Source organism: Notothenia rossii, assembly GCF_949606895.1.
Source record: "Notothenia rossii genome assembly, chromosome: 1".
In the NCBI taxonomy this organism is placed as follows: Eukaryota; Metazoa; Chordata; class Actinopteri; order Perciformes; family Nototheniidae; genus Notothenia; species Notothenia rossii.
Window position 1 is genome coordinate 42,451,450 of NC_136912.1, and position 72,089 is coordinate 42,523,538.

The 72,089-nt window shown below is 40.7% G+C and overlaps 4 protein-coding genes and 2 long non-coding RNA genes across 14 annotated transcripts in view; 3 read left to right on the top strand and 3 right to left on the bottom strand.

The window, feature by feature from the left end:
* Window positions 1-5,109: 5,109 nt before the first annotated feature.
* LOC307030290 lies at window positions 5,110-20,224 on the top strand. Its single transcript, XR_013805607.1, has 3 exons — window positions 5,110-7,022; window positions 18,583-18,657; window positions 18,759-20,224. It is a non-coding gene; the product is annotated as an uncharacterized lncRNA (long non-coding RNA).
* Window positions 20,225-25,132: 4,908 nt separating this feature from the next.
* On the bottom strand, window positions 25,133-34,481 carry LOC307030461 (uncharacterized protein). 3 transcript variants are annotated; one of them, XM_079666911.1, is made up of 2 exons: window positions 33,974-34,481; window positions 25,133-32,646 (listed from the first exon to the last, which is right to left on the bottom strand). In XM_079666911.1, the coding sequence occupies exon 2, from the start codon at window positions 26,589-26,591 to the stop codon at window positions 25,956-25,958; it is 636 nt and encodes a 211-aa protein (XP_079523037.1). In that variant the 5' UTR covers window positions 26,592-32,646; window positions 33,974-34,481; the 3' UTR covers window positions 25,133-25,955. The 3 variants fall into 3 exon arrangements, with proteins under 3 accessions (XP_079523037.1, XP_079523035.1, XP_079523036.1); XM_079666909.1 differs by lacking the exon at window positions 33,974-34,481 and adding an exon at window positions 32,936-33,541; XM_079666910.1 differs by lacking the exon at window positions 33,974-34,481 and adding an exon at window positions 33,292-33,353.
* A 2,558-nt stretch (window positions 34,482-37,039) lies between these two features.
* LOC307019087 (uncharacterized protein) lies at window positions 37,040-40,420 on the top strand (the record flags this gene model as incomplete). Its single annotated transcript, XM_079649703.1, has 4 exons — window positions 37,040-38,472; window positions 38,741-39,018; window positions 39,141-39,475; window positions 39,611-40,420. Exons 1-4 carry the CDS (start codon window positions 38,288-38,290, stop codon window positions 40,418-40,420), a joined length of 1,608 nt encoding a protein of 535 aa, XP_079505829.1. The 5' UTR covers window positions 37,040-38,287.
* Window positions 40,421-43,249: 2,829 nt separating this feature from the next.
* On the bottom strand, window positions 43,250-45,771 carry LOC307021192. The gene is made up of 3 exons (XR_013803092.1): window positions 45,216-45,771; window positions 43,830-43,939; window positions 43,250-43,724 (listed from the first exon to the last, which is right to left on the bottom strand). It is a non-coding gene; the product is annotated as an uncharacterized lncRNA (long non-coding RNA).
* Window positions 45,772-49,451: 3,680 nt separating this feature from the next.
* LOC307021040 (excitatory amino acid transporter 3-like) lies at window positions 49,452-60,254 on the top strand. 3 transcript variants are annotated; one of them, XM_079652780.1, is made up of 15 exons: window positions 49,453-49,744; window positions 49,853-49,901; window positions 50,025-50,164; window positions 52,267-52,407; window positions 54,730-54,816; window positions 55,466-55,577; window positions 56,184-56,226; window positions 56,298-56,360; window positions 56,470-56,651; window positions 56,901-57,008; window positions 57,380-57,502; window positions 57,624-57,818; window positions 58,204-58,338; window positions 59,267-59,380; window positions 59,537-60,253. In XM_079652780.1, the coding sequence occupies exons 3-15, from the start codon at window positions 50,047-50,049 to the stop codon at window positions 59,649-59,651; spliced, it is 1,536 nt and encodes a 511-aa protein (XP_079508906.1). In that variant the 5' UTR covers window positions 49,453-49,744; window positions 49,853-49,901; window positions 50,025-50,046; the 3' UTR covers window positions 59,652-60,253. The 3 variants fall into 3 exon arrangements, with proteins under 3 accessions (XP_079508908.1, XP_079508906.1, XP_079508907.1); XM_079652782.1 differs by lacking the exon at window positions 49,853-49,901 and having other exon boundaries at window positions 49,452-49,744; window positions 50,036-50,164; window positions 59,537-60,254; XM_079652781.1 differs by lacking the exon at window positions 49,853-49,901.
* A 76-nt stretch (window positions 60,255-60,330) lies between these two features.
* Window positions 60,331-72,089, bottom strand: part of pecam1b (platelet and endothelial cell adhesion molecule 1b) — a 77,385-nt gene continuing 65,626 nt past the window's right edge. For 4 of the 5 annotated variants that reach the window (XM_079651968.1, XM_079651970.1, XM_079651967.1 and 1 more), the window contains one exon: window positions 60,331-60,562. In XM_079651968.1, coding sequence (XP_079508094.1) covers window positions 60,464-60,562 — 99 coding nt within the window. In that variant the 3' untranslated portion in view covers window positions 60,331-60,463. The remainder of the gene's footprint in view (window positions 60,563-72,089) is intronic. The other variant, XM_079651966.1, reaches the window with a different exon arrangement.

A 72,089-nucleotide genomic window follows, 5' to 3' on the forward strand; every position in this document is an offset into this window, starting at 1 on the left:
CCAGAATGTAGGAATACTTTGTTACAAGTAAAATTCCTGAAGTCAAAATGTTACGTAACGCAAGTTAAAGTAGAAAAGTATTGGCAGGCATCAAAGTATACTTAAAGTACCAAAAGTAAAAGTAGTCATTGTGCAGATTGGTCCATCTAAGAATATATGTTTAATAATTATTTATCATTAAAGTGTTATCAAAGCTGGTAAAGGTGCAGCTTGTTTGAATGACTTTGTATACTACAGGGTAGCTTGTGAATGTACTCCAGGTGGAACTAAAGTCTGATTTAACACTTGATTATATTTCACATCATTCATCCAAATCTGCACAGTAACTAAAGGTATTAAATATAGTGGGCTTGTAGAGTGGAGAGTTAGAGATAACTCAGTGTTGGCACTAGTTTATTCTCTATCACTAGGTTCACTTAAGGCCAAAGGTCCAGAATAGAGGAAATTAGGAGCTAAGATGAGGCTTGACTTCTTTGCTGGTTTAGGCAGACATACAGATATTTGTGTGTGGTTTTTCCTATAAGGGAAATACACAAAATACAATCAATATAAGATAACTTATGCATACATAAATAATATACATAATAATGCCAAACCCTATAGAAATAATAATGTAGACAAGCTATAATACATTATGTCTCCCTTCTCTTATAATCATAAACACATTAAAATATAATGTCAAACACTCTTTACCCGGCACACACAGAGATTCAAAGTTAAGCTACCGCTAATGAATAACGTTCCACTTCCGGTTGGCGGAAAGCGGCAGCCGATGCTCTTATCGTGAAACGCTACAGACATGCTACTTCCGGTAGCCGAGTAGCGGAGCGATAACCAGGGGTGAAAGTGGTTTGAATTTCTTGCAGGTACTATAATGCTACCCCGACCTTCATTGGTTCATATTGTTCTCCTCCCGCCCCCAGCTTCATGCATCCCTGAACACAAACTTCAAATTTGTAATGTCTTTATGGGGTAGAAATTAGAAACACTTGACAATATGTATAGTCAATTATTTATTTTCAATTGTGCATACAACTTGTGTCAAAACTTAACAGACCATTAGCAAGGCATGTTGAGGGAGGTAAACTACACACTTTTCCACATTTTCCACAGAGGGCTGAAGTAGCTCTCCTCTTCTGTGTACCGGCGAGCCATGCAGCTTGTTGAGTGGGCTGCTCTTCTTCCTTTGCCCAGCCAGGTCTTCACATAAGGCAGTGGATCCCACTGTCTGCATGGTGGTCCCACAGAGCTGATGAAGAGGAGATTTGCTGCATTTGTTGTTGTAAGTTTGCTCCTATACTCAGTTATGATGTTATTCATTGTGCTGAACCCCCGTTCACAGTCAGCATTGCTTGGAGACAGTGCCACTGCCATGAGCAACTTCTTCATTTTGTTGGGAATGTTTCTTCCTCCACTGGCCTTGTATTCTGTGAATCCAAGATGGGCCTATTGTTGGTTCACATGTAGGACATCACACAAAGCCCTCACCTCATTATCTCCAAATCGAGGATTGTCATGGTCCCAGTTGTCAGGGTTGAGGACTGCCATTTGATTGATAAGGCTGTTATAAGCCTCTTTTCGGTTGGCTGCAACACTGGCCTGTGCTCTGTTTGCTGTGGTTGTGAAGAGTCTTTCTTTCATATTGTCTGCCACTGCTTGGATGAACTGAGCAGAGTCAATGATGGGAGACCTGCCAACTCTTAAATCCTCTCCCTTGAATTCCATCACTTCCTCTGCCTGACTGGCATCAACTGCATGTTGTCCTGGGTAGCGATTGAAACTTTCTATGCGTTTGACATACGTCGTCATGATGTCATGGGCCTTTGGGAGTGTGGTCTTCCTGTTCTGAAGAATTTCTGACAAGTTCTTAAGTTCAGTCAGAACATCTGCCATCAGTGCAAGACTTTTCAGGAAGTTGATGCAGCACAACTTAGAAAGCAGACCTTTGAATTTGGCCCTCTCTCTGCTGTCCCTTGTATCATCCTCTGATGCCTCACGGAAATGTTGTGCCAAGACTGGATAAGACTACCAAACTGCAGAGACTGCCCTCCATGAAGAAGCTACCCAGCGAACACTGAACACTTTTCCAATCCTCCTGAGGGCGATGTCCAGGTTGTGAGCAAATTCACTCAGCTGCCGCATGTTTTTTGGTGACTGGCTATATAATGAATATAGGCTGTCCATGAATGCCTGGAAGTCCTTTGTTCCCCCTGTCACATCCAGTGCCTGGTCAACAGCAAGCTCCAGTCTGTGATTAAGGCAGTGCCATAGTATGATGCCTGGGAAGTCATCCTGGAGCAACTTCCCAACACCTGACTTCACTCCCAGCATGACACTGGCCCCATCACTGCAAAATCCAATGAGGATTTCTCTCAGCAACTCAACAGTAAAGCCATTTTTAAGCAAGCAACCCATAATCTGTTCCTTGATATGAGGAGCAGACATACTATCCAGCTCAACCAGGTACAACGGAAAGGCAATGGGCTCCATGTCTCCATCAACACTAGCCTTCAGGAACACAATTAGTGTTGATTTGTGCCCAACACTGGTTGACTCATCAGCCAATACTGTGATTTTGCTTTTGGTCTCTATTATCTTTTTTAGAAGTTCCTTTTTCATCTGTGATGACACATGCTCAATTATGTCAACAGACAGTTTTGCTATGCAAAACACGCCCCAAATCAGCAGAATTTGCATGCTGCAGGTCAATCAGAATCTCAAAGTCTGTGAAAGGCTTGTTGTTCTTGGCCACATAATAGGTTGTCATGAATACCTTGGCAGTAGACTCAAACACAGACTCCTGACTACTCGCGTTCATGTTCAGAAGAATATCTTTATTTGCTGTCTGAATAATCTTGACTGCTTCATTATGTGCTGCAGAGTTCTTGTGTTCACGGATTTTTTTGCGCAGTGATGAAAGCTGGACATCCCTTGATGGACCAGCTGGGATTATCTTTCCATCAGCCCACTGAATAGCAATATTAACACCACGGGAGGCCATGACACCCAGATCCTTCACATCATGGCATGGGGTACAGCCTAGCCTTCCATTGTGAGCATACATCCATTCATTTTTCTGTTTGAACTGTTCATATTGTTCTTCTTTCCATATAGAAGGGTATGCAGTAGGGCTAGCATCACCTATGGTGGCTTCTGAGGGACCTGCTGCCACTTCTTCTGGCTGAGTCTCCTCTTCCTCCCTCTGGGCCTCAACTGTTATAAATTAGAATAAAGATGTATAACTAAATTCAGCAGACAGTCAAAAATGTACAAGTCTCTGTCTTTCTTTGAATTTTCAGAATATTGGTTACATAAATTAAAATACTAATAAAATAAAATGTATGCCACAATGTGCAGATTAAAATAGAAGATATCAAAGCAAAATATTTAATGTTAAAATAGTATGCTGTGTACATGTTGTGTTCTGAGTAAAATAGCCTTTGACTATATAGAGCAGGGGTGCCCAACCTTTTTTGAACCAAGACGGCGGCGATCGTTGACGGGGGGGGGGTTATTAACTATAGTTATTTGACCACAATATTTGAACACAATTACAGTTTATTTTATTTTCAACTATATTCTTCTTCTTCTTCTTCATATTACTACTACTACTATTATTATTATTATTATTATTGTTATTGTATATGTAATATTTTTCACTCCCTTCTCTTTTTCAAGTGAGGGTGCTTAACATTCAACTGGGACCCTTATGCACCCCCGTAGAACCGGGCCTGGAGGTGGCCAAACTACGGCCCGCGGGCCACATGCGCCCCGTTGATGTGTTTAATGTGGCCCGTCCAATATTGGTATAAATGAGCCAGGGTTCCCGCGCTGATCTTAAAAAGCCTTAAAGTCTAAAATACAACGATCCAATTTTTATTTATGTTATCCCCCACTGTCCACACGCCGCGCGCGCCGCGAAAAGTCCCTTCCTCCCTGGTCGTCGCAGCTGCGCGTGGACGTCACCCCGCGCGCGGGAGAATGAGATTAAAACAACCCTCAGCCCGACATGAATCAAGACGGAACCAAACAATGCCCCCCGGCCCGGCTGTCACATTGATACATCATTGTGGCCCCTGAACCAAAAAGTTTGGCCACCCCTGTTGTAGGACATTAACGATAAAACTGAATATTGTTGTTCTACTTTTAGACATCTCGAGATCGACTGGGGATCGACTGGTTGGGCACCCCATATAGAGATATACAGTTTGCTAGTTAGCTAACTTATTATATTCATCATGGCCATGTTCATGTCCATTCTCTGGGCTAAATAAGCATCATCACCTGTGTCATCTGTGGGCGTTGTTTTTCAAATTTTAAGCACATTCTGAGTTTCTTCATCTCTCTCCTTTCTCTTAAACATCTAAAGAGTCGTCGTTTGCATTTTTGCTTTAATTACCACGTAGCCTAATTTTCTAGCTGTCATTCAGTCACTCCATTCTTTTCTCCTCCCGCTATTCTGATCAAGTGGGAAAAAGCTAATATGTGACCCGCTCTATCGAAATCAGTCGGAAGTCGCAACGGCTCATTTCAAAATAAACGTGGATTTGCGTAAAAAAATTGTTTTTCGGGGTTCGGGTGTTTTGTTTAATAGACAAAGTCTTGGCTTTCAGAATATGAAACTTGTTTCGGCAAATTCAGATGATAAATACAACTTAGAAGCTTGTAACGGCATAATTACAAGCGAAGAACGGAGTAACTTGAGGTCACAGCAGGCATAACAGCAGCCGGTGTTTCTCGTTAGTGTTTTCCCCGGGACACAAACACAACACACACACACACACACACACACACACACACACACACACACACACACACACACACACACACACACACACACACACACACACACACACACACACACACACACACACACACACACACACACACACACACACACACACACACACACACACACACACACACACACACACACACACACACACACACACGCGACCAGACCAGTAATCCAAACCAAAATATCTGCCCTTCGTAGTATAAATTCCACGGGTGGAGCTATCAATTCTTCCCGGTCCTCCGGACCGCCTGGAAATCTCTTACCGGTACTAAGGACCGGGTAGGACCGGCACACTTTCAACACTGGCGATAACCGAACTGTAAACACACAATATCTCACCTTTAACGTTACATAAACATTTATCCACACAAACTACATCTTATTACATTAATAATAGGTCTGTGCCACTCAACCAAGCCCCCAGGAAGTGCGCCGGACTCTTGAGTAGAATATTCGTTGTGGCCAAACGGCGGTACTACACTTCCTTTAGGTTGCTGGGCCCAGAAACACTTTTTCCCATTGACTTACATGGGGAAAGAGTGGTCTGTAAATCGTTGGATCCTTTTTTAAACAAAATAAACTACCCAGTATGAACACTTGTATAGCCCTTATTAAAAACATTCGTTCCTCAAGTTGTAGAAATGTGCTAATAACGTTATTCTGAGAGTTATTTCCCTCTGCATTATGAACGCGCATCTAACCCACGGGACCACGCCGCCCAGCACGTTCATGTGATGCGACGTGTTCAGTACTACATGCGTTTTACCTTCACCCACGGATGCACAATAAGAACTGTAGTTATGTTGAATTATTAAATGTAATATATGAATTTGTTTATTTAATAATCTTATACTAATCACTTCCTGTATTCCCGTGGAAAAAAAGGGACATGCGCAATAAAACGTGTCACTTCCGGTTGAAGCAAAGCCGACGGTGTATGTGTGTATTTATTCCTCCGTCACGTTAAACTATGTTCACGGTATTCCTGCCCTAAGATCATGGCATCGTTAACAGGTTATGGGCCCAGGAGGGACCATGGAAGCCGGTGGAACCGTTTGTGTTTCGACGGAGATGAGAAGAACTACGAGTTATGGAAGACAACGTTTTTGGGTCACCTGCGACTGCTAGGATTGAAGGCTGTCATCCTAGAGGAGCCAGGTGAAGATGATGAGGCTGATGATCAGAAAGACGAAGAAGCCTATGCGGAATTGATCCAGGTACTGGATGATAAAAGCCTTTCACTGATCATGAGAGAAGCAGCGGACAACGGAAGAAAAGCGTTACAAATATTGAAGGATCACTACGCTGGGAAAGGGAAACCACGGGTGATCATCAGCCTCTACACTGAACTAACGTAGCTGCAGAAAGCCGCTAATGAGAGCGTCACTGACTATATTATTCGTGCCGAAACGGCAATTACAGCAGTGAGAAATGCTGAAGAAACTCTTAGCGACGGGCTGCTGATAGCCATGATTTTGAAGGGACTGCCAATCTGTTTTAGGCCGTTTGCCATCCACATTACACAAGGGGATGAGAAGCTAGCTTTTGGTGAGTTCAAAACAAAGTTGAGGAGCTATGAAAGCACAGAAAAATACAATGCCAACTTGAGTGAGGAATCTGATAATATTATGAAAGCGAGTGGCTGGTGGAAGTGGAGAGATGGCCCCGATATCACCTGCTACAACTGCGGTCAGAAAGGGCACCGGGCTCGTGAGTGTCGAAGTGCGCGTAGCAGCAACAGCAAAGACCAGAGACAGCTGGTGCAGTTTTTGCAAAAATTCCACAAATATAGATGCAAACTGCAGACGCAAAAAGAGAGACAATGCTAAACAAGCAACTGACGTTGAGGACCACTCATTTGTTTTTAAAGTACGTGACAGTCCAGTAACCGGAGTTACACATAAAGGGCTGATGGTCGACACCGGAGCAACGTCACACATAATAACGAACATCGACAAGTGTAAAAGGTTCGATGAGACTTTTCAACCGAAAGACCACTTTGTTGAATTGGCTGACGGGACAAGAACAAGTGGTGTCGCTTTGAAGAAAGGAGAGGCGGAGGTCTGCCTGAAAGACACGGAGGGACGACGAGTGACAGCGACGCTGAAGGACGCGCTCTACATACCGTCCTATCCACAAGACATTTTCTCTGTTAAAGTAGCGACAGCCAACGGAGCATCAGTGAACTTTCGTCAGGGTTGTAACAAGCTGATTCACCAGAGAGGTAAAATATTTGACATCAAGGAATATGATAGACTTTATTTTTTAAACACTGTGGACTGTGAAGCTAAGGACGATGCATGTTATGGATGTTATGACATTCAAACATGGCACGAAATACTTGGTCACTGTAACTATGATGATGTGTCACAACTGGAAAAAGTCACTGAGGGCATGAAAATGAAGGGTGGAATTGATAAATATAACCTTAACTGTGAAGTGTGTACTCGAGGTAAATTTGCTCAGAGTAGGAACAGACAACCAGATGCAAGAGCTAAAGCAGCGCTCAATCTTGTGCACACTGATTTAGCAGGTCCTATTGAGCCAGAGGCTAAGGAGGGATTCAGTTACACATTGGCTTTTACAGATGACTTTTCGGGGGCAGTATTTGTGTATTTCCTAAAAGCTAAAAGTGATACTTTCAAAGCCACAGAAAAATTCATTGCTGATGTCGCACCTTACGGTAAAATCAAATGTATAAGGTCTGATAACAGTACAGAATTCACCGGGACAAACTTTCAATCGCTCCTTATACAACATGCAATACGACATGAAACTTCAGCACCTTACTCACCCCATCAAAATGGGACAGCTGAGAGAAACTGGAGAACACTTTTTGAAATGGCAAGATGCATGTTTCTTGAGAGTAATTTACCAAAGAAGCTATGGACTTATGCCGCTATGCATACAAGCAGGAAAATAAAAAGTTAGACTCGAGGTGTGAGAAGGGTATTTTTGTAGGGTATGATAAAAACAGCCCAGCATACCTAGTCTACAACCCAGACACAGGTATGTTCGAAAACACAGGTAAGCGAAGTTTGTCACAAAAAGTATAGTCCAGCGACATACACAGACTGATTTTGAGGCAAGTGATGACGATTTTTATGAGAAAAGGTTTGTATCCACCAAGCCAGAAACCCAGGGGACTGACTCGTGTCCAAAAGAGACACAGGAGGCTCGAACTGAGACAGATGACACAAACACTCAGACAGGAAAGGGAGCAGAAGGTCAAAATAGAAGCTATCCCCAAAGAGAAAGGAAGAGACCTCAGTATTTAGAGGACTACGAATGTAAAGTACAGTGTGACGACCAGAAGTATTTAAATATTGACTACTGCTACAGAGTAATGTGTAATGTACCAAACACCTTTAAAGAGGCCATGAATTCAGCAGAGTCAAAACTCTGGACTGATGCTATGCAGGAGGAAATGAATTCTCTTAAGGAAAATGACACATTCACATTGACCACACTACCAGTGGGCAAAAATGCAGTGGGGGGTAGATGGGTCTATACAATCAAAGAAAAAACAGAAAAGACTGAAATATATAAAGCCAGATATGTTGCAAAGGGATATAGTCAAGTGGCAGGAATAGACTATAAGGAGACATTTTCCCCGACTGCAAACATGACATCAGTAAGAAGCTTGATGCAACTGGCAGCTCAACATGAATTACAGCTACATCAGATGGATGTTAAAACTGCGTATTTACATGCTCCAATTGATTGTGAGCTGTATGTACAGCAACCTGAAGGTTTTGAGGTCAAGTCAGACACAGATGAAAAGCTAGTCTGCAAGCTGAACAAATCACTGTATGGGTTAAAACAATCTGGAAGAAACTGGAAGAAAATGTTGCATGATCATCTCTGTGAGAATGGTTTTGCACAAAACCCAGCTGATCACTGTGTCTACAGTAAAGGAATAGAAAATGAGAGGATCATTCTGATTATTTGGGTGGATGACTTAGTTATCGCAGCTAATGATATTCACACAATTAATACTGTGAAAGAAATGTTGAGCACAAAATTCAAAATGAAGGATCTTTGGGAAACTTAAAGGCCATGTAATGCATCTAACACAGGTGTTTTTTAACATGTAGTTTAGATATCAACAAAATAAAATAAAATAAAAATGTTTAAAGTTTGGTCATAATTAAATGACATATACGTTAAAAACCGATGTTGGTTCCGAAGTTTGCCGAGTACGCCCCCGATCACTCCCGAACGAGCGGTGAAGTCACACGTGGCAAATATTGCCATTTGATCAAATCAGTCCAAATGGCAAGCAACGCGACAACTTCAGACAGCGACAGCGATCATTCAAGCTCAGATTCGGTGGGTTATCTGGATTCAGTTACAGAAGTAGAGAGTGAACCAGCTAGCCTTCCACTTCAAGGCATCTTGCCTTATCAGTACGAGCCTCCTGCCCGGCAATCGAACAACGAGGCAGAAACTTGTGAAAGAGAAGCGGATTCCGCAGCCGGCGAGACTCGAGTCGGCAATATTGAATGGTAAATTCTGTTTTATTTAATTTGACCTGCACTAAATTTCGATCTTAATTTGTCATCTGTTCCTCACACGTCCGGCAGATATTGTTTTATTTTTATGTTATGTACAATATTCAGGTGTACATGTCAATGCTGTGAAAGCATGCCCACTGCAGATGAATGTGTATGCTGCAGAGAGATCTGGCAGGTGATGGAACAAATAAGACAGTTTGCAACCTACTGACCAGATAGAAGACACCGACGAGAAACCAAGGTGCATTATTAGCCACCCAGGCTTTAGAGAAGGCTGTCTCAGTGTTTGGACACTGAAAATAGCGTATCTTCAATACAAACAACAACACAGAGCAGTTGATGGCCCACTACACCAGTAAGTAAATATTGATTGACCCAACTGCCTATTGCAGCTTTGCTTTCATATAATACTTTTAGTCGCTACAGATATGGTACACTTTTAAAGATACCATTAAACTCTTTCAAGCAGTCAAAAACAGCTTGGCTTTTATTTTTTCTGTGTATGCAAGTTCAATGTATGCTTGGGAAAAGAAACAACTACACATGTGAGGAAATATATAAGAGGTCTATGATTCTGTCAAGCAGTCATGTACAACCTCATATTTATTTTGTACAAGTAAAATACAAATATCATGTTATAAGCCAATTTGTAACCATTGCTACATAATAGTACTACATAACATTTTATTTTTCTCCAAATATATTTATAATCTGTATACTTTTTTTTCATTAGGAAGTATCGATATACAGCTTATCGACAGTTTGTACGTTGGTGCTGGGGTGTACTCGGCCCAAAAATCAGAGTCCCGCTGCCTGCATGTGCTGTAACCGAGATACGGAAGACTTACCCTGAGGCCGCTATCAGGGATTTCAATGGCCAAATCTGTAATTTGACCTAAATCATGCAGCTGAACTGGTTAAAATGGTTTCGCATGATGTAAATAATTTACAAAGTACATCATTTACAATATTATTTTTCCAAAGAAACATGTTTATAACAACATTTTCCAAATCACAAGTTTGTAAGATTGTATTAATTTACTGTTTGATAAATAAAAAAGGGTTCTTTTGTTAATTTTTCACTTGTAACATTTGATCTTTATTGCAGTGTACATTAGTCTATTTTGGTATATGTGCGAGCCCACAAATAATTAAAAGTGGTAAAAATAATAAAGATATTCAGACGTAATTCATTTTTGGCCTTACTTATTTCACTTCAACTTTTATATATTTCAGTCACTAGGCAAGTTCACTGTTCTCTGGTGACATTTAGCTCAAGCTGGCATGACACCTGTAGTAACTTAATTCTGACCCGAGTTTTGTGCACAATCTTCCAGCACCCATGATCAATGTTTATAGCAATCAGGAAACATTCACAGCTCGCAACTACACATCGCTTCCCCATCATGAATTGTTAGATAAAAAAAGTTTAGCGAGGTCCGGTTACACATTTGTTGAGCGAAAATAGCGGAAGGATACAAAACAAACAATCCAGACGGGGCTGGTGTTTGCCACGTGTGACGTCACACAGCTGGATTAATGGCTGGCAAGCTTTTCGCTACCGGAGCGGAATAACACGGGAAAGTGGCACACATTTCATGTTATTTGGGGGGTATTTATGGAAAGAATCATTGATGTTGATATGTCAAATGAAACAGTGGAAAGTGATGAAGCGATTTATTAACACAGAATAACGTTTATTTTGGACATTTCATGGACTTTAAACATTTCCTAGGCATTGACTTTACTCAGGAAAAAGGAGAAATAAAGATGGGTCAAAAGAAATTCATTACAAAAATACTGGAAAAGTTTGGTATGAATGACTGTAAGCCAAGGTCCACCCCATGTGAACAGAAACAAAACTTTGATGATGGTGAAACTGTTGATGCAACACAATATCGTGAAGTTGTAGGCAGCTTAATATATTTAATGACATCTACACGGCCTGATCTAAGTTGGATAGTCAGTAAACTGTCACAGTATTTTTCAGAGCCAAAAGAACAACACTGGTTAACTGCTAAACATGTATTGAGGTACTTAAAGGGCACAATTAATCAGGAGCTATGTTTTAAACAACAAGATTAAAAAACTGAAACTTGTTGCATACTGTGATGCGGATTGGGCAACAGACCAAAATTACAGACGGAGTATAACAGGGTACTGTTTTAGTCTAACTAGCAATGGGCCTGTTATTTCTTGGAGATCAAAGAAACCGCAAACAGTAGCTTTGTCGACATGTGAGGCAGAGTACATGGCACTGGCTGCCACAGCACAAGAGAGTTTGTATCTTGTGCAGCTAATAGAGAGCATGGACAGTGAGGGTCAATATACTCCTGTGAAAATCTTTGAAGATAACCAGGGTGCAATTGCTCGATCCAAGAACCCAGTATGTCGTCAACATGTGGATATCAAGTATCATTTTGTTCGAACTGTACTGAGTGATAACATGATAACCATTGACTATTGCCCTACAGCTGATATGGTTGCTGATATTTTCACTAAGCCTGCAACAAAGGTCAAAAGTGAGAAATTTGTAAAGTATTTGTTTGGAATGTAAATAACCCCAGAAATCTAAAACACTGTTATTGTGCAAGTGTATAAGGCGTTTACATTTGAGTTCATGTTGAGAAATTGCGCAGTATAAGAGTAAGTGGGGGTGTTGAATTATGAAATGTTACATATGAATTTGCTTATTTAATAATCTTATACTAATCACTTCCTGTATTCCCGTGATAAATGGGACATGCGCAATAAAACGTGTCACTTCCGGTTGAAGCAAAGCCGACGGTGTATGTGTGTATTTATTCCTCTTTTACGTTAAACTATGCTCACGGTATTTCTGCCCTAAGATCGATCATGGCATCGTTAACAAGTTATCTACTGTAACTCCAGCTTCTATGAGTAAATGGCGTAGCCCTCTAAGGCTATCGCTATTGGGTAATCCCCCTGCGCAGTCACGCAGCACTGAAACACTTGTAGTCCACGCCCACCCGCAAGGGCTTCCTTCCGGTATAAATAGGAAGGAGGCCCGACAATCTACTCCCATACAAAATAACTTTTCTTCAGCTATTCGTAGAGCCAGTGGGGCCCAGCACTTAGAGTAAACATTTACTCATAGAAGCTGGAGTTACAGTAGGTAACTACAGTTCTATTTCATATATGGCTTCGCCCTCGAAGGCTATCGCTATTGGGTTAAGGGCGAAGCATGATGTAATCTGCGCCCCAGTGGGTCCGCCTGGCACTAGAAGCACAGACACACCTGCTCAATAACACCCCATGCCTGTTGTGCCATGCGTAATGGCGCATCACCGTCCCTGGAATATAGCATAACATCAATATTTTCCATGAGGGGACGAAGGCTTGGAACAATACATACCTGCCGCTGTGAAAAGTAGAGACGAAGGTCATACTTTGTCCAGTGACAAAAAGAGGGGGAACAGCAGCTCTCTGCGTGCAGACAGGCATTAGAGCACACGGCTGGATCCCTGACGTCACTCACTCTGACAAGACACTCCGTACAGGGTGTGTCAGAAGGAAAGGGAGACATCCCTCAAATACAATTGAATAAATGAACAGGGGGAAGACCAAGATGCAGCAGTGCAAATGTCTTCTACTGACATTCCTCCGTGCAAAGCCGTGGAGGAGGACATTCCTATGGTGGAGTGCACATTGATGTTCTCCGGGAGATCCACCCCAGAGGAGACATAAGCCTGTGACACAGCTTCACACAGCCAGTGTGACAGCCGTTGTGCAGACAAAGGCTGCCCGATCGAGCGCTCTCTATAATGCAAAAACAGGCGCTGAGAATGGCGCAAAGCAGCCGTGCGCGCCACTAGCAGGACAGCGCGCTCACAGGACAGAGGAGATGAGACGCGGCTTCTTCCTCCGACCTGTGTGGAGGGGGAAAGAAGCCATCCAAGGTGATTACTCTCGACTCTAAAAGAGCTTGTGATGACCTTTGGCATAAAAGCTGGGTTAGGGCGTAAAACAGCTGAACTGCCATCTCCTTGGATCCGGCGGCATGACGGAGCCACAGAGAGAGCAGACAAATCACTCACCCTTTTCGCTGATAGAGCCAAAAGCAATACTACTTTGGCTGACAACCGTTTAAGGGGAACCTGGTCTAAAGGTTCCGTTTTTTTCCGAGATTTAGAAAAATAGCGGAGTAAAAACCGCGCAAGACACTGTTCCTGGGATGACAGGAGTGTTTGTTGTATCCCATGGAACTGCTGGGGGGGAGAGGCTTCTCTGTGATGTGCCGTAATGGTCGTCATGGTGACGAGCCATGCCATCACCGCCGCTGCCCGTGAGGCAAAAGGGCTGCGAGGGAGTTTCCACACGTTGCATTTCACTCCGTCTCTCATCATGAGGCGCGTACATGCCCAGGGGATGAGAGGTGTGTGCATGCTGTCCACACGAGGCGTTATAACGGTGCTCGTGGGTTATTATGACCGTGTGTAGAAGGCATATCTGGGACAGAGGAATGCTGCGAGTTCTGCAGTTTATAAACCAATAGGTTAAAAACAGCAGGCGTCTGCAGCGAATGAACCACCTCTGGAGTCCCCCTTTTGGAAGAGACCCAGGGGTACCGCGAGAGCCGCTATCTCATGCTGGCTGAGTTTAATTCCACTCCCAGATAAACGATTGTCTGAGAAGGAAGAGGACAGCTCTTCTTCCAATTTATTATGAAACCCAGGCTTTGACAGATGCGATACGAGATGTACCGTCTGTAAAGCGACTTCCTCCCTGGAGCGAGCCAGCAAATAGCAGGTCGTCCAGAGAAAACCACACCCTCATCCCTCCTCTGTGTAGTGGCTCCAGCCTTCTCTACACAAAAATGCGAGGAGCCGGGAAATATCCGAACGACAGACTATTGTCTGGTCTGATATTCCCTGAAATGAGAAAACGCAGGAATTTCCTGTGTTTTGGGATGATGGGTACGTGGAAGTATGCATCCTTCAGGTGGAAGTGAACCAGTCGTCCTAGTTCATTCCAGCACCTGTTTGATCGTCAGCATGTGGAATACTGACAGATCGAGGATGTGTCATTCCCCCAGTCTTTTTCGGGATTAGAAAAATAACGGGAGTGAAAACCCCTGATTTTCCTCCCTTTGAGGAACCCTGGAAATATCCTCTTTCAACAGGAGTTCCAGCAACCCGGATTGGAGCGCAAGACATAGCTTCTGGGATAACAGGAGTGTTTCCTGTATCCCATTGAACTGTGGGGAGGGGGGGGGGGGAGAGAGGCGAACTGCAGGACGTATCCTCTGCTGATCAGCCTGCTCATCCATCTGTCCATCAGACACACGCGCTGCCACTCTGAGAAAAACTCTGAGAGCGGGCGCACGTGCTCGAGATGTGTTTTTGGTCGTCATGGTGACGAGCCACCCCAGAGCCCCTGCCGCCGCTGCCCGTGAGGCAACCCAAGGTGTGCTTGGACCAAAAGGTCTGTGCGGGGGCCTCCACACGCTGCGTCTCACTCCGACTCTCATCATGAGGCGCGTACACGCTCAGGGGATGGATGGAGGTGTGTGCAGTGCTTCCCACATGAGGCGTTAACGGCGCTCATGGGTTTATTAAGGCCGTGTGTACGAGGCGTATCTCGGACAGAGGAATGCCGCGAGCTCTGTAGTTTATTAACCAACAGGTTAAAACCAGGCTTCTGCAGCGAGCCCTGCTGTCTACTTAATCAACAGATGAGTGGCAGCCGTCTTAATTAGCGCGCTCTGACATTTATTAACCGACAGGTTAAAACCAGGCTTTAGCAACGAGCCCTGCTGGCTATTAACCGACAGGTTATAGGCAGCTGGTTTACACAGGGCGTGAGGCAACCCAAAGTGGGCTTGGACCGAAAGGGCTACGCGGGGGCCTCCGTACGCTGCGTCTCACTCCGACTCTCATCATGAGGCGCGTACATGCTCAGGGGATGGATGGAGGTGTGTGCAGTGCTGCCCACATGAGGCTTTATATAACGGCGCTCATGGGTTTATTATGACCGTGTGTAGGAGGCGTACCTCGGACAGAGGAATGCCGCGAGCTCTGCAGGTTATTAACCGAGGTTAAAACCGGCAGGCTTCTGCAGCGAGCCCTGCTGTCTACTTAATCAACAGATTAGTGGCAGCCGGCTTAATTAGCGAGCTCTGCAGTTTATTAACCGATAGGTTAAAACCAGCACGCTTCTGCAGCAAGCCCTAGGCGCCGTGGCGCTGCGGGTGCTGCCGCTGGGGGCACTCAGCCTGGAATACTGCTCATTCCCAGGGCCGCCGCTTGCGCACAGGCAAGGCAGGCAACTGCTTGGGGCCCCAGACCAGTAGGGGGCCCCCGAGGGGCGACACATCTTTAAAACGATATCAGTGTCGTTTTTTAAATTTTTATGCAAAATTCAGAACAACGAATTATACAAAAAATATAATTAAACAGACATCATACATTGCCATAAGCCTTCATCAAATTCAGTTAATCTACAATAGTGGGGGCCCCATTATTGTAGATGAACTGAATTTGAGTAAGTGGGGCAATGCGCAACGTTTGCAATGACAGTAGGAGACCTCCCTAATGGGGCCCCACCTTATCCAGACTCACTCCGGTCAGTGTCGCAAATCGCGTGCAATGCATTATTGTTTACAAAATAATCCTGATGACAAGGAAAGGCACTGAAAAATGAAGAGAAATTATCTTTCTGGAAGCGAAAAAAGGAAGAAGAAAAAAGATGAAGATGAGAGAAAATAACAAGACGGTGGTAATTAAGTTGAGTAGATAAAGATGACATACTAAATGATTAAATGTTGCTAGTCTAACCTTAACTGTGGGATAGAGAAACTTGAATTACGTAACTTCCACTAGAATCAAATTATTTATTTTGTTTACTTTGATGTTTAACATGACAAGAGTTAACCTAGCAGAACAGTATCTGCTCTGCTGGCCGTGACATTACCAAGTCATGTGTGCGCAGCCGGGTCGGTACAACGCCGTTGACCTATTAGCTTAGCTTAGTTTAGCTAGCTGGCTGGCTGAAAGAACGTAGAAGCTATAACTTACAGTTGCCGTTGACACGTTAGCTTAGCTAGCCGGCTGAAAGAACGTAAAAGCTAGTAATTAAAGTATTAACATGTCTTCATTAATCTTTTGGCATTGTTACTGAAATAAACATGGTCTCTGCCATTTCTACATTAACGTTTCACCCGTTGTTTAATGGGACACCAGTAATGGAGTAATTTGGAGGGGGAAATCAGCTAACTTTATCTGTAGGCCAGTTAACTGAAGCTGTGTCCGGCTGAGCTAACTGTCAAGCTATGAATGTTGTACCCTAAATAACATATTTTTAAGTTAGTGTGCTGCTATGTGTTGAGTGTATTTTATTGTATTTTCCTTCTCTGTACTGTACTCCTAGTGGTCTTATGATGATACTGAAAATATTTCAACCTTAGTAGCCATAGTGCAGGCTCCAGCACAATCCTCTGTATTGGAACCATGTTCACTTACATTGTCCCTTTCAAATGAAATGGAAATAGTAAACACAGGGTATATGCAGGAATCCTGAAGTCAAATTTAATACCTTTTAATACCTTTTTTAAGACCCTTTCCATACATTTTAAGACCTCATCGCAACTTTGAGTTCTAACCGGTTACATTGGCAACACACTTTACCTCACATTTACTATATTGATTGTAAGATAGCAAAACTAAACAGAGTGCAGACAGACTACTGAAGCCTCCTTTCTACATGAACTTCAACCTCTCTGTGAAGGTCAGGTTTAATGCAGTATGCTGCTTTTTTGCTTCTGTAGACTCTGTGCTCTTTCATTCCAGTAAAACTCCTCAGAAAACATTAGAAACCACTATTTGACCAATAAACAAAACAATTGACAAAACTTTGAACTATGAAATATGTTAAACTTTGGTGAGCTTCAGCGGGGTAATGCCATATAGGAGCTCCCTCACAAATACCCAGGGGTTAAATTGGGCTGGGGCTGTCCGGGGCTAAGCCCTGGCACATAAGACGATGCTCTGACGTCATCACCCTCACACATTTGTCATATGTTTACAAAAAAGGATATATATGTTAAGACTTTTCTCCTTCTTAATATAGACTATATTTAGGGTCTATATGTGTTGACTTTACTTTAAAATAGCAGATCTCTGTGACCGGATATAGTTTGGCTTAGACCCCGGCCCCACACGGTAAAACGCATACGCAAACGCAAAAAAGGCTTCCGTTCACACGCATTCGATTCATTAACGTGTCCGTTCACTCTAGACCGCTGGAAATGCTGGAAACAATGTAGTACATATGTCAGGCCTGTAAGTGGCGCTGCTGCCGCCCGAAATACACCAAAAGCAGCGAAGAAGACACCGGAGCATGGTTGCCATGGTTGCCCTTCTGTTTATTCTCCGCGGTGGACGGCGTGTTCTCCTGCTGTATCTCTCAGGTAGTCCACAGCAGATGAAAAACACCCACCTCTCCGCCTCTTCCAAGGAACGAGGGGACCGTGCGGCAGTTTCCGTAAAAAAAATGTTCCGCCGGTCAACATGTCCGTTAAAGTTTAAATCTTCCGTACAAAATTAGGAAAGTGCCGGTCAGAGGTCTTCTTTGTTATTTATTGAGCTTTAAAACAAATTGATAACGACTCTGTTCTCTGTATAATAATATAATAATATTTAATAAACGGTGACTGCCTCTCTTTTTCTCCCCCTCTTCTGACAGCCCAGCAGCAGCAGGAGACGTGGGGAGAGGGAGGCGGGCTCTTTCATCGTTATCAGAAAATGATCATATAGGGCACACACGGAGCCGTTGGACCCGCAGAGCGTTGCGTATGCCGGTCTACCCACCTTGGGACCCGTTACCGTAGCCGTTTATTCCCCCCCCCCCCCACACACACACACAGAGCGGAGCAAGGCAACGAAACTTAAAATAATAAGCAGCATTTTACGGCGCGCTATGCATGGGGCCGCCTTGTGGGGTTTCCCGACATGTCGTTTCAGTAAATGAAAGGGTGTTTCATGTTGTCGTTGCTGTGAACCTTCTTAATACCTTGGAAAATGCCGTTTAATACTTTTTAATAGCCTTAATTTTCGCTAAATTGATTTATCAACTTTTAATACTTTTTAAGACCCCGCGGACACCCTGAAACAATGAAGAATAGTGGAATCTATCCCCAAGAACAACATTCGAAAGCTGAATATGAGGAATTTGAATTATATAAAGTGAAAGCATTTTGAATTGTTAACATGTTAATGTTATAAGTTTCACTTTATTATCAATCCTCAGAATCCTTTCTTAAGTTTCTGGCACCAGCAGCAGCAACGGAAAAGGATTAGGTGTCCCATCCAAATTCTGATGATGGTAAGTTAAGTAGGCTATTCCACTTTTAATTGATTATACTGTGCATCGCACTCCAAAGATTCCTTGTAACATGATATTGCCTGTTTCTTTTTTGGTCATAGCAGTTCAGTCAACATCTACCTCCAGTGGGGCGTCAATATCTACCTTGAGTGGGGCGTCAACATCTGCCTCCAGTGGGGCGTCAACATCTGCCTCCAGTGAGGCGTCAACATCTGCCTCCAGTGAGGCGTCAACATCTGCCTCCAGTGGGGCGTCAACATCTGCCTCCAGTGAGGCGTCGACATCTGCCTCCAGTGGGACAGCAACATCTTCTCATCATGAAGATGACACGTCAACCCCTACCTCCAGCACCACTACCACGACTACAAAAGGTTTTATCACATCAGACGACCAAGCACAATGGCCAAATGTCGTAAATGATAGTGAAAAGTGTGCACTAGAAACAAGAGGACCAATACAAGAAACAGATATAGTCTTTCCGCAGAATACTGAAAAAACTTCACGTAGATTTACAAAGGGAAACTATTCTGATTTTATTGTTCTTTATATTTATGTGTGATTTATTCGTTTTTGTATGTCTTTTATATTCATATTACTAACTAATAACTCACTTTGAATATAACAAAAATGCGAAGTTGTTAAATAAAAAACTGTTTACATTTAGCAATTTTTTTGTTGGTGTCAGATTATTTATAACACAATGGTGATGAAAGCTGGTTCGAGGGGCCCCCAGTGAATCTTTGCCTAGGGCCCCCACAGATCCTAGAATCGGCCCTGCTCATTCCCCCGTTCTGGCTTCTCTGTGATGTGCTGTAATGGTCGTCATGGTGACGAGCCACGCCATTGCCCTCGCCGCCGCTGCCCGTGAGGCGAAAGGGCTGCGAGGAAGCCTCCACACGCTGCGTTTCACTCCGGCTGTCATCATGAGGCGTGTACACGCTAGGGTTGCCAGAAACTGACCATGATCAAAATCGATTATTCGGCAGCCCTGGCGAATAATAATCGATTAATAATCGAGGCTGTAGCCTCGATTATTAATTATAGCAGCATTGCATCTTCAAATAAAGGCAATAGAGAACCGCAGTGACGCGTGGTAAAACCCGGAAGTAAACTTCTTCCGGTTCCTTTGTCAAAAAACAATGCAAATTCTCCATAGGATTTTGGAAAATAGCTCGAAATAAGGTGTGTGGTTGACACACATTTAAGAGAGGGATCACGTTTTGTTCAGCCGAATAATCTCCACATGTCAACCCTACTTTTATAACTTTTGAATCATAAATCTAGTCGCCAGAAGCAAAATGCTAACGTTATGCTGTAAACGAACTACAAGCCAGTACAGCAGCAGGGTCGCACGACTTCAACGTCACGCCAACTTAAGATTGTTTCAACTGACTTGCACTGAAACTGCACTTTGAACACTTTAAATATATTAACATTTTAAACTGTATACCCCGGTTATCTAGGCCCTTTTTGTTTTGTTTAATGTGTGTACCACGTTTATCTAGGCCCTTTTTGTTTTGTTTTATATATACACATGTCACACTGTTGGAAACGATATTTCGATATTTCTGGATGTATAACACATGTAGAATTTTTGACAATAAAGCTGAATTTGACTTTCGCGTGCTTGCATATTTTAACGAAGCTTTTCATTTTAGCCACACTGAATTTAACTAGAAGTCATGGCTGTGTCAATTACCAGTCTGATATCGTTTTACAAAGATGACAAGAAGAGTGTAGATAGAGGAGAGAACCACTACAAGTCAGGACACGTAACAGTGCAGCCTAGATGAAGGTGTGCTTACCGGTGTTGTCAGGGCTAGCATGAGGGACAAGGTTTATAGTGTCGGTGAGTAGTGATAGCAAGAGTACCGTTAATCTAGAGTTAATTTATTCACATTAATTCCCATCAACAAATCAATTGTATGTGTCACATGAAATCTTTATTAGGCAACGCAAGTTTATTTATATAGCACTTTTCAACACAAGGCAATTCAAAGTGCTTTACAAAAAATGAAAGACATTAAGAAAATGGCATTTAAAATCAGTCATTAAAAAGAAAAGCTCATAAAATAAACATTAAAAGAAAAAATAGATGGATAAAAGTTACAGTGCAGTCTAAGATATGAATAGTTCAATTAAAAGCAGCGACAAAAAGAAAAGTCCTCAGCCTGGATTTAAAAGTAGTAAGAGTTTTAGCGGACCTGCAAGTTTCTGGGAGTTTGTTCCAGATATTTGGAGCATAATAACTGAACGCTGCTTCTCCATGTTTAGTTCTGACTCTGGGGACAGAAAGCTGATCAGTCCCTGAAGACCTGAGAGATCTTGATGGTTCATAATTTAGCAGGAGGTCAGAAATGTATTTTGGGCCTAAACCATTCAGTGCTTTATAAACAGCAGCAGTATTTTTAAATCTATTCTTTGACACACAGGAAGCCAGTGTAAAGACTTCAGAACAGGAGTGATGTGATCCACTTTCTTAGTGTTAGTGAGGAACCAGAGTAAAGACTTCAGAACAGGAGTGATGTGATCCTCTTTCTTAGTGTTAGTGAGGACTCGAGCAGCGGTGTTCTGAATCAGCTGCAGCTTTCTAATAGATTTTTTAGTGAGACCTGTGAAGACACCATTGCAGTAGTCCAGTCTACTGAAGATAAAAGCATGGACACGTTTTTCCAAATCCTGCTGATAATCCTGGTGATAATAGGCTGATTTAGTAACTGTTTTAATGTGACTGTTGAAACCAATAACTAATTTAACCCGCTCACAAGAGAGCCCACCTCCGAAGATCGTGACTGGCTGAGGGACAGACTCGGGGGCAGGTTCTCAGGAATTTCTTGGCTTCTCTCCCCCGAGCCAGAAGAGGAACACTGCAGCTTGGAAACACTTACTGTTCCTGAAACGATCAAAGCTGTTGGGCATCAGGGACCTGAGGCAATTGTGGCAAGCATGGCATTGTCTGAGGAGCAACAGAGGGCAATTCAGGTGGCTACCACTGGTCAGCGAACCAACCCAAACTGGCATTTGTTCAGGAAAGGAAGGTTGACTGCCAGCAACTTTGGAGCTGTCCTGAGGTCAAAGTGTGTGACTAGTGCTGTGTACCTGGACTCACATTCAGGTTCAGGTCTGGACTCAAGTCCAGAGGTTCAGGTTCAGGTCCGGACTTATACGTCCGGACTTGTGTCAAGTTGTGTGAGTAACTAAAGTGAACTTATTGTGAGCTAATTATCAATTGAAAATAAACTCATAATCAACTCAAATTCAAACTCGTCAGGTTTATTGTGCCCCCTTCCAACTTGTGTCTACACCATGTCTTTTCTAGAACTCTACATGTGTTACTAACTACACAACACAACTACATACATAGTGATGTACATACAAGACTCAATATGCAAGAGTACAAGTCTATGTGTTCTTGTTCAAGAACAACAGCATATTGACATTGTCTGGGTGAAGTGTTGCTCTTTCGGCAGACACTATATCACCATACATACAAAGGAGTTAGCTTAGCTACACTACCATATATGGCAACCAGTATCCCACGCTGTCAGTGTCCACTATGTCTAAGCCAGCTTCCCTTGACGTCACACAGATCTCGCGAGCAGTTGCGATATTTTGCGAGACTTCGTGAGTTCAGTAATGGCCGCCATATCAGAAGCCAAAACAATGTTTTTCGTCTTTTCTCAGCGCAAATTTCTCGATCTATGGAAGGTTTTAGATGGTTTAGAACACAAAGGAGAATATACGTAAGTACCGGTTCCTGACGTTCCGGTTTTAACCGGACTTGAACCGAAACTTTTTACAAGTCCAGTACCGGTTCGGCGTACCGGTACGCAGCACTATGTGTGACTGCTTCGTTTATTGCCAGGGTGTAACGTCAGCTTACCTCATGACACGAATCCAGACTCCCCTTTGGAAAACATTCGGCGTAATGACGTAAAACGGCCTCGACAATTTCTGTAGCCCTATTCAGCCACTCTGTAACAACCATCATTTTTCAGACACGTAAACTCTTCAAAAATCCCCAGTGGGGTCACTGCTGATGTATTTAATGTCGTAGAACAAAACGTGATTTATCTCTTAAATGTGTGTCAACCACAGACCTTATTTCGAGCTATTTTCCAAAACCCTATGGAAAAGACGCATTGCTTTTTGAGGAAGGAACTGGAAGTGCTAAAAATGCTAACTTACTTCCGGGTTTTACGACGCGTCACTGCGGTTCTCTATGGCAGGCACTTTAGAAAATAACAAAACATAAACCACAATACTGTAGCCTGTATTAATAATAGCAGCATTGAAATACATTCAATAAATAGCCTATTGTGTGTGTGCTTGCATCTCGCAGAAGTTGAAGTTGGTAATGGCCGGTGTTACAGTATAAGTTGAGTCATGACAACTGGCGACATTCTATTATTTTCTTCATAGGAATCCGGGGCGTGTACATTGAGGACCCATTGTTGACTTACCAGGAAAGAAACATCGTTTGTCGTTTACGTTCGTCTTTTGCTATATCTGCCTTCCTAAGATCACTTTGCTGCACATTCAGTACTCGTATGTGAGGTTGTGGGTGAGAGTCCGATATCGTGACGCTTACAGGGAGGTATCGAACATTACAAAGTAGGTGACTGTGTGGATGCCTGTTCAAAACATTGCAAACTTCAATAAATCATTTAAATTATATATTTGTGTCCGACTTTCATTTGTTCATCGTTCTTAATGTGATGTATAGTAGCTTTGATAGCTGTCCATACCTTCAGACAGCCTAAAAGTAAAAAAAAGTTGTTTATTCACAGCCCGAACGCTCATCGAGATGACTGAATCAGTCATGACAACTTGTGATCAGCTCCGATTAAATTGTGATATCAATTCTGTAGCTAACCTCCAGGGAGCACGTTTATTTTATGAAATACCTGTATCCCTCATCACAACAAGACTCTACACTGTGCAGGAAAAACAATTACATACATGAAAATAACCTTGATGCATGGGAATTAAACACACAAACTAACAGATAAATCATCAGAAGAAGGCAGAGAGGAAGTAAATAACAACAGGAACACGGAAGGCAGACAGAATTGCTTAGACACGGGTGTCACATGAAATTTAAATGTTCTGGAAAGTTCCTTATACAGCTTTAGCCTTTTTTATCTCATGAAGTCCCAAAGTGACACACACTGAACAGTCTGGGGTCATGGTCCTTGTCATTTGCTTTTGTCTTCCCATAACAACATGTCCAAGATGTCCATGTGTCAGGCTAAAACATGTGACAGAACTAGCTAGATTGGGAAAGGTTTTTTGTTGCTAAAGTTAATATTCAAGCCATTTAAGAATAAAAAGGCTTACATGACATGTCATTTGTTAAACATTAAGCTGTCTTCGGCTCTTTTCTGCTGTAACAAATGTAAATGTCCCCTCTGTGGGACGAATAAAGGTATTCTGATTCTGATTAAATTTAACCTGTTGTGGAAACATTTCTTGATGAAATTGATATGAAACAAATGCCATAAATATTGCTGTGACACATGGTGTCACATCGGGACTTTAACCCTAAACATTCACAGTAAACCCGGAGTGACATATATGCACAATTAGAAATATGATTATGGTCTGGTCAGTTAATTTAGCTGATTCAATTATATTTAGTTATCATATGCTTTATTCTTCAATTCATAGTATGTTCGAACAAATGCAAACCAAAACATCATCCTTGTTAATTAAGTTATAAATAAGAGTTACTTTACCATTAAAGACCAGATATTTGACACTAGGGAGGTTACTTGTCAGAAATGTGTCTATTTAGTCTAAATGACGTTCCCCTTAATTTCCCCAAAAGTAGAAATGGGTCCTGGTTCTTATGGGTTAAACGTATAGGCTTAAAGGCATAATAGAACTACCGTATTATGTATTCAACTTGTGCCCCGCTTGACTTACTTTTCTGTGGTTTACCGTTACTGTGACATATCAGTATAGCCACGGAAGATAGTTTGTGTGTTTAATTCCCATGCATCAAGGTTATTTTCATGTATGTAATTGTTTTTCCTGCACAGTGTAGAGTCTTGTTGTGATGAGAGGGATACAGGTATTTCATAAAATAAACGTGCTCCCTGGAGGTTAGCTACAGAATTGATATCACAATTTAATCGGAGCTGATCACAAGTTGTCATGACTGATTCAGTCATCTCGATGAGCGTTCGGGCTGTGAATAAACAACTTTTTTTTACTTTTAGGCTGTCTGAAGGTATGGACAGCTATCAAAGCTACTATACATCACATTAAGAACGATGAACAAATGAAAGTCGGACACAAATATATAATTTAAATGATTTATTGAAGTTTGCAATGTTTTGAACAGGCATCCACACAGTCACCTACTTTGTAATGTTCGATACCTCCCTGTAAGCGTCACGATATCGGACTCTCACCCACAACCTCACATACGAGTACTGAATGTGCAGCAAAGTGATCTTAGGAAGGCAGATATAGCAAAAGATGAACGTAAACGACAAACGATGTTTCTTTCCTGGTAAGTCAACAATGGGTCCTCAATGTACACGCCCCGGATTCCTATGACGAAAATAATAGAATGTCGCCAGTTGTCATGACTCAACTTATACTGTAACACCGGCTGTGCTGAGTCTTTCTCTGTAACCTCTTTGGCGTGCTTTGCACTCAAATGCGAACGCATTGTTGAGGTTGAGCTGTGATAGACCAACGTCTTTTCGCAGAGCTTGCATTTAACTTCCTTTGGACTTGTAAGTTCGAAGTAGTTCCACGAGGAGGAACTCTTTTTACCTGCCGCTTTGTTCATCTTTAGTCGCACGTGTGAGGGAGAGGGGGGGGGCGGGGTCGGTGTGTAGCGTGCTGCAGCAGCAGTCTGCTCTGCACGCAGGCTTCCTCCAAGTTTACAGTAAAACAAACCGGTGGTGTGACCAATGGCCATTTACAATTATTAATACTATTATTAGCGTTAGTCTATATTTTGGTTGAAACTAAGCCAAAAAAAAAAAACATAAATAATAATAAAAAAATATATAAATAAAATCGATTTTTCAAAATAATATTCGATTATGGAGACCGTAACGAATATTCAAATAATCGAATAATCACTGGCATCCCTAGTACACGCTCAGGGGATGAGTGGAGGTGTGTGCAGTGCTGTCCACATGAGGCGTTATAACGGCGCTCATGGGTTATTATGACCGTGTGTAGGAGGCGTATCTCGGACGGAGGAATGCCGCGAGCTCTGCAGGTTATTAACCGATAGGTTAAAACCAGCAGGCTTCTGCAGGGAGCCCTGCTGTCTACTTAATCAACAGATTAGTGGCAGCCGGCTTTATTACCGGCTCTGCTTCCTCGGAGGCTCTCGCGGAGCAGACCAGGAGTGGGGGAGCCTCACTCCCCTTTGACTCACCGCCGGAAGACCCTGTCTCTGGGGTGACGGGGGAGCGGAGACGTGGGACGGAGCCCCTGCAGCCGCCGAAGGGCGAGTCTGACGCCGAGGCGGTTGCTGTGGACGTCTCTCCGCTTGCGGCCTCTTGTGGCCGGCGTGGACGCCGCGGCTGCTGCGGGCGTTGGTGCCGCTGTGGGCGCTCAGCAGGCTGGAGCCAGCTGACATACTGGCGAATGCCGTCCGCCTGTTCCGCGGCCGTCTTCATGGACTCTTCATGGCGTGGAACTGGGGTCCTAACAGCCCGTACGGGCTGATTGGAGCGTCCAGTAGCACTTTTCTGGCCGTCTCCGTAACAGACGCCTGCTGCAGCCAGAGGTGGCGCTGGATCTGTGTAACCCACGCGGAAATCCTCGCCTGGGAGACAGCGACGGACGTGCACAGAGTGAGCGCCGTGCTGGCCGCCTTGCTGATTTCCTCTGCCTCGGTGGTGGCAGTGGCGGAGCAAGGACATTTTCAGTGGGGTGGCCAGGATGGGACCAGTGATCATGTTGGGGTGGCATTGAAATCACTATTATATGAACATAAAAATACATCTCACTATAAAATAAGGGGCTATTTGAGGCACCTACAACACACCTCTACATTATTTGGGATTAAGTGGTGGAATAGATCAAATAATATCCAGTATATCTAACTATTTTGTTCTTCTTCTCGCAGGCAAAGTAACAACAAAGCTTACATTATACAAATGTAGTGCAATATACAGACTGTTTAGCTTATGGTGATCAGCAGCACTATGAGCTCATTCTCTCAGTGACAAGAGACACATCATTTAAACAAGAGTTTTTTTAATTAAATGATTGGTTAAGACATACATCTTACTTTTTCATGAACATTAAGTGCAAGAGGGTCGCAACTTTAACAATTAAGGCATTTAATTTACATTTTACATACAAGACATTTATAGAAACAGTGGAATACCCTGGATGTGATTCACTTGTTTCACTTACATTACCATAACAGTCCTGAACACAGCCAAATAAGGAAAACAGGCAGAGGTCTGCATTGCAGGTACACACACTGCCACACACTTAAGTGTTATAACTGATAATTGAGAGGGGGGGAATGTTTAAGTATAAACATACTAATCATTGTGCCTTCAAATCTAGCATTATATTGTACACAAGTATCCCTAAAAACAAGTAGTCTAAGTAGTCCAACAAATGAACCCTTCTGAACACTGGCTCTTGGCAGCAATTTTACTGAACAGCGTACACTGTTGGCTAATTTGAACATCACGTTCCCGTATAACATTGTAAATGAGCTTGTAAAATATTTGTGTTGAATCAACATTGACACAGTAACACATATTGTAACAACTGTTTTCTGTTTCTGTCAACATGCCTTTTTCTGTCATACTCAGTCCAGGCACATAGGAACTGATCATAATACAGAGTATTATATGACATTCATGTCCTGAAAGATGCTGTAACCTTCGCTAATTTGGTTTTTAATAAGACAGACATTTCAAATGGCAAGGGAGTTTCTAAAGAGATTAACAACGGTTCTGTCTCGTTAGCAACGACAGTGTGAAAGTAAGCCAGCATGAAGAATACCATCAACATAACACTAAAGCAGCTGTGAAAAAATCTTGAATCTTTAAAGTTTGTATTTATAAATGTGGGATTCTGATTGTTTTTCCTTGCTAAAATAAACTAGCACCTTTTTAAGAAAAAATGATGTGCCATAATCTTCCATTACCACACATCCTTGATGAGTGTGTGACCTTAAATAATTATTCATGTGAGTACAATCACTCCCATTTAATTGAGGGAAGAAATAATTAACTCAATGCACTTGTATATGAACATTAAGTGCAAGAGGGTCTAACATGAACAATTAAGGCATTTAATTTACATTTGACTTATAAGACATTTATAGAAACAGTGGAATACCCTGGATGTGATCCACTTGTTGTTTCACTTAAATTAATATATCGATGGAGACAGACCAGAGACTTTGGAGAGCTGAATCAGTGGTCATTTTGTGACACCTGAACAGCCACTGCTCCTTCTCCTCACATTCAGCTTACAACAGCTGTATTCTGCGATTGTTGTGGTTCTTTTCAGCACTGTAGCCAGGCTGACAGAGAGCCACAGCTCGACTGAGCCTTTTATTCCCATAGCACTCAGTAGTAATGATTTTATGTGCTTTTTTAACAATAAAATTGTTACTCTTAGAAACAAAATCAATGACCTCTTGCCTTTGACCAGTATAGTGTTATCAACAGCTCCCGGAAACGTAAGTTCTAATATTACACTAGATAGTAAACTAGAATGCTTTTCAGCCATAAACCTTGAACAATTAAATTCAATGATTCTCTCTTCTAAACCATCAACGTGTATCTTAGACCCGATTCCAACTAAGCTGTTAAAAGAAGTTTTTCCATTAATTAGCACTTCTTTATTAAATATTATGAATATGTCTTTATTATTAGGCTATGTTCCAAAATCATTCAAAGTAGCAGTGATAAAACCGCTTCCTAAAAAGCACAACCTCGATCCAGAGGTTTTAGCCAACTATAGACCTATTTCTAATCTTCCGTTCCTCTCAAAAATTCTTGAGAAAGCAGTCGCAAAACAGCTGTGTGATTACTTAAAAAACTATGATTTATTTGAAGATTTTCAGTCTGGCTTTAGAACACAACATAGCACAGAGACAGCTCTGGTTAAAGTCACAAATGACATTCTAATAGCCTCTGACAAGGGACTTGTCTCTATTCTTGTCTTGCTCGATCTTAGTGCTGCATTCGATACTATCGACCATGATATCCTATTGCAAAGACTAGAGCACTTAGTTGGCATACAGGGAACTGCTTTAGGCTGGTTTAGGTCCTATCTATCTGAACGCTCTCAGTTTGTACGTGTCAACGATGAATCTTCCATGCAAACCAAAGTTAGCCATGGAGTGCCACAGGGCTCAGTGCTTGGACCTATTTTGTTCACACTATATATGCTTCCGTTCGGCACTATTATAAGGAATCATTCTGTAAACTTTCATTGTTATGCGGATGATACTCAACTATATTTATCAATCAAGCCTGATGAAATTAATCACCTAAATAAAATTCAAGACTGCCTCAAGGACTTAAAAACGTGGATGACCTTACATTTTTTGATGTTAAACACGACCAAAACTGAAGTTATTGTACTTGGCACGAAGAATCTACGAAACAAATTATCTAAAGATATATTAACTATGGATGGCATTAATTTGGCCTCCAGTGAGACTGTAAGGAATCTTGGTGTTATATTTGATCAGGATTTATCCTTTAACACCCACATAAAATCAATTTCAAGGACCGCCTACTTCCATCTACGTAACATGGCATATCTTGCCTCATAACGATGCAGAGAAACTAGTCCATGCATTTGCTACTTCAAGGCTGGATTATTGTAACTCCTTATTATCAGGTTGTACCAAGAAGTCAGTCAAGTCACTTCAGCTGATTCAAAATGCTGCAGCTCGTGTACTAACCAGAGTTAGGAAAAGGGACCACATTACTCCTGTTCTGGCTGCCTTACACTGGCTCCCTATAGAACACAGGATAGAATTTAAAATTCTTCTTCTCGCCTACAAAGCCCTTAATGGGCAGGCGCCATCCTACCTTAAAGAACTCATTATACCCTATTGTCCTACTAGGGCATTGCGTTCCAAGAATGCAGGGTTGTTGGTTGTTCCTAGAGTCTCTAAAAGTACAATGGGAGCCAGAGCCTTTTCTTATCAAGCTCCACTTTTGTGGAATCAGCTTCCAGTTTGTGTTCGGACGGCAGACACCCTATCCGTTTTTAAGAGTGCGCTTAAGACCTTCCTTTTTGATAAAGCTTATAGTTAGGGCTGATTAGATTCAGCCCCTAGTTTTGCTGATATAGGCTTAGTTTGTCGGGGGACATCTTACTTCTTCCTTCTCTCTGTCTATACCTGTGTACTCTCATGTTCCGATTAACCCAGCTTCCCCAAATGTCTTTCTTTTTGGTGTCTATATACGCCGGGATCCGGAGTCATGGATGATCCTGCGGTCCTGTGTCATGGATCGCGAGTCCTGGATCTTGAGTCGTGGCTGTGGTCCTGGATCATAAGTCCTGGATGGATATCCTCGTGGATTCATCTTCCTATTATACACACATGCATTCCCAAACATTTGAACTACCTATGTTGCAAATGTATTATCTTTTCAATTTACACACGGCATCTATTGCACGTCTGTCCGTCCTGGGAGAGGGATCCCTCCTCTGTTGCTCTCCCTGAGGTTTCTCCCATTTTTCCCTTTAAACTTTGGGTTTTCTCTGGAAGTTTTTCCTTGTACGATGTGAGGGTCTAAGGACAGAGGGTGTCGTATTGTCATACTGATATTCTGTACAAACTGTGAAGTCCACTGAGACAAATGTAACATTTGTGATATTGGGCTATATAAATAAACATTGATTGATTGATTTGCAGCAAAGCGATTCACAAATTCCTCTAAGTCCAGGGACTTTGCTCGTCTGGACTCCACACATAAAACCCCCAGATTGCTAAGTCTATCATCATCCATGGTAGATCTCAAGTATGTCTTTACCAACTTGAGTGTAGAAAAGCTGCGTTCACAGGAAGCAGTACTCACAGGTATGGCAATGGCAATTTTGCACAAGCGGAAGAGCTCATGGAATACCTCTTTAAAGGGTTCAATGATTTTTGTGAGCTCTACTATGCTAGAGGGCCAGATGTTACTTTCCTCGATAGGATTCTTTTCATTTGGTGTACCTCATGTCCGAGGTCATCTATGTTGCATTCATAAATAGAAGTAAATGCAAATAGAGCCTGCTCTTCGCAAAATGTAACGCTTGAAGGATTCAAGGCTTGGATCCCCATCATTATTTCACAATTTGGATTTGAGAATCATCTATTTAGCTCACCGAGCATATTATCAAGCGCAGGGTAGAAAATTCTGGCACGAAAAGTGTCCTTGATCTGCTCAGAACGCGCACCCACTGAGGAAATGACAGTATGTCCATCTAGCATTCTGCTCTGTTTTGTCTTTCTTTTTGGAATAGGGTCTGTCTCAACATTGCATTTTGCACTTGTATTTAACTTCTTTCGAGAGTCCTTCAAAGTAGGTTTCATCCCTGTAGTCTTGAAAACGTTTCACGAGGGCTTCAACTAGATCCACAGCTGAACACAAATCAAGAGTGGGAGACTGTAGAAGGTCAGAGAGATATCTTGCATCTCCAAAAACCTTAGTGCATGTCACTAAAAGGCCAATAAACTGCAGGTCAATTTGAGCGAGCAGGCCACGTGCATCAACACTTCTATCTCCGCTGTGTTCTGCAGCTATTTCCTCAAGCACACAAATAATAGCAGGTAGTCTATCTAAGACGGTACGGCAAGCTATATGCCGGCAAGCCCACCTTGTTTCACTCAACCGTTGGAGCTTTTTCGGAGCTCTGGCATACATTTCTTTCTGAATGTTAAGCCACCTCGTGTGAACATAAGAGCCAGACACAAAGACATAAATTCTTTGCAAAAACGCAAAAAAGCATTCAGCTTGTGGGACTGCTTTAACTGTGTCAACTAGAACCAGATTAAGGCTATGTGCATTACAATGGACATAAAACGCCTGCTTTGCCACCTCCTTAATTCGAGCTTGAACGCCGGAGTGCTTGCCACTCATGACAGAAGCACTGTCGTATGCTTGCCCAACCAGGTTACTTTTGTACTCCAGGCCATATCTCTCAAGGACCTCGATTATTTGTTTGGTCAGTCCTGCAGCATCAAGGCGGTCTGCAGGCTCAAAGTGCAAGAAGCTCTCTTTTACAGCTCCTTTATAATAATATCTCAGCCCTAAAGAGATCTGTTCCTTTTTTTTGTATCTTTAGTTTCATCTGCCATTAGGGAAAATACCTTACTTTCCTTGACCTCGTTAATGATGGAGGAGCGTACCATTTCAGCTAATGTATCCAAAATCTCATTCTGAATTTGGTGGCTAGTGTATTTTGCATTGCGAGGCCCTGTAAGTTTATTTTTGATAACTGTGTCATGGTTAGCAATCACATCTAATATAGCCAAGAAGTTTCCCCTGTTGTCTGCATCTCTTGTCTCCCTATGACCCCTTTGTGAAATGTTTTGGGTTGCTGTTAACAGTAAAACTTCCGCTACACTTTTTATATAAGTACGATTTTCTTGTATCTGCTTACTATGTTCTTTAGTCAGGGTACTCATTAAAGATGCATTCACTTTGTCTCCTCTCTCATATTCCTTCCAAGCCACCATTGCATTTGTGTGAGCCTCTCCCTTTACATGTTTAGTGAACCCTCCATCTCTGAATTTTGCCTTTTTCCAGTTCTTAAATCCCAAGGCTGAAGTAAACACTGAATCTGTGTTTGGGAGACCAAAATGCCTGCATGCAAAACAGTGTGCAGAGTCCTGGATCTGAGAATACTCTAGCCATTAGTGAACATTGTACCACGAGGCTTGAAAGTTTCTTCGTCTGTCGCCCTGGAGTGTCCTGGGAAAGAGTTTCGGGTGTGGCTGGACTGGTTGATCGGCTCTTGATTTGGAAATGTCTGTTTAAAAAAAAAAAGCAACTTCAATTATTCAATTACAGCAGAGATTAATAACAATCAAGGTCGGGCCAATCAGTTTAACCATTTTCTCATTCTACATCTAATATATGATCCAGGCCCTTACATCTACTGTCACCTTACTTTACTCCGATAGAGGTGTTTATATGAGTGGTGTTTATCAGACTTATCCATTCATTATCAGGCTGCATTAAAACATTGCCATTGTATCAGATTGGACAAAACTAAAGTACAATTCAAATATTCAGTATTTGTGAAAGAGTCTGTATACCTGGAGGTCCACTTGGGCCACTGGTACGTGGGGGCTCATCTCTCTCGCTCTCTGAATCTGTATGCGGTGCTTGTACAGGTCTTTTAGAAACATCTAAAAATAAAAAGCATCAGATTTTAAGGTGATTCAATCATTTTCCAACAGGTTATATAATGACAATTCTACAGTATTTGAGTTGGGGTCTTTGCAATAACAACTACAAAATAATCTGTGTCAGACTTTAAGGTGGTGAAACTATTTACTTAAAGCTTTGAAAATGCATTTTCAACATGATGTGAATATAGATAGAACACACTAGTGGACAATATCAATGAATGTAACACAGTAGCCAGGTGTATGAGGGAGAGTCTGTATACCTGGAGGTCCACTTGGGCCAGGTCTCACTGGCGACTCCTCTCCCTTGCTCTCTCTGTCTGTCTGTCTGTCTGTCTGTCTGTCTGTCTGTCTGTCTGTCTGTCCTTTCTCCATCTGACCCTGTCTTTCATTCTCCTGTGCCTCAGCTGGTTTCTTCTTATTGAAGAAGGATGCTATGTCAGCTCTCTTTCACTTCATTATGATTTTCTGACTCAATACGCAAAATGCAGAATATATCAATCTTACCACCATCATTATAACAAATCCCAGCACTAGCAAAGGTGACTCAATAAATGCGTTTATGCAGTTGCATGCTCAATTTATCAAGCCATGTCGAAAAAAGTAAATAATATTTTGATTATTTAGCTATTATAATCGAGTTATAGCAATAGGTTAAATTCACAGCAAATAACTGTATCCTTTAACAGAGATTCAAAAAATATTCAAAAGCTAATTTAGTTTAGTTGATAAGACGCGTTTTTGTGCCATCCCATGCTACATGTTCAGTAAGCTACTTACTGAACTTTACTAATGGCAAATAAATAACGTCACCTAAGAATTTGTACAATGCATAAAAACGTTAGCTCATACTTTGCTTAATATATACAGTTAAGGGTGGGATAATCAATGTTACAAAACCAGTCACAAAGCAATCTGGCCTCTGATATTAATATTATAGCTTACCTGTGGTTAACTTGCCATCCGAAGATGGCATGTGCGCCTTGAGAACGGCACCTGTTGTCCTGGAGCAGTAAGGTGCGCACACTGCGCAGTGTGCGGGTCGGATGTGATGCAGCGAAAGTGTTCCGGCAGTGCTCTGGTATATTACAGGAATGGTTCCGCACCGCACGGGGAAAACTAGTGAAGGCATTGACGGGCCGGCCCGGCTACGGGGAAAACTAGTGACAGCGGCTACGGACAGCTGTGATGTGGGTGTGGTTGAGGGTATTTGGGGTGGCCAATAGGGTGGCCAGGATTCCGCTGGGAGTGGCCACGGCCAATCGTCCTCGTCGGCCGCAGCAGCTAGAGCGTCCGCTCTTCGCTTCCTGCCGGCTGATGGGAGACAGGCACAATGTGAGCAAGCGACCTGCTGGCTGAGAGCCGCGTCCGCGTGCTCTGGCCCCAGGCAGGATTCGCACATTGCGTGCTGGTCATAGCTCATGATATATCCTGAGGCACATGAGGGACAATTTCAGACGCAGTTAACTGCGTCCGAATTGTCCCGAAATTGTCCCCATTAAACATCATGAGCAACAATTGTTGCTCATGATGTGTAATGGTTCTGTGCTTCAGTAACTGCCGTGGTTTGCTGAAGAAAAGAGGAAGCAGATTGTCGGGCCTCCTTCCTATAAAGAACCGCAGTGAGGCGTCGTAAAACCAGGATGTAAGTTAGCATTTTTATTACTTCCGGTTCCTTCCTCAAAAAGCAATGCATTTTTTCCATAGGGTTTTGGAAAATAGCTTCGAAATAAGGTCTGTGGTTGACACAAATTTAAGAGATAAATCACGTTTTGTTCTACGACATTAAATACATCAGCAGTGACCCCACTGGGGATTTTTGAAGAGTTTACTTGTCTGAAAAACGATGGTTGTTACCGAGTGGCTGAATAGGACTACAGAAATTGTCGAGGCCGTTGTACGTCATTACTCAGAACACGTAAACACTCCCGCTAAGTTTGTTTTCCCCTGTGTTCTGCTTGAAAGCAAGTACCTGCCTATCTTTAGTATCTGTATATCTATATCTGACCATTAGAATCTGTATTTTTGAAATTGTCGTTTTTAACACAGTAGTTTTACAAATTGTAGAATAATTAATTACCAGTGTTTTCCAATTTTACTCGGCAGTTCGTTTCGTTAGCTAACGTTAGCTAAAGCTAGCGCTATTAGTTAGCTATGCAATGGTTTGTTGCTTTGCTCCGGGTTGCAACCACAGGTCTTTGTGCCATGCTTGCCACAATTTCCTCAGGTCCCTGATGCCCAACAGATTTGATAATTTCAGGAACGGTAAGTGTTTCCAAGCTGTAGTGTTCCTCTTCTGGCTCGGGGGAGAGAAGCCAAGAAATTCCTGAAAACCTGCCCCGAGTCTGTCCCTCAGCCAGTCACGATCTTCGGAGGTGGGCTCTCTTGTCAGCGGGTTAAATTAGTTATTGGTTTCAACAGTCACATTAAAACAGTTACTAAATCAGCTTACTATCACCTAAAGAACATATCTAGGATTAAAAGACTAATGTCACAGCAGGATTTGGAAAAATATGTCCATGCTTTTATCTTCAGTAGACTGGACTACTGCAATGGTGTCTTCACAGGTCTCACTAAAAAATCTAATAGAAAGCTGCAGCTGATTCAGAACACCGCTGCTCGAGTCCTCACTAACACTAAGAAAGTGGATCACATCGCTCCAGTTCTGAAGTCTTTACACTGGCTTCCTGTGTGTCAAAGAATAGATTTCAAAATACTGCTGCTGTTTATAAAGCACTGAATGGTTTAGGCCCAAAATACATTTCCGACCTCCTGCTAAATTATTAACCATCTAGATCTCTCAGGTCTTCAGGGACTGGTCAGCTTTCTGTCCCCAGACTCAGAACTAAACATGGTAAAGCCGCGTTCAGTTATTATGCTCCAAATATCTGGAACAAACTCCCAGAAACCTGCAGGTCCGCTGCAACTCTTACTATTTTTAAATCCAGGCTGAAGACTTTTCTTTTTGTCGCTGCTTTTAATTGAACTATTCATATCTTAGACTGCACTGTAACTTTTATTCATGTATTTTTTCTTTTAATGTTTATTTTATTAGCTTTTCTTTTTAATGACTGATTTTAAATGCCATTTTCTTAATGTCTTTCATTTTTTGTAAAGCACTTTGAATTGCCTTGTGATGAAAAGTGCTATATAAATAAAGTAGCCTTGCCTAATAAAGATTTCATGTGACACATACAATTGATTTGTTGATGGGAATTAATGTGAATAAATTAACTCTAGGTTAACGGTACTCTTGCTATCACTACTCACTGACACTATAAACCTTGTCCCTCATGCTAGCCCTGACAACACCGGTAAGCACACCTTCATCTAGGCTGCACTGTTACGTGTCCTGACTTGTAGTGGTTCTCTCCTCTGTCTACACTCTTGTCATCTTTGTAAAACGATATCAGACTGGTAATTGACACAGCCATGACTTCTAGTTAAATTCAGTGTGGCTAAAATGAAAAGCTTTGTTAAAATATGCAAGCACGCGAAAGTCAAATTCAGCTTTATTGTCAAATATTCTACATGTGTTATACATCCAGAAATATCGAAATATCGTTTCCCACAGTGTGACATGTATACATAAAACAAAACAAAAAGGGCCTAGATAAACGTGGTATACATTAAACAAGACAAAAAGGGCCTAGATAACCGGGGTATACAGTTTAAAATGTTAATATGTGACCCGCTCTATCGAAATCAGTCGGAAGTCGCAACGGCTCATTTCAAAATAAACGTGGATTTGAGTAAAAAACTAGTTTTTCGGGGTTTTGGTGTTTTGTTTGATTTCAAATAAACAACGTCTTGGCTTTCAGAATCTGAAACTTTTATTTCCAAAATCAAACGATAAATACATGTTTGAAGCTTGTAATGGAAAGATGACAGCTCTCACGCTGCTCTTCCGCAGCGCTGCCCCCCCTCCCTCCGGCTGACATTATGAATGAAAAGCGTATAGTAATCATAAATAACACGGCAGAGTCCGTGATAGTTTATTTTCATCTGATTTCAAATAAACAAAGTATTGGCTTTCAGAATATTAAACTTGTTTTGCCAAATTCAGATGATAAATACAACTTTGAAGCTTGTAAAGGCATCATTACGAGCGGAGAACGGAGTAACGTAACGTCACAGCTGGCATAACAACAGCCGGTGTTTCTTGTGAGGGTTTTCCCCGGGAAACCAACACAATACACACAAACGCAAAATACACAAACACACACACACACACACTATATAAACCAACATTATTCCTCGCGACCTTCACCCAGTAAAACGAAAATATTTTTCCTCCGTACTTTGACAATTTATTAGCCGCTAATCAGATCGATGGATTCCAGAGAAGATCAAATCGCAAGACTGTTGAACTCCAACATTGTGAGAGGGACAGCCTCTGATGAGCAATGGGTTCAGCTGATCACTGATTACTTTTTGACGGCACCGGTTGAAGTTTCCCCGTTATCCGGCTCCGATTTAGAGTCAGACAGCCCTGACACTGACAGCAGCCCTCAGACCACGGATGCTGAAGAGGATGAGGACACCACAGAGGAACAACCACTGCTGAACGACCCGGTGGCTGAGACACTTCAGTCCGTACGGCATTATGTGAGCGAGGACAGCGCTCAAGAGATTGAGAGGGCCCGTGACTACAGGTGTAGCTGTACATTTAATGATGGAGTTCCCTGTTACACCCGTTACACCCCTGAGGAGATGGTCAAGAGACGAGACCAAATGAATGAAATGACTAATGGTAAGTAACGTTATAACGTTATATTATTTAAATACCTTTGACTGTGGTAACGATGTGTGTGTGAGTATGGGTTAGTGTTAAAAACATAACAACAATTAAAATAATGCTCACATGACCACCTACAACTTAAAGTTGGCTAATACTCATTGAAAAATTATTGTGGTGAACATTTTCATAAATGTTTCAACCCTACATTTTATCCACATGGGGAGACATATTTTTTTGGCTACCCCTTAAATCACATGTGGCCCCAGCCTAATTATCTAAAGATGTGCAGAGATAGGCAGCTACAAATGTATTATCTCATGTGAGAGCAGTTTACTCTGGAGTCACTGCCAGACTAGCCTGTACTTATTATTACCCTTTATAATAGATAGAATATGTGTGTATGGGAGTGTGTTTAACATAATACTATAGGCAATGTGTGGGGGGTGGGCCTGTGTGTTCTGTTACACGTTAAAGATTTAAGTTGTGTGTGATGAGTGATTGACACAACACATTATGTAATGTTATATGATTTTCCAGGTGAAAAGCATTTGGTGCTACTTGGAAAGATAAGCTCCAACATAAACCTCTCCAAAGAGACCGCTTGTGCAAAGAGAGGACACCAAAAGGAGCGGAAACAGCAGAGAACGTCCTATTTCTTAGATGGGCACAAAATCTGCCGGGAGACTTTCAAGTTTCTACATGGGTGAGTTTGATTTTGAAAAGGCTACTTCACTTTTGGTAGTGTTACTATTTTCAAATGAAGTGGTAATAAGCCATGCATGAGTTGAACTGAGTTTGACAATAACTGAATAGAAGCAGAATTTACAGCAATAGTAATACATAAATAAATAAATATATATATACATGCTTTTACATAATGAAAAAATACAACGACAATGTATATACTACAATGCATACATTAAATAAAGCCATAAAAAACAATCAAAGACTGATGTTTTAAACCATTCCAGAATTTCTCAAGACAAGCTGACAGGCATCATCAAGTTCTACAAGGAACATGGCTTGGCCCCAAGGATAAGACGTGGTGGTCGTGTGGTGACCAAAAGGGTGTTGTCCTTTGAAGACATCCAGCGAATTGTACGGTTCATTACCAACTTTGCAGATGTCTTTGCCATGCCACTTCCTGGACGGATTCCAGGGTTTAAGAGGCCGGACATCAGTGTTCTACCAACAACTGAGACCAAGTCCTCTGTGTGGCGGAAATACAAGGTTCAGATGCAGGAGAAGGGTGGGTATTTTCTTATATTTTAATCTTGTTTTTTTGGGGTTTTTTTACACGAGGAAACCTCAATGGAAAACTAATGATGAGTAATCTAACAATGCTATCTTTGTCTTTAATCACCTTTCCAGGTCACCGTGCTGCTGGCAACAGCACATTTAGGAAGCTGTGGAAGGAGCTGACTCCCAGTGTCATTATTGGGAGGCCGATGACAGACCTATGTTGGTTCTGTCAGAAAAACAACATTGCCATCTACCGCAGCTCCAACTTTCCCGACTGTGTCAAGTCAGCGAAGCTCAGGAAGCAGGAAGAACACCTCCGCACCGTGGGGGTGGAGCGTCAGGCTTACCAGGAGATGGTCGCCAGCTGTAAAGAAACAGCTAGAGAGCTGGGTGTCAAATTAGGACCCAACCAACCCTGTAGCAGAGACATCACCATCCACTACAGCTTTGACTATGCACAGCAGGTGAGGTGTGTGAATGTGATGAATGCTGTGATAATCCAGAATGTTTGGAATGTAACAATATGAATATTCACACATTTTTAGAATTAGAGTATAGATCACTCATTAGTTAATTCATCTGTTGGTCTGGTGTTACAGGTTCACTACCCCAGTGACCCTCTCCAGCCCGGGCCCATTTACTGTATGGTTCCCAGGAAGTGTGGACTGTTTGGTGTCTGCTGTGAAGGTGTTCCTCAGCAGGTAAACTACCTCATAGATGAGGCTCATTGCAGCAGCAAGGGTTCCAATGCTGTCATTGCCTACCTCCACCACTTCTTCTCTCAGTATGGGCTTGGGGAGAAACATGTTCACCTGCACTGTGACAACTGCTCTGGTCAGAACAAAAACAGATACCTCCTCTGGTACCTTGCTTGGCGGTGCATGGTGGGACTCCATGAAGATATCTCCCTCAACTTTCTTATTGCTGGCCACACCAAATTTGCACCTGACTGGTGCTTTGGCCTGTTTAAGCAGCAGTTCCGCCACACACCAGTGTCCTGCCTGAAGGACATCAGCCAGGCTGTCAGGTCCAGTACCGTCACTGGAGTCAACATCCCCCAGCTGGTTGGCAATGAGTCAGGGGAGACCTTCGTCAAAACAGACGACTGGCACAACTTCCTTGCCCCCAGCTTCAGACCGCTTCCAGGTATCAAGAGGTACCATCACCTACGCTTCACCAGTGCCAAGCCTGGAGTGGTCTACGCCAAGGAGTTTGAAGGTAAAGAAGAAGAATCCTTCATGCTGCTACGCACAGGGTGCTTTACTGACCAGGAGGCACATCCCACTGAACTGACTCCCCCTGGGCTTGATGAAAAACGGCAGTGGTATCTTTTTGAGAAGATCAGAGAGTTCTGCACTGAGGAAACCAAAGACATCACCTGCCCCAAACCCTTAACACCTCATCCTTAATGAGTGAGAGTGCATAATACATCAACACTATGTAATTCTTCTATAAATGCTGTAAATATATATTTCAAATTGGTTTTAAGTACTGTTAGCTACTCTGTTGATTGTTTGCTATTTTTATATTGTGTAGTATATTTATCTGTTCTGTTGCTTGCTTCTTTCTCTAAATTAGCTTTTGTGCCAAATGATTCTAATGTTGTTAGAGGTTAACATGCAATCAGTTCATTTAAGTATTTATTCATAGTGTTTTTCATAAAAATTGTATATTGATGATTCTGCACGTGGGTATGGGTGTGCACGTGAGTACGGGCGTGCACGTGAGTACGGGTGTGCATGTGGTCTGGGTGTGCACATGGCCATGTACATGGGAATAGATGTGTGCGCATAAGCATGTGCTCAAACATGACCAAAATACATACATAAATTGATGAACGTGCACGTGAGTTCGGGAGTGTACGGGAGTGCACGTTGGTACGGCGTGCATGTGTATGTGAGTGCCTTTGTTCCATGTATTGATGTATGAAAGTGACAACAAGAGAACAGTATAGTGTGTGTGTGTGTGTGTGTGTGTGTGTGTGTGTGTGTGTGTGTGTGTGTGTGTGTGTTTTTGTGCAAACAGCTCTAGATGAATTCGTTTTATGGTATGGTTCATTTGAATAAATACCTAAGAAAGTACTGCAAACTTTGAAGGCCTTTTTCTCAAAATCATGGTTCGATGACATTCATTATGTAAAGTGACGTATTTTGCTTAATATTTGGAGGACAAAAACAATATTGATATCATTAGAAAGCTAAGAATCTCATCTTTCCAACAGTGTATCAAACTCAAAATGTGTTTCAGGATCAATGTGACTGAAAATGATAGAGCAGGTCACATATATTTAATTTAAAGTGTTCAAAGTGCAGTTTCAGTGCAAGTCAGTTGAAACGATCTTAAGTTGGCGTGACGTTGAAGTCGTGCGACCCTGCTGCTGTACTGGCTTGTCGTTCGTTTATAGCATAACGTTAGCATCTCGCTTTTGGCGACTAGATTTATGATTCAGAAATGATAAAAGTAGGGTTGACATGTGGAGATTATCCGGCTGAACAAAACGTGATCCCTCTCTTAAATGTGTGTCAACCACAGACCTTATTTCAAACTATTTTCCAAAATCCTATGGAGAATTTGCATTGGTTTTTCAAGAAGGAACCGGAAGAAGTTTACTTCCGGGTTTTACGACGCGTCACTGCGGTTCTCTATTTATACCGGAAGGAAGCCCGAGGGTGGGGCCCACTTTGCGGGTGGTCGTGGACTACAAGTGTTTCAGTGCTGTGCGGGTGCGCAGGGGGATTACCCAATAGCAATAGCCTTAGAGGGCGAAGCCATATACGAAATAGAACGGACCCATATCGTCTTACTGCCATCCCACGGAGCTGTAATAATGGATATATTGAGTTTACAACCTTTGCATGTGGGCACAAGACGTTTTGACCCAGATTAATTAGCTATACCATATGATATCGCCCGAGGAAGTCGTCATACTTATACATTTATAAATAAAGATATATGTGTCAAAGAAGCTCTAATCAAATTAACAGTTGTATTAATTATACTTGTATATGTATCTATATATATATATATAGATATATATAGCCTGTGTTGTATATTTATACTCACAAATGAACAACCTTGTGTGTGTTAAATAACAAGTTGTATTGTAGTGTTGTTTTATGCTGCACATTTTGATTTCAGAGCACAGGAGAATGCTGGGCACAATATAAAGCTCAACAGTGAAGCTGGCAATGCTGAACACAACCATCTCGAGTTATAATATTTATTCAGCTGAAAAATGTAAAGCTCTACGAAAATGTAATTAAAAATACATAAGCATTTCAGGTAGAAATCAGCATTTTATATAGAAATTCACAAAAATAAGAAATGAAACCTAAAAGAGATGTTAACACATGTATACCTCTGATGGCTGGCATAGTAGAACTAGGTGGAAAAAATAGTGACAACAAATGTAAATACAATTTATATAGATTAAAAGGTAAGATATATCATTGATTGCAATTATTGTATTAAAAAATCCACCAAACATGATCATATGGTTGGTATTTAACAACAAGGGGTATTGTAGTGTGTGACATTGGTATTTATGGGAACATTTTACACCTTTCCTTCAAGTAGACTACTATACGTTTTAGTTACTTGTGGGGTACTTAAAGAGCAACTTCCAGGTTAAAGACACCTGTGAATAAATGTGTATGAAAATGATGAATACACTAGATTTTCAAAAAATATACGGAGATATACACTTGAGTGACATCTGGCGTCGTTTTTGTAAGAAATGTTCACTTCCGCATAAAAAAGCCCCGGCACGTGACCTCCCGCGTGTGACGTAACACGGGGGACACAAGGGGGAGAGCGGCCGTTGTAACGTATTAATAAACATGGATCCCAATGCTAGTTTCGACACAGAAGACACAGAAGAAGTTGAACATGAATATTCGAATGCATATGACGGACCACAACCTTATAATTATGAGCCTGCTAGGCGTCCAAGAGACCAGGAGCAGCCAAGGATTACAGGGCTGCCAAGTTTCAGTAAAAAGTAGGAGTGAGACTTTCGGGGGAAGATGTGTTCGGCCACCGACCAAAGGTCGGCGGCGAAAAAAATGTGGCCTTTTTTTAACGTCGATTTAGAGAAATATCTCAATTTAGATGAACATTAAGACTGTTGTGATGTCTCCACCCCCATGCCAGCTGCTCTCCCTGCACTGTCGGCCTCCTCATGCTTATATAGTGTTAATAATTGACCAGCACAAGTAGAAATGAAAACAATTGTAACAAGAACAAGTTTGACAAATAAAATACATTTATTTATAAAATGTCAATATAAAGAAAAACATAGCAGCCTTTTAAGAAACAATAGCAGCCTTTTCCTTTAGTGCATTTTTTTTTTAAGTGTAATAAAATTAGAACCAGAATAATATATATATAATATATATCATACAAAAATAAAAGTGCATGTCTTTGTTTGTGTGTTTTGGTTTACATGACATGTCTCATGTTGTAGGTGTTTGTGGCAGATTTTGATGCCTTGATGACAGAGGGAGGGGGCTCCCATTTGAAACACTGTGGCCCAAGGTTTGCCATCTTCACAGTCATGATGGATGATAGAGCTCCATCAAGAGCCAAACTGTTTCGAGTTTTGGTTCTGTTCAGTCCCACCACAGAGAACACTCGTTCAGCATTTGAATGTGGAAGTACCAACACCAACTTGGCAATACGAGAGAGCCTCCCAAATCTGCTCATACCGGTCACCTTTGAAAAATGTACATAGGAAGCCTATTTAATCTCAAGTATTTTTGTATATAATTAAGTTGATTAGGTCAATGGGTATTTCAAAGGGTGCAGAATAATTCTTACCTTATTCTTCATTGATGCCATGTTCCCCCAAAAGCTCTCAATGTCACACGTGTCAAACTGAGTGCTTTTCACGCTCGTCAGGTCCGTTGTATGGGAGAAGTTTAGGAAACCTAAAAATAACACAATGTGGTAAAGTAATGTAGCTGAAACGGGTTGTTTTTCAGATGTGGTCATTCAACTTTACAATCTATTAAGAAAATGTTAAGAAAATGTGACAAGAGCAAAGAGTCTACCTGACATCTTTCAGACTTTCAAACTAAAAGACAAACAGACAGAAATCGAAGAATACAATTAAGGAATGAATGATCCAGTCTCAAAAGATAGCTACATGTTACCGTTTGATTGATTGAATATAGATATTTGAATACAGTACTGTAAATTCCCTTAGCAAGTATCCATTAGCTCACACACGCAAATACGTGATGATTTAAAGAGCATCTTGCAGGTTTTTATTTTTTCTACATTTATGCTTAAACGTTTTTGAAAATTACACTTCAAAAAGTGAATGCAGGATTTTATATGTTTTACGAGAAATAAGGGCAGGAATTCAGAGGGAAAGGAGCAATTTTGAGCTCTGCTCTTAAAAACTGCTTTTTTTTAAGGTCATACGTCAAACGCGTCATATTACATCACGCAGGGGACACATCTCCGCTCTCTGACCGCGGGTATAGTGGAGTTGCGATAAGTAGAGCGGTTGTGTTTTAAGGAGCTGGTATTTTTCGGTAGTTTTACATTGCATTTCACCATTTGTAATCATGTTTGTGTTTGTGCGGGTTGCAAAAATACCAGCCTGTCAGGACATCGAGTCCACAGTAAAAAAGGACCGGAGCTAGCGTTCGTTCCTGGGTGCGTTGTGCATCCACCTCCGTGCAGCACACTCTCCACAGCTTTATCAGGAAACCGTATTACTTCTATCTCCCCCCCCCCCCTTCGCTGCGCTCTCTCTCTCTCTCCCCTCCAGTACTGTGTTGTTTGTGTGTGCGTGGTGGCTGTCACTCCTGGCTCCCGGCTCAACCTCCACTCACCTGCTGCAATCAGCTGTGCACCCTCCCCGGCTACAAACCTGCTTTCCATCAAGCCATTTACAACGACATATCAACGGAGGCTCCACAACCTTTCTCCGCCAGATCGTCAAGTATCAGCCGTATCTCGCGTCTCCCCTCCGGTACACGGCACCATAGTGTGGAGTTGCATTAGGTAACGCGAGATACGGCTGATACTGTACTTGCGCATTAGTTTCTGTTATGGATCAGTATCAACAGTCCTGCCAGTAACGTTACTATATTATCAATGCTACTTTAGTTATAGCCTGATATATGATAGCTAACTTTACAATGTTGTGATGTGACGTTAGCTAACATTCTGTAGCTAACGCCGGTCACTCACCAAGATAGCTGCCCAGTTCTCCACTGGTTCTCCACACACCACAGCTCAATTTCTCTCCGATGGCCGTTATTTCTTCTAATCCTTGGCTGCTCCTGGTCTCTTGGACGCCTAGCAGGCTCATAATTATAAGGTTGTGGTCCGTCATATGCATTCGAATATTCATGTTCAACTTCTTCTGTGTCTTCTGTGTCGAAACTAGCATTGGGATCCATGTTTATTAATACGTTACACCGGTCGCTCTCCCCCTTGTGTCCCCCGTGTTACGTCACACGCGGGAGGTCACGTGCCGAGGCTTTTTTATGCGGAAGTGAACATTTCTTACAAAAACGACGCCAGATGTCACTGTAGTGTATATTTCTGTATATTTTTTTGAAAATCTAGTGTATTCATCATTTTCCTACACATTTATTCACAGGTGTCTTTAACCTGGAAGTTGCTCTTTAACTAACACTGCTATTAGTCACGGTTGTTTGTTGTTAAACCCACCGCAGCAACCTGCCAGACTGCTCACCAGCAGCCTGTGTAACGTTCAGTCTCACGTAGTCAGACCCAAGGTTGACTTCATCAAAATAAAAATATTTGTAAAATGTGTTTGTAAAAATCAACTGGTTACCTACCATTTAACCTCCCGCTTCAGATGAAAATGTCAGTCACGGCATTATTGAGGCGCTGACAGACATCTCACATTTACTTTTCGATTTCTCCGCCATAAGTGTTGTTCTCATAGAGTTGTCTTCATAGGATAGAGACGCAATGACCCGCCCTAAGCTGCCTCTGATTGGTTTGTATACTTTCGTTGGGGGTTGATGATTGGTAATCACATATCTCGGTCAGCCATCCGGGGGCAGAATAGGGCGGGCTCACCCTGTCCCTGACTCGAACTACGGAAAGCCTCAAGCAACAAGTTATGGAAATATATCGTTAAATAAAAAAATAATTATAAAGTAGTGAGAGGGGGAAAAAAGCGTGTGAAATGGCAAGTGTGGCGTGAGGCGTGTGAAGAGGTTAAATTGCGTGACTCTCACTCTCAAAGGGTGAGACTTGGCAGCTCTGATACAACACCTTCGATCTCAGAAAAATCGCCTACATAAAAACCAAAGAATACATTTCAGGCAGTACGTCAACTGACATTATAGCCTATTTATATTTATTTCAATATGTATTGTAGCATTGTAATCCTTCTAGGGATCCCCTTTAAATACAAATTTACCAGTAATCTGATTACCTCTATGTTAATTGTAACTGCAAAGCGATACAGTTTTATTGCCTTTTTGTGTCCTGAGAATAGATAATCCCATGTAATCTGTTTCTCCCCAAGCCTGCATAAATGTCATGTTCACATAATAAAGTTACAATAGACAATCTGAATGACGAACATGATATAACCAGCGCCGTATAGACTGAGAGTTATGTCATCTCCGTTCACTCCAATGGACCACTTTTTTACAGCAATTGCGGATCGTGGAGCCTCTCAATCGTTCCCCGGAAGTTAGCGCCAAGGCTAGCAGAGCTGTAGAGTTGCAGCATAATAGACCGTTCGTGACGGACTTTTGAAAGGTAAGAAGAAGCTTAAAGATTTATATTGCGGATATTATCAGTACATCTGATTCAAATTAACATGTGTATTAAAGGATGTCAGTGGATTATCCCTAAATTAGTAGATTTAGGGAACGTTTACAGATAACAGATTAAGCTAGGATACCATACCATAGTACCATACACTATACCATAGTGGTTGAATACACAGTATTAGGAAACACTTTATACTTACTGGACATGTTATACTCATTATATACTGTATATAAAATATGACCAAGAATGTGAGACAACTTTATAGAAATTCATATCACATCTGTTACTGATGCCATTTGTCATACTTTGTTAAACTCACAAATAATAAAGTTCCATAACTTCAGTTCGGAACAAAGACCACACCTTATCTCCCCAAGGCAATTTCCCATCCAATAGGTGTGCTATATAGGTGTGTATAACCCTTTTGCCTGTCTGTTACTCCCTCTTTCAGCACAAGAACCAGAGGGGGATTCAATGGAGCCTGAATACCTGCACTGAGACCCTCACCCTGCACCCTGAGTCTCAACTCTGTGTTTTTCAAGCCTTTCCCTGTTTTTTTGTATTTAACAAAACATTAAGCTTTCCCAATGGTGTGGTTTTCGTTTTGTGAAAAAGTGCAAATGCAGTGTTTGTATACAATAACCTAACCTCACATATTTTTTTGCTGTTGGTCATGAAATTGCTCCTGCTGACTTGTGCCAGCCATTTTTTCCTCCGCTCTGTGTCAGTGGGGAAGCCGTACATTCGTACTCCTTTCTCAGAGTGATTTGAGCATCCCCAGGCAGCACAGCAAACCATGGTGGCGACTAGGAGGCAGCACAGCAAACCAGGACAACACGGAGGAAAAGGCACAGACAAACTGCATGATATGCTATTCAATGTTTATTGAATTCCATGTATTTGCAATGGATGTTCCTAAAACAACACATTTAACATCATCATCATCATCATGCTGCTGCTGCTGCTGCTGCTGCTGCTAGTCCTTTGATAGTCACCTGTCGGTCTCCTGTCCTTTCTGAAAGCCATAAAGATGACATTAGTCATTTAGATAACTTGTGTCCTCAATTACCATGGGATTACTGAAACTACCATGAATTTAAGAAAATGGTAGAAATTAATCTAATCTGAATTTTGAAGCATTCCTTTAGATCCCCTCCCTCTAAATATATCAATAAACATTAGAAAGTGATGCTCCTGACTACTATACAAGTTTAAGAAGATAATATTGGTTTGAAAGAATTCAAAGCTATAAATGAACAGCAACAGGCTCTTTAACCAAGGCACTGTTAGCCTAACATGTAAACTAGTTGTTCACACTAATCTTAATATTATCACTTAATATTAGCAAATTCTATTTTATTTTTTAAAACATATTGATGTAAATACATACACATATCGATTTGTTGTATAAATATTGCAAATCAAAACCTTTATTCACTAATAATTACCAAAAGTCGAAGTTCTATCTCCTGTTATCAATGCATTCACATTGCCCGCCATGAACTTCCGGGGAACGATTCTCGTCTGCATGAACCACGTGACGATAACCGTTTTTGGACTTCCGCTGTCGTAACTCTTCTATCTATAGACAAGTTTACGCGCCAAAACACGGGTAGCGCCATGACACTACACAAATGCACTTCATTTCCGCCGGAAGTCTTTTGCACAGCGTCTGTCGGTGTAAACCGATGTAAACAGTCAGACGGGCACTGGTGTAAACACAGCGATTTCGATGCTAACAGTGATGCTAGCTTGGGAACACGATTCTACTTCTTTGACTGGAGATGGCGTTACTCTCCCCCACCCGAATTCAGTGCAAAACTGGGAGGATAACATGACGACGTGGCCCAGCATAAAACCAAAATAAACTGCCTTATTTAGGTCATGCCCACAGGAGCCAACAGTTGTCTGTTGTTTACATAATGCACAATTTACATGATCTCTTTATGCTGTGCAATATATCATATGTGCCTGTACTGTTTGAGTGAAAATAAAGTTTGATGTAATTTAATTTCATTATTGCATTGTTATTGCATTATTGCATTTCATATGTTCCTTAGAGTGCTACAATTTCTTTTAACACAGTTCATCATTCATATTAAGCTCATACTGTACATAAATAACACTGAATGAATTAATTGTTGAGAGGAAACTAAAGAAATGGCTTCAACAAGAAAGATCACATGTTTAATCCTAACAGGTATTACAAATTAAAATATAAAAGCAGCCCACACAATTACATCACTATGAAAATATTCATATATAATATTAAAAAATACAATGCATGCAGTATTTGTTGTGTTTATCTGTATTTAATGAACAACATGGCTGGGTGCTGGGTGCTGGTTTGTGGTCGTAGCACTCTCTATCTAACCACTCGTTCAGGTGCTTTCTCGAGTGATTGCAACCAACTACCGCACACGTAGTTCCCGAACCACTTTTCTTCATGTTGTAATTGTTATATCCTCTTTGTCTCTGCGATATCAGTGCTTTGTCGGCACAACGGAGCTAGCTAGCAAAACAAACCCAGTCCGCCAAAACGGAAGTGCATTGCATCGAAGGGAGGAGTTCAGGATGTAGAGCGGAAACGGCTCAATAACTTGTGTATACGGCGCTGGATATAACCAACAAGAAACGAAAACACCTGCGAGGGGAGGAGGGATGACTGGCTTGATAGTATTGGTGCAATGGCGCCCCCTGACGGTGCATACAAGGAACATTACAATATTAACTACTTTGCAGACAGATATTATTCATAGAAAATACAATTGAACAGAATGAGAATGTTTGACATAACATAAAGTGTAATGTGTCAGGGAGTCCGGGTTGCCATGGAGCCTGATCTGTTGAGTTTCATAGATCACTTTAAGTCTGTTAGAAATGAAGTTTGAATAAAAACACTAAAACAAGTTCAACATATACTAGCTGGTGCTACGGACCTCACTTTATCTGTTCTGGTGAGTAACCTATTCTGTCAAATGTATACATTTTATTTCAGTAAAAAAATACGTTTGAACTGTTTTCTCTGAATGTTTAGGCATCAGTTAAGTATTTTGGAATGTCAGTTTGTTTAGTTTCAGCCAACAGCCAGGCTGAGCTCTTTTTAACTTGTTGGTGAGTAAGCTTTAGTTAATATGTTAGTTTGACTTATAAATGTAATCTGAATGTTTATTATTAAATTATCTAAATATGAATTCAGAATTGTGCTTTAGCTAATATCTGTTTATTTACTTTAAGCTAACAACCAGACTGTAGGAAGATGGAGACTAACGTTCCTGAACAAGAGTCCGAAAACGGCCGGGGCCTAGTGAAGAAATGCTGGGATGCCTTGCTTCAAAACAGCTATCTGGCTGCAATTCTCTCGGCCGTGGCCCTGGGTAGGTGATAAGAAACTACATAGCTATCTTACTAACTTTATTTTGTTTGGAAATCGAAGTAGCGTTAGCTTGGTTAGCTAGTAATGCTATTTAACGGTTAACGTCTATGTAGACACGGCATGTGCCGTTCAGGGGCAGAGACTGTGCACTGGAAAAATGCTGCCCCTAAATCAAGTTAAATTATAATAAAAATAAGGTGTTTTCACTTCCACTGTTTAACCTAAATATTTATTTTAAATTATTTAGAACTATATTTTACCAGGATCAGGAAATGATTGGAAACGTTTTCGATTTTCTTGTGTTAGTTGGTGTGTTTCCAATAAAACGGTGTCTATCAAAATCAAGTAAGATTCATTTCTTGAAACAAGATGATCCATCTTTTAAAAATACCACAGCAGCTTAAAAAAATTGTTTCATCTGAGATACAAATCAAAATAAGATGTTTTCGAGAGTCTCTGACTTAACTAAGATGAATTGTCTAAAAACTAGACCCTTATGTATATCTCACTACATTGTTACTTCTTAAGTCTTATAGCAAATGTAAAGACATATTATAACTAGATATTAGAACAGTTTTACTTGGCAAGATTTCCAGTTCTTACAGTGTGTTACATATTTAAAGCTTTTTTAGAAGTGGCTTTTTACTGAAATTAGAAACAAACCTTAATTGAAATAAAATAACAAATGTAAAAAATATCAAAAGCATATTTGAATGACAACATCAGTAAGATACATCAAACTGTATAAAACACTTTGAGGAAATAGTTATTTTTCCAAGGATTCCATTACATAATCAAGTCATAACAATAACCTGTTACCAAGGCAACCACACCATCCTGTAACTAAATGAATCTGTAAAATAAATATAGTGGAGTAAAAAGTAAAACATTTGCTTCCAAATGTAGTAGAGTAGCAAATGGTCTCCCCAGGTTAAATCTAATTCCAGTAGACAATTTAAATCATTACAGAGCTGTTAAAAGAGTTGCCATGATAATAATAACTCCATGTCAAATGTCTACCGCCCATTTAGTTTAACAAGAGACACTTTAATATTTCACTTTTAAGGTCATGGCATTCTGCCTTGCAGTATGACATTAGTACAGTTTATGAAGATACATCAGAAGTCATTATTAGCAGTTATGAATGAAGAACATGTAATCCATTTTTAAATGGTCATTGACATAACTGAGATGAACAGGTTAGAATGATCAATGATTATATATATATTTTAGTGGTTTTACACATTTTAAAGAATGTAATTTAATGAAAATGTTGCCAAGTTCTATTGTTGCCGTTCCACTCTAATGGTTTTTCTTGCATACAGCAACATTTCTTGTTCAAGTGATCGACAATGTGTCAGATGGATAAATCCAGCGGACAGTCCAACAGCATTAGAACTGCAAAGTTGAATAGATATATTCTTTAGTTGTTGATTATTAAAATAATCGGCATCTATTTTGATTGTCAATGTTAGTATTTTTTTTAAGAGAAAAAATGGAACTTCTATGATTCCAGCTTCCTCAATGTGAATATGTACCGTGTGTCATAACCACCCTATGACAATAAATCCAACATCTTCAGTTGTGGAGAAAACAAAACTGTTGGGGAGATAATCTTGGGCATTTTCGGTATTTTATTGACAATACAACTAATTCTTCAAGATAGTAATTGACAATAAAAAAAGTTAGTTGTTGTTGCAGACCTAGACGTCAATGCACAGCGCTTGATTTTAAGAAATGTATAAAAAATGACCCAGTCTAAATGTGTTCCAGCCATAAAATGAGCCAAAACATACAAATGCAATACAGTCAATATAAACATGGAAACAAAGATCAAGAAATATGAATTCTATAATCATGTGACCTTTTTTAATTACATATAATTATTCAAGAGCTACATTTAACCTGACTTTAACATAAGGTTTTAATGGTAATGGAGCTTTGTTGAAGAATTGAAAGTGCTCTACAAATTTCCCCCAAATGATTATGGATGGCTGAAGTGGTGAAAATGTGTATTATTGTATTACTTAATTGCGGTTCCCAGCTATTTAAACCTTTTCTTTGCAACATTTCTAAAATGTTTCTCCGTAAATTGTCTCACAGGTATGACTGCGGGCTTTATTCTCAAGTTCTACATCCAAATCTCGGAACACGACAAGCAGTACATCGGCTTCCCGGGAGAAATCCTCATGCAGATGCTTCAGCTGGTGACCGTGCCTCTCCTTCTGACCAATATGATAACAGGTAAGCCACGGCAGTATTTCTCACACTGTTAGCTCATATAATAAGGTGAAAAATTGTGTGCAATCACAATTTAAAAATGTTGGAAAGTAATTGATTGCTATTTTTAAGACTACACCCATATTACACAATAATATAACCCTATTACACCCTTATTATACCACGTTAAACCAATATTACACCCACATTACACTGTTATTCGACCACACACCATGTAGCAGCAAAATTACACTCATTTCTCACCATAATTACACTGTTATTACACCCCTATTATAATATTATTACATCCATGATTCATTTAATTAAAATTAAACACATTTATACACCCCTTTTACACCCATGTTACACCATTATTACATCTGTATTACATCCAGATTATACCCATGTTATACTTTTATTACACCGCTGTTTTATTAAACAGATACTACAGCCATGTAACAACAATATTACACCCATATAAGACTGTAATAATTACACTGTTATTACACCCATTTTAAACATGGACGCAACCTCTCAAATGACTGTATCCCACATGATACAAAACATATTTAAGGGTTCAAAGGAACATACTGCTTCTATAACCTTAATACCCTTAATTAAGGAGAGTGTAACTCGTGATGAAGAGTAGCCAGTGCCACAAGTCACAATTACAGCAGCATGGTAAATGCTAAAACTAACACAAGTAGATTAATGTTGCAGATAAACCTACTTATTAATGTTAACCTAAAGTTTGCTAAAATCAGCCAACTTAACTACTGGTTAGTTCAGACCAACGTTTAATGGATTTATCAATGGTGCATTTTTATTGCTCTGGAATTCTACTTTTTACTTGTCTGAGTAAAACATTATTATCACCTCCCCTTAAAATGTCAGAATTGTTGTTTAATGTTCAACAATCTTGATAAAAATACATCCTGCTTCTTTAATCTTTTGCAAAGGCTTATTTATGTTTTGAAAGCTACAACATACAGTAGGCTTGTCGTGCCCTTTTTCTCCTTCTTGCCCTTCATTTGCACTGAGCCACCTTTATGACCCACGATCACCTCCAAAATGACCGGAACCGGGATTTCTGTGTTAGAAAGTAGTTCAGAATAAAATGGTCTACTGTGTTACTCTGTGAATTGTTCAGATGAAATGTACAATTGTTTCACGAAGAATGAAGTTCTGTTCTATTCTGCTAAAAAACGTGTTATGTCCATATTTGACCTTCCATTAAAGAAGTAAATATCCATTTATCCTCCTGTAACATACTGTATGTTAGAATGAGAGCTGAATGAGGCTTCACTCCATTACAGGGATTCAGTTGGGTTGTGGGGTGAGCCCTCAAGCTTTCCCAATAAATATTCTAACCCCTCATTCGTACACCCGTTATCCTCTTTAAATGATCTGACCCAGAACTTCACCTATTTCATGAATTTCCTTAAACAAGTATGCATGTACAGTTAAATCCTGCCATCTGTTTACGCTGTGGTATTTTTAGAACACATATTATATTACTCATTTCCAAAGAAGAACTGTCATTTTTATGGAAAATAGGCCAGTTTTTAGACTCTTTAATACAGAGATTTCCTGCTTTTCTCGCTTCATATCGTAATAAAGTGAATAAGTGTGGGATTTACACGGACAAAACTAAACTTTTAAAGACATCACCTTTGACTTTGATAAATATTTCACTTTTCTATGACATTTTATAGATTAATCAATTGAGAAAATATTCAGATGAATCCATTTTCAAAATAATCTTTAGTTGCAGATTCATTTCAAAGAACTGAATACTGTCAGGTTTTGTATTTTTTAGTTAATAACAACGTTTCTACCCGAGATTAACTTTTAGCCATTGCAGTTTTTAATTCTCAGAATCAGAGTTCCTTTATTTGTTATTGAGGGGACATTTATAGTTGTTACAGCAAAAGTATAGATAGAGACAAAAGAAAAATCAAAATAAAATACAATTAGATACACGTCATGCACATAATATTTAAAATAAAAAAATATATATAAGTTGTTGCCCAGAAGAAGAATTATAGCACTGATTAGTTGTGTATCATAGTTGGAGGTTATTGCTTTTGTATCAGATTATAGAGGGATTAGAATGTTCATAAAGTTTTAACATTCCTGAAATGGACTTTAGAAGATTTGCATTTAAAACAAGCCGTGATTATGTGAATAATACAATGTTTCACATGTCTAACACCAATGGTTTCTATTTAGAGATGTCATACTTTATGTGTCTCTATCTTCCTCACAGAGGTTTTAAATAACACTCCTGAACTGGAGTTTTTCATGATTTTAGTGTCCTGTAGCTCATGTTGTTGTTTCTTCCAGGTGCTTCTGGTTTTGAAGCTCACAGAGTAATCGCTGGACGTGCAGCAGCATACTTTCTCTCAACCACTCTCATGTCTTTGACCATTGGTAAGAGCAAGACTTTGGCTTCTTTTTATTCACATTTGCTGCACATGGCATTTGAAGATTTCCTTTGCTTTTCACTTGAGCGTGTAAATATGCAATTTAAAACTCACTCTGACCGTTGTAATACAGCTATATCAACAAGGTTACATATTGACTTATTTCCAGGTTTGGGAAGGTTACTTAAAAATGTTATTTGTTACAATTACTAGTTACCTGTAAAGTTGTAATCAGAAGCCTAATCTGAGTATCAAAATACAAAGGTAATGTAGCCTGAAGCTTCTATAGGCTAGAGCTCCAATGCATTGTACATGATACAAGCTAAGGGGCGGGACATCTCTGAGTTGTTGACCAATCACAAGAGAGTCGGCCAGCTATCCAATCAGAGCAGACTGGGCTCTGGTTTCAGACAGAGGGTGAAAAGTGGTGCTGCAGCACATTAAAGCATGAAGACTGTTAGAGTAGAGGCAAAAAATAGGAATCTGAAAATTAGCACAGTAAGGCCCCTTTAAAAAACATGAATCATTCACAGTATGATGTTCAAACCTGCATTATTATTATTATATTATTGTGTTCAATGGAGCTGCTTGTGCTCTTTCTCACATGAACGGGGTGTTTTTGCTTCTCATGCTCCACCATGGATTCTGTGTTGCAGGGATCGTTCTGGTGATGATGTTCGAACCAGGGACTGCTCATGCTGTTGAAGGAGAAGACCCAGAAGACGTTCACCCCTTCTTCAATGTTGACTCCTTGATGGACATCATAAGGTGAGAAGAACATTTCTGCTTTCCCCGCATATTCAGTTCAGCAAGGCTTTTAAGTCAGAAACAGCTAAAACATTTAGAGAACTCAAATCCATTCATCATCTCCTTTAGCAGAAATAATGATGTATTTCAGGTGTTCTTCAGTGCAGATCATGTGCAGCGAACTAGCCGTTATAGCAACAAAAATAAACTGACAGGGTTATGGAGGGGGTTTGAATCACCCTGAAACATTGTTTTTCCTTTCTTCTAATTGTTCTCTTTTTCATTTCTTTACTGGGGACAGCTTTGCCGCCATAATTCCAAAGTTCCATGCTCTCTGCTCATTTAAAAATGTATATATAAAAAGTATTCCATAGGGTTTTCCAATGGAGGAGACACCTGCCTTTAAATTGACTGTTCTCCTTTCTGCGGATTGATATGACTCCACTTGTCCCTTGACTTGACTGGTATCAAAAAGAGCAGACTGCTGGATGCCCAAATCAGATTTGAGTATTCAACGAAGTCATTTAATACAAAAATGTTGCATAATGTCCTTGATTAAGACACAATTCCTTGGTTGTTTCACCATTTCCAAACATACTGATGGTGTGACTTATTTTTTGTCCATAGGAATATGGCGCCTAAATGCCTGATTCAGGCTTGCTTCAGACAGGTATGCTTCAATTAGGACAAACTGCTCATTTGTATTATTAATGTCGCTAAAACTTTATTTATCTTTTGTAGTACGAGACTGATAGGTTGGAATATGAAGTTGAATCGGATGAGTTCAATTCTAGCCTGGATATGGTAAAAAAAAATCCTGGTCACTGTTGAAGATTGTTTTTTGAAGTTTACATGAAAGACGTTGATGTTTGATTCATGATCATTTTGCTATGACATTTTTCTCTTGTTACAGAATGTGACAGAAATGCGACTGTCGGTCAAATATGTCGATGGAACCAACATTTTGGGCCTGATTGTGTGGGCTTTAATATTCCGCATAATCTTCAACAGGATTGGAAAAGATGGGAAAGTCCTTGTAGAGGTCTTTCATGCCCTCAACGAGGCCACAAAAATAATTGTCAACATGATACTGAGGTAAGCTTGTACAACAGACCTTATGAAACGAGAAATACAGTTAAATTCCACTTCCTTTTCTGCCCACAGTTTTACATTAGAGTAAGTGAACTTTTACCTCTGTTACTTTTAGACCATTTTTCAGGTTTTCGCATCCAACGATATGAATCCATTATTATTTTGATTTCTCATTTTCTTCAATGACAAAAACATAGCTGATTTCTTTTGAACTAATATCTACATATTTTTCATGTCATTGTTATCTTTCAGCTTCTTGCCAGTTGGAGTGCTGTTCTTGACCACAAGCCATGTTGTTGAGTTTGATGACGTGGAAACTATTTTCCAAATTGGAAAGTTCATGGCACTGGTTATTATTGGGTATGTTCCACCTTTTTTGGTCTAAAAGTAGTAGCCTTGCGTTAAATAATATATCAATCAGGTATTTTATTTAACCTCACTTGTAGCCTTAACGAGTCATCAAGCTACAGTAAGCTAAAGCAACACATTTGTTAATTTTATCCACCAAAAGCTACTGGTTATACCAGACCAAAACAGACATTACGCCCCCCAAAAAATGTAATGAGCAGCAGAAGGCAGCCATGCTCGGCTCACTTCCTGAGACCCTGGGATTGCTGTTACAGTCTTGTCGTTTTAATACTCTTGCCCGGCAGCTGCATTGTGTAGACAAACTGTGTCAGCAATTGTATCAGATGATTTCATATTAATTGTGCATTCATTTTGTGTTTCAGGCTCATAATTCACTCAACAATAGTTTTGCCTCTGACCTATTTCCTGTGTACGAGACGTAACCCCTATGACGTTATCAAGGAGATTTTTCCCGCTTTAAAGAAGGCACTGTTCACCTCGTCAAGGTGAGACGATGTAACACAGAGTTGATATTTCAACATTCATCATTAGATCTGCAAGCATATCTTTGAGAGATGTACATTTCTAATATTTTCACTAACTAAGCATGCATTGTGTGTTTCCCAGCGTGAAAACACTACCACTCACTACTCAATGTTGTGAGAGCCGACTCATGATCGACAAAAGTGTCACTCAGTACATGCTGCCCATCGGGACCAACATCAACATGGATGGAACTGCCCTTTATGAAGTGGCCGCAGCCATCTTCATTACCCAAATCAACCACATCCACCTGAAAATCGGCCAGTTAATCGCTATTACGTAGGCCACTCAAAATCATACCATCATCACCATAGCAAGTTAAGAAGTGATAATATTTAGTGTGCAGGACATTGTAGTAAAAAGGAGCCTTGACAGGGTGTTTTGAATAAACCCTAAAGGGGCTTATTTAGCTATAATTACCTGTTTCTGAATTTGATCCCGCTTATTACATGTCGCTTGTTAGACGCTTTTATCCAAAGCGACTTACATACTCAATACTGTGGGCAATCCCCACAGGAGCAATTTGGGGTGAATGTCAAAATGTACCAATCAGAATGCAGTATCCAACTGAGCTTTTTTATAATATTGGTTAAAAGTGTACAAGATGAGACGTTTAAAAGGAATAGACTTGGTAAAGTTGTATGTTTTTGTGTTTGATCTGCAGGTTGACATCAGGAGTGTGCAGCATAGGATCCTCAGGGATCCCAGCTACTGGAGGAATGACCACTATGTTTGTTCTGATGGCCGTTGGTTTACCTGCCAAGGAAGCCACCATTCTGGTGGTTGTAGAATGGCTCCTGTAAGTTTAATACAAGTAATGTAGAAATGACTGTAGCTGCCTTTTCTGTTTCTTGACTGGTGCACCAGTTACAAGTACAAGTCATGCAATTAATATCTTACTTAAGAAGAAGTACAAAAGTATGGGCATTAAAATATACTTGAATAACAAAAAATAAAAGTACTTATTGGGCGATGTAGCTCAATTCAGAGCCATATCAACTTAAATATTGGATTGTGATTATTGATGCATTCACTTGTTTGTCACAGCTAGTAAACGTGCAGCTTATTTTAATTACTTGATATACTACTACTGAATATCTTAACCTCTAATTATATATCTTACTTTATTTATATTTCTTATTAGCGAATAATCAGAATCTGTACTAGTAACTAGTAACTTCTTTTGTTAGATAAATGCAGCAGAATAAAAGTACAATATTGGCTTATAAAATAAGAATAACCAAGTAAAGTACAAATACCCCAAAATCAAGTACATACTTGAGTAAATGTACTTCAACACATGCATGTGTTTCACAGTTGTGAGTGGGAATGCTGGCCCCTGTAGAGGATGGTACTTTGTCATTATTAGCATACATTTTTTTGTATTTAAGCTATATTGTGTAAATATTTTGAAATTAAATTCAACATTTTCAATATTAGACAGACAACAACTAAGGCATACATTTCTAATGTATTGAGTGTGGGAAGCTCAATACACTTATAGTGTTTTTGTTTTGTTGTCTGAGCAAATGTGTCCTGACCGCTTCTAAACAGTCAATGGTCAGTTAAGATATGTATTACCTCTTTTATGCTTTATGCGAAATGGTTCGCTAACCAGCTAACATTCTTTTGTCCTTTTGGTCGGTCAGCTAAAGTGCAAATGGATCAAAGAAAAAAAAAAAATCAGAACATCTGCTCAACTTTTATGGTCTGTTGGTGTCTTTCAGAGACCGCTGCAACAGTGTTGTCAACGTCTTGGGAAACTGTATTGGCGTGGCAATCGTTCACCAGGTGTCAAAAGGACAAATGGGAGAAATGGAACAAGAACCGCCAACGCCAAGGTACAAATCTATCTCGTCTTATTTGTTGGGTTTTGCCTTTACATTTGCAGAAAACGTGAAGTAAATTCATTTAGTCTAGTGGCAGAGAGGAGCAGCAGGTTAAAAACCAAAGTATATATTTTTTTCTGCTGACCTATTTGTGCTTTGCATGGCTAGGGTGCAGGTCATTGATGATGAGGAACTCAGCCTGGACATGATCCAGGCTGAGTTCAACCCAGAGGAGCACGCCCAGGACGAGGAAGACATGTTCAACGCTCTGGAATATCAGTAGAGCTAAGATGACAACTATACTTGAGAAAGTTCAGAAAAATCCCATTAAGTTGTTGTTAGTTGTCATGATTATTTAGCACACATTTATTTCATTTTGTCTTAGTGTAGTAGTTATGTATATGGCACAGTTGTTAGTTTATTGAGTAAAAGGTTTTTAAAACTGTATCAAGCAAGAGGTTTACTGTAGTTATTGCACTAAATATATTGAATTTAATTAATGTAACAGATTAATGTATTGAATTGTATTGATGTATTTGAATTTAACTGGATTTATTTCAGTATTTATTGGTGAATAAAAATTAAAGAAGCTGCAGTCATGTATTTTAATACCTAAAAAACATAATCACCATATTCATTGACATTAAAAATATATATTTTGATAGCATTCACAAACATACATACTGTCTTTTATATATAATTTAAGTAAAATCTTATGTGGCTTATTCACGAATCATATCGAATATTGCTCTAAAATGTGTTGTGGTTCTAGTCATAAATGAATATGAATGTTAAAAAGTGCTTACATCTATAATTATACAGTGCTAAAAGAAGATTATAGCATTTAAAAATAAAAACATGTTTAAATTGCATTTTACACATTAGCGTCATAAAGTGTTTCCATCATTTTGTTGCAGCTGTCCTGTAATGGTCTGATAAACACGAATAAAAACACACCAACAAACAAGGAAATGCCTTTATTGCTACAAAATAATATTAACAGCTTAGGTAGTGTTGAATTATTCAACAGGTTGGAAACTTAGAAAAGTGAAAAACAAAGTGTGTAAAGAAGCTGGGGGTGGGGATGGGACAGATCTAATCCACGGGCAGCTCCTGGTGGTGGTTGATCTCTGGAGGGAAGTGATTGATCCCAGGTTGTTCACTGTTGAGCTCAGCGTACTCTACTGACCCCTGCTGACACACAGAGCCCCGCCTTTAACACCTTCACATCTGATTCGTTTACTATTTTGGGGTCTTATTACAAAATCTACCTTAGTCTGAAATCTAATCTCAGTTAAAGATGATTTATCATGCTCAGGTTGATATTAGTATTTTGTTCCTCTACTGTGACATGTCTCCATGCTTTAATGTTCAAAAAGCTCTTAAATTTTCTCATACTGCCTGTGCTGCAGCACCTCTTTTCAGAGATGTCCCGCCCTTTAGCCTATCACTTACAATGTGTTGGAGTGCTAGGCAATAGGAGAGCAAATGTCTGGGAGAGAAAGTGGAAACTGATCAAATGTGTGCAAAACAAATTTTCCTGAATAAGTTAAAATCTGATTTTAAACCATTTTCATCCATCTTCTAACTGTTTAGCTGCTAAATCCTAATTTTTACTCGAGCAAAATCTCAAAATACTTGAGGAAGACGCTCGGTTTTCTCCCAAAACACAAACTTTAAAAACGGTTTCCTGAGGAGCAGACGAACCAGAATAAGACTATTGACAGCCAAAACCAGCCCATAAATGACCAGGTTGGAAACTGAGAATGCACTGGGTAGAGTTAAAAAAGTGTTTAAAGAAGCTGGGAGTGGGAATGGAACAGATCACTAATCCACACACACAAAGCAGCACCATTAAACACTGGCATGTCTGATTCATTTATTATACTGGGGACTCATTACAAAAAATACCTTAGTCTGAGGATCAGACAAACCATTAAGACTACTGACAGCCAAAATCCACATAATCTGCCAACAAGAAGATGCACTGCAGGGGTAGACATTAAGGGTAAAATGCCACTGGCTCCACGATTGTAACCACTGGCCCGGAGCATTCGTCCAAAAAAAATCGACTAATAATGAAGAAAATTAACACATTTGTTGTAATAGTAATTTATGCTAACTACATTACTACTTGTACTACAACATTTGAATCATCAGTTCTTCCTCACTTTCCTCAATTGATCATATTTGGTTTATTAAAATAATTATATTGTGGTCATTGTTAAAACATTTCTGCTATTATTATGAGTATTATTATTTGTATAATGCGCTTTCTGCCGTCATAGGAGTTAGAAATGTAATGGCTATGTATTAGATTAGATTAGAACCTTCATTATCCTAAACTGCTGGGACATTTCCCTATAGCCAGTACCTTTTATATTTTCTACTCTTCGCTTACTTGTCAGCATAGGTCGGCATTGATGTAAAGAGCCGACAGAAGACCTTGTTTATATTGGCATCATATTGAGAGGTGCAGTGATGCGTCATAAAACCAGGAAGTAAGCCGCTGGTTCCCTCGACAAAAAAGCAATGGGACTTCTCCACAGGGTTTTGGAAAATAGCTGGAAATAAAGTCTGTGGAAAACAAACCTGTTTGATAAATGCACGTTTTGTTCAGCCGGATAATCTCCACATGTCTACCCTACTTTTATAATTTTCGAATCATAAATCTAATCGATAGATTATAAAAGGGTTTTAGGACGCGTCACTGCACCACTAGAAGCCAACTCCATCGATCAAGCTGGCTGAAACGTTCTCTCTCTCTTCTTCTCATACTCCCTGTCACTCTCCTTTAACTGCTCCGGTGACTTTCTTTTATTTGAAGATAGTTTTTTGCCCGGCGCTTGGCCGGTTACCGCTGGTATTAAAAACATTTTGGCGAATGGTTAGGTGGCGCGATAGTCTGTAGTGAAGGAGCGCGCTCCCGCTCACGGGAGCCTGCTCGCACTGCGCTCCCGCTCACGGGAGCCTGCTCGCACTGCGCTCCCGCTCACGGGAGCCTGCTCGCACTGCGCTCCGCAGCAAACAGCTGTTTGCTTTTCACCCAACAATGACAAGCGACTCACGAAACGCTATGTTGTAGCGTTGATAAACGAAACAATTTAACTAAATTGATAGTCAAAATACCAATACCACAGGAAACATTTTTTTTTAAATAATATTTTTAGTGGCCCGAGCGGGCAAGTGGAAAGTACGTTATGCTGGCCCGGGGTGTCTAAATAGTGCTTCCGGGCAAGCGGGCCAATTATAATGTCGAGCCCTGCACTGATGAAGGAATCTACTGTTTCTGGACCATGACAACACATCCTCAGATCATTACTTCACATTCCTCTCTTTAGCTGCCTCTTACTAACACCATGTAGGGACAAACAGTTAGTGCAGCGGTGATTAAAGCATGCAGGGGGACAGTGCTGGCTGAGATGGGCTAGGAGGCAATGTGATTGCTGATCTGATGGGGCGATAAGGAAGTAAGCCGGGCCCCAGCCCAAATGCCTTTGTTCTTGTCTGGAAACTTTGACGGCCGTTTCCCTCTCACTCTCTGCTTGGGATCTCTGAGCTGGAGGCCAGTGCAGGCAGGGACACACGGACTGTTTCAGTCATTTACTACATGAGTAATGCTATTGTATCAAACTCCTTTTTTAACAATCATTGTGCAAGATAATGCAATGTAAAAATGTGTCACCATGTTGATGTGTGACTTAAATCAACAGAAAAATAAGTAAGGCCAGAAGGCTCTTAAAATATATTTAACATTTCCTTGTAATACTACATATTGGACACATCACATGTATAACTATGTAAACTATGTAAAGTGGTAATGTTGAACTAGTAATATTAATAATAATAAAATAATAATAATACATGTTATTTATATAGCGCTTTTCTTGGTGCTCAAAGCGCTTTACAAGCAAGTAAAGAAAAATAACAAGAAAAGTAAAAAGTGCTAAATTAGGTGGAAAAGTGGGATAGTGGATTAGGGGGGGGTGGGGGGCTGCTGCGAAGGTGCTAGTGAAGATTTCTTCAATGTGTTTAATTGCTTATTTTTTCTTAAGATTATTATTGTATGAAAATAAATGAGTTATATTTTACAACACAAGCTTCAGACTTTAATGCATTACAGTTTATATTTATATTATCAACAGTTAATCACTGCTGAGCTACAGATACAATCTTGACTTATTTTTTGTTTTTTAGCATGTAAATAGTCTACAAAGCCCTGTGTTCCCTCCAGAAGGAGTTTATCTCTCACCCCCTGCCTGAAAGCCTCCATTGGACACCTTTGTTGAATTGTCGCGTACAGAAAAGTGCTATATAAATAAACTTGCCTTGCCTTGCCTTTGTTTACTTCTATGACATAGTGACATCACGCTGTTAGACTTGTGCTTTTATTGGCTAGCGCTCAAACACATTGTACGTGATAGACTAAGGGCTGGGACATCTCTAAGCTGTTGACCAATCACAACAGACAGTGGCGGCGCCAGAGTATTTTTGTTGGGTAATCTATGGTAGGGCTAACCCATACAGTGGTGGGGCTCAAGACAGTATTTGTAATGTAATTAACTTACACGCTATATCACACCCCTTGACAGTGGAACGCCACGCGTGAGGCTTTTATTAGTCTCCTTTAATCAGCTAAATTACATCGAGAGCAACAGGTGTGAGTTAAACACAGTGGCGGCGCCAGGGTATGGCTGGGGTAGGCTACAGCCATACCAAGAAATGGCTTAGCCCTACCTTAGCCCGACCAGGAAAAAGTATGTTAAAGTAAGCATGTTGAGAACAGAGATTGCGAAAATCTACCGGTCGTGTCCACAACACACAAACTGATCCTGCTGTAACAACAAGTGCACGTTACTCACGCGATATGGTTGAGACCATTCAGGCTTATGCTAGAGGGGTGCAAAGAATAGTCTAAGTAGTGGGGGAGTTTTATACACTAAAGGTGTGGAAATTCTCTCGCGTTATAATATCAGCGTGGCCGCGGTCAGATCAAAACGCCTCAGAATGCAATTTGAATAGACCTACAGCCAATCAGAGCAACGAAATGTTGGGTCTGCTGCGTCATGCATTCCTGATACGTCACGTTCACAGTGAAAAGTCCCCAAACTCGCGTCGAGTAAATTGCCAACAGACAGCAGAACTTGTAGGAATAATTGTATATTTCGGATGGATAGATTTGTTTTTAAATGCCCTCACATTGAGGTACAAGTCGAACAGGTGCCAGAGTCACACGACCCACCTGCAGAGTGAATAGTGAGTTTTGAATATATTTTGTAATAATGGGTCATTTGAAAAAGTGTTTTGCAGTGGCGAGCCGTCAGGGCCTTCTAGGCCCTCTGTGAGGGCCTAAGATATTCTACAAAATAATATTTAAAAACATTAAAAAAATATATATATTTTTTTGTTATTGTTTTTGTTATATTTTTCATTAGTTTTAACAAAATAACTTGATTTAATTGTATTTCAAATAACATTTCCAAAGAAATAAATCCTTCGAATCTGCCTATTCAGTTTCTGTTGGAATGTGAAGGGTTAAATGAAAGAAGCTCGTCTCTGCGAGTTACTGTGAAGAGAGGAGCTGTTGGACGTCCAGGCGGTCAAGCTATGAATTCACACAGGGCCCAGCTATAGAGTGGCGAAGTCACGCCCACTTACGGCCGCATCATGGGACCTTATTCAGAGAAAATAATACATTGAAGTCAATGGAGATAGAAAACTTATCTTTTGATCCCGTTTGAATTGTGCCATGAATTACACATATGTTGTTTGTCAATCTTAAAAAATCATTTCCATGTCAAAAAATTCAAAGTTTGTCTTAAAACTATTGAAATATAAGACAATGAAAAACCTCTTGCTCGTTCTCGAAGAGCAACTAAAACAAAACACGAGAGTGTACCTTGTTAGCTAATGTTAGCTAGCTGACATTAACGTTATACATTACACTCGTGTTACTCACCGAAACCTTGTAAAGCCGGTCCCGCATGCTGGCTCTTACGGAACCGACTAACTCCCCTTTTTCGTATGTACAGCTCTCAACATGCCCAGACTTGTAGTGATTTTCACCTCTTTTAATACTTTTTGCCTCATTCTGAAAGAAAGAGGTGAAATGTACCAACGTGACGGCCATCTTGGTGTTGGTGACGTGTGCAAGACCAGAGTTGTAGTTCATTGAGCGCTTCACACAAATAAATGTGTAGCTTCACAGTTTTACGACAAATTTTAATTTTTTTGACTTGCAAAATTATCTTTTAAATTGACAAACATCATATGTGTAATTTGTGGCACAATTCAAACGGGATCGAAAGATAATCTTTCTCTCCCCATTGACTTTAATACATTATTTTTCCGATATAAGGTCCCATGGAGGTCCACCGGAAGGGGAGGGACTTCGCCATTCTGTAGTAGCTGAACGAGAGAGTAATGTCAAATGACAGTACAATTGACCAATCATATCTTCCCTCTAAATGGGTGGGTGCAGCGCCATATAGAGAGGCGAAGTCCCTCCCTTTCCGGGGGAGCTCATGGGACCCCGGAAGCAGAAAATTATACATTGAATTCAATGGAGAGAGAAAACGTATATTTTGATCCCGTTTGAATTGTGCCACGAACTACACATATGATGTTTGTCAATTTAAAAGAACATTTTGCAAGTCAAAAAAATAAAAATGTGTCGTAAAACTGTGAAGTAACACATTTTTTTGTGTTAAGCCGCTCAGTGAACTACATGTCTCTGGTCCCGCACAATACGCGTCACCAACACAAAGATGGCCGTCACGTTGGCACCAGGGCTCGAGCTTAAGGACGTCCCATCGTCCCGGGGCCGAAAAAAATAGTGTCAGGGAGGATAACAAATAATTTTGGGACGAATTTGGGACGAGAGTTAAAATAAAAATACCCTGCTAACTCTACTACAAACGGCGATGAAAATGAAATCGACTGCACGTTGTGTGTAGCACACAATTATTAAACCTCCTTGTCAACATAAACACACAAAACATTTAGCAACCCGCGAAACACACACACACACACACACACACACACACACACACACATACACACATACACATACGTAAGCTGTGCCCATGTGCTGTCAGCCAGCCGCACAGCTGGCTGTGCCCGCGAATTCCTGGCCCGCAAATTCGCGGGTCTATCTACAGTAGGCTATGTACTGAGTGTGTGTATTTCGCGGGTTGAGTGATGTAAAATGACAATGGTATCCCGTGGAGGAATTCTGAAATGTTTTACCGTTACATCACAAAAACGCACAGCAGAACCAGACCCTGGAGCGCCGGCCTCTTTATTTACTTACTCCACTTCATCCCCTATGGGTAATAAGGCTGAGATGAGAACCCTCCATCGTATTTAGTCCTTAGCAATATGCTGCGCCTCTCCCCATGTATGGATGGGTACCGAGCCCCGGTATTAAACGTCTCCGCCCGGGCCGGAATTATTAAAGACAGTGGTAACGTTAAGCTCCGACGTTATCTGACTTTTTATCGGTACTGGAGACATTTAAAAAATATATGTCATATGTAGTATTGCTACATAAACATTATATCGCAGTTTTAGTTTATCCAACTCCGTTTCTAATATGCAATAAGACTACAACATGCGTCTATGATGTATTTTCGAGCTTTCCAATCCAGACGAGATCTCTCTCTCCCGTCTGTGTGCGAGGGGGCGGGGCAGTTTGTAAAAGTCTCCTGACTGTGTTACAGACTGTCCTCCTGGTTAGTGGTTACTCTGGGTTCTGTCTTCAGGACAGAGTGTTGGATTTTTTTTGATAATTGGATGGGACTTGATTTGATTCAATATTAGTAATTTTCTCGTTTGTGTGTTTGTTTAAATATATTTGGCCTTTGTCATGTGATTGACTGATTTACTCAAATAAAAAGGTTGATGAATTATCATCTAATGATTTGTATGATGTTTTATTTATGTTAAAGGTCACTTTGAATGATTTTAACTAATGATAAGTAGTAGAAAAACTAATATTTTAAATTCGGGACGGTCCACATTAATTTCGGGACGGCTTAGATTGTATTTCGGGACGGGAGGATGGTGAAAAAAGTTAGCCGAGAACCCTGGTTGGCACATTTCACCTCATTCTTTCAGAATGAGAATAAAAGTATAAAACGAGTTGAAAATCACTACAAGTCTGGGCACGTTGAGAGCTGTACATACACGAAAGGGGAGTTAGTCGGTTCTGTAAGAGCCAGCATCCGGGACCGGCTTTACAAGGTTTCGGTGAGTAACATGAGTGCAATGTTTAACGTTAATGTCAGTCAATAAGGAGGAGAATGAAAAAGAAGATGATGAACCACAGACCCGGCATATAATGACTGCAGTGTGCAGGGCTGTGTTAATTTATGTTACTGTTATCAATAGCATTAGTTGACTGAGAAAACCGTCAAGAAAAAAAGTTTAGCGATGTTACGAGTCGACTAGTATAATATGCCCACGGCTGTGATTGACAACCTGGACAGCCAATCAGAAGCTAGAACGGTTGTACTGTATACGGGTGTGTATGCTGTGGATAACATTAGTGTTCACAAGAACAATGTACACTCCCGTGTTTTGTTTGAGTTGCTCTTCAGATTGAAGCGGCCAGTTTTATATCGACTATATATGTGATCTCCTTTTTACATCTCGTTGTGTCATTTGAGTTTATTTGCTGTGTGTAGATTCAAGGATTTTGGTTATCTTGTCAATTTGTTTGGTTATCTAGGCACAGCTGTGTGTGACTCCCTCTGGTACACTGGTATGTGTTTTCCTAATGTAGAGAGCATTGATTAATTCATAAACTACACACTGACTCTAGATCCTGACCAAATCCTTTTTTTTTGATCAAATGTTTTTCAAAAATGTAATACACATTAAAAAAAAATACAATGTACAATCACAACACAAATTACAGAAAAAACAAACAATAACAACAATCAGACAAGAGGACAAAACTATGGAAAAATAAACCCTCCCACCCCCAGATCTGGACCATCCTTGTATTGCTCATTCAATCTATTATAGCATGTTAACAAACATGGTACTTACTTTATTTGTACAGATCTACATGGGAGAGGATGGTGCGATGCAGAGCGCTGTCTGTGGTTGTGCACAGGGGATGTACAAATGCAGCCACGCTGCAGCATTGGCAATATTTGCCATGTGGCAGATCAGCTCCACAGAAGTTGAGTGCCAGTTGAGGAAGCCTGGCACTTTAAAAGTAGTCCAGCCGGTGTCTCAACTCTACCAACAGCAAGAGGAGACATACAACCCACTAGCCAGAGACATCGCCACTGAGGAAGTAGACTGGTTCAGGTCTGCACTGAGGGGCGCAGCGTGGCATGGCATGGCTTTTGTCACCTGAGCCAGAACTGCAGCCTCAACATCAGGCCATTTTCAACGTGCCGGAGCTGGTGAAGGAGCATGGGGGTCGGGGGCTTGAGGCAATTCTTGCCTCAATGCGACTGAGCAGAGACCAGCAAGCTGCCATCCAGACAGCCACCGTAGGACAGCGGACAAATCCTCAGTGGCAGTTACACAGGCAGGGCAGGTTGACAGCCAGCAATTTTGGTGCTGTGCTGAGGTCGGGACTTTCATCCACTCCATGCGCGTCCCTCATGAAGAGGGTGCTTGGGGGGTACAATTTAGACGGAGTTATGGCTGTCAACTGGGGAGTTGTAAACGAGGTGTGTTTGGCCTTTTAAAGGCCCAGTGAAGTGCATGTTTTTGCACCAAAATGAAATGGCAGTTTCATTCCTTACATATCATTGTGCCTGTTCATGGCTAAAATAATTTTTAATAATTCATAATTAATGAATTAATGAATTATTAATTTTGCCGTCTGAGCCTAACGGAAGTTGCAGACGATAGTGGCTGTGACGTCACAAGATGTACCCAGTTGCGATTGTAAACATGGCGGAGACTCCGGAAAGTGATACTAGTGAGAGAAATGATTGATTTGGACAGCTTTTCGGACAGGATAGATGAGGAAAGTGATCAATCTGGTGCACTTTGAGGGCAACATTAAGAGATTTATGGATACAGCTCTCAACACTCATATGAAACATATATTTCAATAATCAAAAAACATTGGAATGATTTCTTAACCTATTTTATACAACTAATATTACATAGATGGAAATATTTGTTTACATAGATGACCAAACCCACTGAGATAACTTAGGCTACAGTTTACCTCCCTGAGCTGACGTTATCTCTCTCAGTCCCACAGGAGAGCACTCTCCCTCTCCTTATTGTTGAAACAGCTAATCTCCGTTAGCTCCGAGCTAGCACCAGATGCTAACAACAACCCTGTAACTCTTTCAGTCTCTCTTTCTCTCTCTCTCTCTCTCGAATCGACCACTGGCCTTTATTTATCATGATCAATCAAATAATCTACGAAACAATGACACCAGCCAGGCTCACCTTCATCTTTTGGGAACAGAAACATCGCCACTTCGGCAGACTTGACATTACTACAGCCAGCGGCAATGCATCGTTTCCCCTGTGTTTTTCATCCCTCTTTCTTCACTGTCGCCTCCATTTTCAGGTTTTCTCGATTGGCAATCACTTCCAGTCGACTCCGACACACTTTCCAGGAAAATACTAGCTCAAAAACGTTGAGAAATTCGACTTTGAAAAAGAGAAAAAAGGAACGGTGGTGAATGTAAACAGTGCAGCGGCGTCCATCTCGTGACGTCACGCAGTAGATCGCAAGCCACGCCCACGAAGGCGAAGGTCGACTGCAGATTTCCCCGGAAAATTCAAAACTCGTCAAATTTGTTGCTATTCCAACATTTTTTGATATGGGTTCCAATGGACAATTTTGGTCATTACTATACGTATTAGCATAACAGATCATGCACAGGTGCACACTTCACTGGGCCTTTAAGTGTGACACATATGTAGTGATAAATGCTTAACTTGACCACTGTTCCTAAATAAAAAAAGTTTTCTGCATCGTCAGTCATTTTTTCCAAATAATTACCAATATTTCACAAATTCTTCATGTCAACTTAAGAGCACAGCTGTATGTTGAGTGTCAGCTTTGCTTGGTTCATCTTACTGGGGGCAGCTACATGGATGTTGGTGCAGTCCACAATCATTTTGCAGTTGAAGGCAGAATGAATTTATTATTGACTCAGAATGAAGCACAACTTCATGTCATACAATACATTGACTTTATTTGTAACTGTGTAAAAAAATAAAGCATTTATTAGCAAGCAGGACCTGTAGGAACAGAGAATGGTGATGGATGGAGCTGGGAAGAGAGAAGAATAAAGAAAACAGATCAACTTTATTATCGGATATTAAAAATTCAATTTCAAAACAAGTTGCTGCTCCTACAGTTTTCTAGTATGTAAAGATGATTTCACATGACCTATGCAAAATATCACACTCAATACATGTGTCTCTCTGGGGGGTGCATTGTGCCTTTGATGTATATAAATAATATACCATAACCAAATACTATTACGTACAGTGGAAATCAGGTTGCCAGAGCAGGTCAGTCCAGTGTGCATGTTCCTCAGGGTCTCAGCAGTTACAGGTGAGGTAAAGAAAATAAAAGAGAAAAAGGTCAGTAACAACACTTTAAAGTAACAACATTGAATAATTATCTCTTTTAATAATTTTCTCTCAGTAATCACTCAACTACTGTCTTTCCAACAAACAGATTGACTCACCCTCACTGTCATCACAATGACACATGTCAAGAAGAATGTCATGCAAAGCTCCCTGCCTGCCTGCCTTCCTTCGACTCTCCCTGAACTGCTTCCTTAGCACCCGGTGGAGGGCGCAGTAGGCTACTCTTCAAATGTTTCACGAAATACTTACCATGATGACTACTCTTACTGTTTAACATTTTGGTGTATTTCATGTAATAAAATAATAACTTCATGGTAAGGCTACTAAAAATGACAAGGCTAAGTAATGTAATGCTAACTAACGTGCTCGCTACTCGTCGCTTCTAGCTAGGTAGCTAACTTGACTATGTTCCATGCACAACATGTATATTACCTATGATATTACCTGATATGTCTGATCCAGCGACTCCTGGTCCTTTCATCAGACGGGAAGCGATAGAACGAGCAAGTGGTATGATCACTTTTGTGATTACAACATGGTACAAAGCACACAGGCATCTTGTAAAAGTGAATTTATTGGAGCAATCTCTTATATTTATTGGAGGGAATAAATCAGTTATGAAATCTTCTTCTTCGCTTTAATTACGAGTCGCAACCACTTGGAGCATTATCACCTGTGACATCACATACGCGACCCAGAATGGGATTTGGGATTTGTAGTCTTTGTTGTCGCGTATTTTTCATAGTCTTATATTTCAACAGTTTTACGACAAAATGTGACTTTTTTGACATGGAAATGATTGTTTAAGATTGACAAACATCATATGTGTAGTTCGTGGCACAATTCAAACGGGATCAAAAGATACGTTTTCTCTCTCCATTGAATTCAATGTATAATTTTTCGCTTCCGGGGTCCCATGGACCGGAAGTAGATGGGCGTGACTTCGCCTCTCTATAGACTGAATGGCGCTGGGTGGGTGTTATTATCGCGGACTTTATGACAAGTTCTGCCCGCTGTGAAACTTTTCTTGTTTCCATAGCAACAACAACTTCCTGTCAACAGCGTTAACTCGCCTTCAAAATAAAAGCATGCCAAATTACACTTAAGACATACAACTGCAACGAAAGTA

Bases quoted from the DNA above. Each gene is read 5' to 3' on its own strand.
- LOC307030461 (XM_079666911.1), bottom strand. From the start codon at position 26,591: ATGATCACTGGTCCCATCCTGGCCACCCCACTGAAAATGTCCTTGCTC.
- LOC307021040 (XM_079652782.1), top strand. From the start codon at position 50,047: ATGGAGACTAACGTTCCTGAACAAGAGTCCGAAAACGGCCGGGGCCTA. The intron at 55,578-56,183 runs GTGAGAAGAACA...TTTTGTCCATAG, and splicing joins TCCTTGATGGACATCATAAG to GAATATGGCGCCTAAATGCC. The intron at 59,381-59,536 runs GTACAAATCTAT...TTGCATGGCTAG, and splicing joins CAAGAACCGCCAACGCCAAG to GGTGCAGGTCATTGATGATG.